We start from the raw sequence: 59702 nt of genomic DNA, 5'->3' as shown, positions 1-59702 counted from the left end.
GAAATGGAAAAACTTCAAATTTGAACTACCCTATTTTAAGGATGAAACAATGATTTTAAGCGGGAAAAAGACTGCTTTTTATTTTATTTATTAATACTTTCTCCAGTTCATCCACCAATTCATCCAAAGTTTTATTTATTTATGTATTAATACTATAAAATACAGAAATACGAAAGAAAATAGTAGGAAATTTAGGAGAGGGGAAAAGGGAAGGAAAAATGTGGGAAAAAGGAGAAAAGGAAAAAAAGGTGTTAACTTCCTACTTCTTTTTGTGCAGTAGAAGAAAATAATATCAAACCTCAACTTTTTATTTTTATATAATAGTATAAACTACCCATTTTTATAATAACAAACCTATCTAATCAGTATAACCCAAAATCAAAGTTTCCTCTTTTTTTCCTACCTCAAGCTACAGATATTTACCACTATCCTGGGTTTTTTTAGCTGTCATAAAAAAAAAAACTAAAATCAATTAGTTGGCAGAATAATCCCCAAACATCTGGAACACTAAATGTCTATGGAGATTCTCAGTCATCCAGGTCATGGTTGTGCCAAAGGTGCGTTTTCAAGAGGCAACTGGAACTTTCTGTTTTTTCTTTGAAGACATTTCACTTCTCATCCAAGAAGCTTCTTCAAATCTGACTGGATGGTGGGCAAGGAATATAAAATCCTTCCATTTCCCACCATCCAGTCAGAACTGAAAAAGCTTCTTAGATGTGAAGCGAAATGTCTTCAAAGAAAAAACAGACCAGTTGCCTCTTGAAAAAGCACCTTTGGGGCATCTAGAGCACTACTTATCAGCATTGACAACATTACACCAGTCAGCTCCAAAAGGAAATAGTTTATATCCTGTGGCAATAACTTTAGCACCATGAAACATATATGCGGTGGTGGGTTTCAAATTTTTTTAGAACCTCTTCTGTAGGTGTGGCCTGCTTTGTGGGAGTGATCAGGTGGGAGTGGCTTTCTATCATGTGACTGAGTGGGAGTGGCTTGGCAGTCATGTGACTGGGTGGGCGTGGTCAACTTGTAAAATGTGGTGAAACCCACTTAACAACCCTCTTGCTTAGCAACCAAAATGTTGGCTCAGAAACTCTGGCATTTGAAGCACGCAAGTCTTAAAGCTGTCAAGTTACAAGACCCTTGCACCCCTAACACTTTAGAGAAAAAAACTCCAAGGGTGTTCAAACTTGACAGTTTTAAGACTTTAAGGTTTAGATAGGACTCTTAGAGGTGGGGCAATTGGTGAGCCAGCCAATCAGTGAGTGATGGGCAGGGAGAGGAGCTGGAACTGGTTCTAAATGGCCCGGTAGATTTGTGGAACCTCTTCTATAGAAGAGGTTAGAACTGGCAGGAACCCATCCCCCGCTGCTCTAGGAAAATCTCGTTAGGTGGATAAAAGTGCCAAATACAGTCTGAACATCTAGCTGATAGTGCAAAGAATCATAATAAGCTTTGTTGTCACTTTCCCTTGGAAATTCTTGAATGCAGTCATAGTCCAATGGAATTCATTCTCACGAACAGTTGCTCCAAAATTAGACCAAACTCATCTTGGCATAGAATCAAAATCAAATGAAGTATTAGTACCACTTTATAAATCCTTAAGCAGACCACAGCTGGAATACTGTATCCAGTTTTGGTCACCACAATACAAAAAAAAAAAAAGTCGAGATTTTGGAAAAAGTGCAAAGAAGAGCAACCAAGATAATTAAAGGCCTGGAGACAAATATGGAGAACAATTGCAGGAATTGGATATTGCCAGTCTAGAGAAAAGAAGGACTAGGAGGGACATGATACAAGTATTCCAGTATTTGAGGGGCTGCAACAAAGAAATCAGGGTCAATTTATGGTAGGGACTCCTGCTTGAGCAGGGGGCTGGATTAGAAGACCCCCAAAGTACCTTTCAGTTCTATTCTGATTGATAATGTCAGCTTGTTCCCTGGCTATATAAAAAGGTTCTCATCGCGCTGTTAGCAAACTGGGAAAACTTGTCCCAGCATATTATTGTTCTTATTTCTCTTGCCTATCTGTTTTATCAGGTCCTACATCCTGTAAAAGTAAGTGTTCTGTTTTGGATTGTCTTTTGCTTCTCATCCCCTTCCGATCTTTACAAGCTCGGCTTTAATTTTTTTAATTTAAAATCGGTAATTCGGATAAACTACCCGTTCCAAATTTTATCTTTATTTTTAAAAAATTTAATCTTCCCCCACCCATCCGTTTTTCGCGGGGTAACTATCGTTTATTCCTTATATTTATTTCTAGCTGTGTACGCTGTTTTCTCTCTTTAATCAGCAAACGTCTCTTTCGCTGACCCGGAAAAACACAGAGCGCTGAGTATCCGCGTATTCCGATAAAAACGAAACTTTAACATTGGCTTTTAAAAAAATATGTCGCTCTCCTTCGCATACTTCGCCTGCCTCTTGCCGTTTCTGCCGTTTACACGTGAGTAACCAGAAAACCGAATCATCAAAGTTCCTACAGGGCTTATGAATGTCCCGGGACTGAAAAGACGCTCGCTGGGAGGGAGCAAAACGAAGCCCGGGATAGGAGGGGGACAATATTGCATCTGGAGGCTGGACTGACGGACTTTTCGCTTTTCAGCTCCCGCTCACCTTCTAGGCAGAAATAATCTCCCCCTCCCCCCCCGGCAGATAATTCTTCAAAGGAAAAGGAGTGGCGGGGTGTCGCGGCAAATTGTCACGAAGTCTTTGGAATCTAAGAGAAGTTGTTTAAAAGGAAGAAAAAGGTCCTGTCTGCAAACCCGCGGTTGCTAATCCGTCGTATAACCGTTTCGAAATCTTGTCTTTTAAAAAACGGTTCATCGCTGCGTTTACAATAGAATAGAAAGCAGAGTTGGAAGGGACCTTGGAGGTCTTCTAGTCCAGCCCCCTGCTTAGGCATGAAATTCTATACTATTTCAGACAACTGGTTATCCAACATTAAAATGTCCAGCGTTGGAACATTCACAATTTCTGGAGGCAATTGTTCCACTGACTAATTGTTTTGTCAGAAAATTTCTCCTCGGTTCTAAGTTGCTTCTCTCTTTGATTAGTTTCCACCCATTGCTTCTTGTTTTTCCCTCAGGTGTTTTGGAGAATAGCTTGCCTCCCTCTTTTTTGTGGCAATCCCTGACATATCTGGGGTTGCTATCATGTCTCCCCTAGTCCTCCTTTTCATAAGACTAGACATATCCAGTTCCTGCAACTGTTCTTTATGTGTTTAGCTTCTAGTCCCCTACTCATCTTTGTTGTTCATTGCAGCACTCTTTCTAGAGTCTCCACATCTTTTCTACATCGTGGCGACCAAAACTGAATGCAGTATTCCAAGTGTGGCTTTACCAAGGCATTATAAAGTGGTATTAACACTTCACGTGATCTTGATTCTATCCCTCTGTTTATGTAGCCTGAAATTGTGTTGGCTGCACACTGCTGGCTCATATTTAAGTGGTTGTCCGTTAAGATTCCAAGATCCCTCTCACAGTTACTACTATTGAGCAAGGTACCACCTATACTGTACCTGTGCATTTAGTTTTTCTTGCCTAAATGTACAAAAGAACCTTACTCTTTTCACCATCAAATTTTGTTTTGTTAGATAGTGCCCAATTTTCAAGTCTGTCAAGATCCTTGTGTATCTTAAGCCTGTCTTCTTGAGCAGTGATGGCTAAGCTTTTTGTCGTCGCATGCCGAACGTGGGCGTGCCCCTGCACCCAAAATGCAATGCGCATGAGACCGTTCCCGTATCCCATTTTGGGCCTAGTATGGCTCCCTGCAGCCTCCTGGGATCAAAAAGGGCCACTGGGGGGCACAACACTCCCCCAGGCTCTCCCTCACACATGCATGTGTGACCCATGCGCCATGTGCCACACACATATGCAGTAGAGACATGAAAATCAGCTGACTGGTGGGAGGTGCACATACATGCATGGTGGACCTAAGCTGGTGTGATGGTTCGCATGCCCACAGAGAGGGCTCTGCGTGCCACCTATGTCATACATCATAGGTTCACCATCACGGTTCTGGAATTTTGGCTACTCTTGCTTGCTTGATATCAGCTGCAAATTTGATGAGTTCCCCCTCTATCCCCTTGTCCAAATCATTGATGAAGATATTGAAGAGTACTGGGCCTAAAACAGAGCCTTGGGGTACTCCACTGCATACTTCCCTCCATGTAGATGCAGTTCCATTGAATTGGGTTGCTTAGCCAGTTACGAATCCATCTGGTGGTGATGCTGTCTAACCCACATTTTTCTATTTTATCAAGTAGTAGGTTATGGTCTACTTTATCAAATGCCTTATTGAAGTAAATTACATTGACAGCATTCCTCTGGTCCACTAATTTTGTCACTTTGTCAAAGAATGCAATAAGATTAGTCTGGCTTGACCTGTTTTTGACAAACCCAAGTTGCCTTTTGGTTATTACTTTGTTTGCTTCTAGGTGTTCATGGATTTGTTGCTTGATTATCTTTTCCGGAATCTTCCCTGGTATTGAGATCAGGTGATGGGTCTGTAATTTCCTGGATCTATTCCCCCCCACTTTTTTTTGAATATGGGAACTACATCAGCTTTTTTCCAGTCCGCTGGCAGTTCTCCAGTATCTTTGAAATATACTAGTTCAATACTGTAGTTCTGCCAGTCCCTTCAGAACTTTGGGGTGTAATCCATCCGGTCCTGGTGATTTGAACTCGTCTCGGGTAGACAGGTGCTCACTTACCATTTACTTCTCTATTTTAACTTGTGTTCCTAATCTGTTTTCTGAGATGCTGTTTTTGATAATGTTTTTTGGATTTTTTTTTTTAACCTTTGTGTAAAGACAGATGCAAAATACGAGTTAAATAGTTCCGCTTTCTCGCTGTTGCTTGTCATCTTCTTGCCACTTTCTCCCAGCAATGGACCAATTGTTTCCTTGACTTTTTTTTCTTGTTTTTTAACTAGTTTTTTTCAAACTTGGCCAATTTAAGATGTGCGAATTTGAACTTCAAATGTTCTGGCAACCTTTGCGGGATTTTTGCTGACATTAGAATTGAAAAGTTGATGTTTATGGGCTTGCTTACAGATAAGGGATGGCATATGGGACGAAGAGATAGCTGTTTGTAACTAAATGTGTCTACATAGTGCTATATAGTATGAAGGTTCGAACTATAGTATGAACTATAATAGTAAATGAAAATTTGAAGTTTCTTTTTCTCACCATTTTCTTTCTTTTCTATTGTTCTATTTTATCTGCTTTTATTTTTTCTTATGATTCTTTTTTCTTTCATTTATATGAGTTTTTACTATTTTTATCAACATCCACAATAAAATTATAGGAAAATGGAAGGTCTCCTTTGTCTTTTTTAAGCACATAAAATTGGCCAGAGTTCTGCCACTTCCCTTTTCAGTCCATATGACAGGAATATATTTTTCCTTTTCTGTCCCCAAGGATGTCAGGGATAAACCCCATGGATAAATCAAAGGAAAACTTGTGTCCCGGGAGGGGGGGGGGCGCTTCAAAGACAGCTCGTTGAGAGAGATGTGGTGGAAAAGCTATGGTTGGTGTCTGGTGTCTTGCCAGTGGCAAATGCAATGGGATGGCAACGGACCCAGCTTGATGGTCATTTTTTTAAAACTGTGGCAATGGGGATTGTTGGATCAAAGCTCTCAGTTCAAGAGGGCTTGAATTCTGTCTATATAGTTGTAATGAAATATAGTTTCATAGTTTGGATAGCCAGAAGGGGAAATTTATGTATGTATGTATGTATGTATGTATGTATGTATGTATGTATGTATGTATGTATGTATGTATTTTGTGGCGAACATATGCAACCCACCTTCTTTCTCCTTTTTTCGATACAACAACAACAGCCCTGTGTAATGGATTGGAGTCAGTGTGACTGGCCCAAAGTCACCCAGGTGATTTTCATAGGCTAAGGCAGGACTTTAACTCCCAGTCTCCTGCTTTCTAGCCTGGTGCCTTAACCACTAGGCCAAATTGGTTTTCCAGTTTGGCATTCCAGAGGGCAATTTTGGCATGGAGAGTTTGGTCAGGGGAAAGAGAGTTAAGGAGGATCCTCCTTAGCATTTCCCAAAGTATATCTATAGTGATGCAAATAGTTGCTTTAGCTTGGCAAGATTTTTGTCTGGAGGTGAGGAACAATAAAGGCAGCTACTCTGAATTACGGTAACTCCACTTGTTTTTCTTGGTTCTTGGGAGCCTGACACTAGTTCATTTTGTTGCATTTCTTGCCCAAGTAAGCAGGACTTGTCACTTGAATCTTTACAGGATTCCATGTTAGGCTAAGTCAGGGATGTCAAACCTACGGTCCGCAGGCCAGATCCACAGTGTCTCTGTCAGCGAAAATGGAGCTTGGGAGGGTCACACCCACTCCCTGTGTTCCGTTTTCACTGGCAGAGGGCTAGCAAAACAAACTAAAAACAAAAAAAGGAGAAAATATTTCTCCTCTTGTATTTGAGCATGAAGGGGCAGGAAAATAGAAAGAGGAAAGACAAAGAAAAAGAAGTAAAGATGGGAAGAGAATCAGAAAGAAAAAAATAAGAAAAGAGGGGAAAGAAGAAAAAAGGGGAAGGAAGAGAGAAGGAAAAAGAAGAATAAGAAGGAAGGAAAGAAGATTATAATGAGAGTGAGAGAGAGTCTAAGGGAAATCCTACCTTAGCACTTGGCCACCACAGTGCCCCCCCCCCCCGCCCCAATACAAATGACATCAAACTGGCCATGTCTACCTGGGCCTTCAAGGTCAAACACAACCCTGATGTGACCCTCAATGAAATCGAGTTTGACACCCCTGAACTAAGTCATTAGTTTTTATACCCCTGAAATGGCAGCTATTGGCACACTGATCAAATGCCAAGAGATGCCTCACTTAGAGGAGATCATTAGAAAGAAAAATTATCCCTGAAATAATATTTTACTGCTGTAGGTTAATGTGGAAATAGATTATGAATTTCAGAAGGAATCTACATTCAAATTTGAGCTAGTTTTATCAAGGAACCCTTATAATTGTAGTATAGTCAAAGAATAAACCTTCCTTTACAAAACTACTCTTCACATGAAGGATATATACATATAGTCCCATCCCAATTGAGTATTCATTTCTCAGACTTGTACGCAAAATAAATTTAGCACAACAAGATCAAAATGAAATGAAACAACAATAAACAACCATACGCTAATTAATGAATTAAGCAATAAAGTTTTGTTTCAGATGGTGCATTGTGTACCATCCAATAAAACTATCTTCACTAATTTCACAAGGCCATCACTGAGGGCCCAGCCTGCCTTTTGAACGGGCACGATGGTGAAAAAAACCCAACATTTTCCGGCTTCAACCCCTTCCCAGTTCACAAAAGCTTGGAAATAAAAAATAGCTTCTCATGAGAAAATATTTCAGATGAGTTGATCTCAACTAAGAAGACCTCTAGATACAACAACCAGACACAAGGACAGTTTTCCCCCCTATATACAACTATTTCCCACAACACTGTCTTATGCCCTGGGATGTCAAACTATCTGGGAAGGCTGTGTTACTATTATCCTTCTCATCTTTTCTATTATCTATTTCCTTAGCTTCTTATGACTATAACCGTGTGATTTGTATCTTATGATTTATATTTATCGTTTTTATTAGTATATTTTTATTCATTAGTATAACTAATATTTATTATTAGGATACTAATATAATTATAATTTATGTTAATTGCTTAATACTATTGAGTGCTGTGTGTTGCAATTTATGATGATAGTGTTTTATGATTATAATCATGTAATCATTATCACTTGTTGCTTATATGAACACAGACAGCTTATGCACCGGTGGCAAATTCCTTGTGTTCCCAAATACTAGTGGCCAATAAAAAATTATCTTCTCTTCTAACTAAAACAGGCAATCTTGAATTTATGTGGATGCCAGGCCGCATACATAGTCCTTGACTTATGGCCATAATTGAGCCCAAAAATTTCTATTGCTAAGTGAAACATTAAGTGAATTTGCTCCATTTTACGACCTTTCTGCTCGCAACTGTTAAGTGAATCACTGCAGTTGTTAATAAAACAGTTGTTAAATAAATCTGGTTTTCCTATTGACTTTCTTATTAAAAAATTGTGATCACATGACCCCAGGACTTCTCAACAGTAATAAATATGTGTCAGTTGCCAAGGGTCTGCAACAGCAATAAGTGTAAAAAATAGTCATTTTCAGTGCCATTGTAATTTTGAACAACCACTAAGTGAACTGTGAGGACCGCCGATGGTACCTTGTTGATTTTTTTAACCGCAATTCTTCCTGTTGCCTTTCTGTTTCAGAGGCAGCTTTGACTGTTACAGTTCCCGAAGGCCCAATTCAAGGCAAACCAGGTTCTGATGTCCTGCTGCCTTGTAATTTTGAAGACTCTTCTGGGCCCATACGTCCACAAAGCCTAACGGTGACATGGCGTGTGGGTTCAAGAGACATTGCTAATTTTGAAGATGAGTTGGAAATCTTTCAGCCAGGGGTAAAGATGTCTCCTACGGAAGTGCTACGGGGCAACGCCAGCATTCTGCTTCCAAATGTGCAGGACGCAGATGGAAAGATTTACACTTGCTCTGTTCTCCACAGCCCTGACAGGGAAGAGAAGACAATAGAGTTGAGAGTGGAAGGTAAAGGAAACCAGGGGAAGCGGAACGAAGGTCATATGATAACCTTCAAAATATTTAAAGCGTGACCACAACACAGGTTAAAAGCCTTAACCTGGGACAGACCTGGGCATTTTATGGCCTGCAGGCCACATCCTGGTGGGAGACGAGGCATTGGCAGCAGGGGCAGGAATGGAGTGGGTTAAAGAGGACAGGCATTGGGTGGCTGGTGGGTAGGGGGTAGTGCTGGGAGCCCTCCACAATAGTCCTTGGCTCCTTGGGAAAAGTGATTGCCTACCCCCGACCAAGGCCACAATTTTAAAAGTGTTTTGGGGGGAATTAGGGGTCACAGACTATTAATGATGCTAAAACATACATGACTTAGAGAGAGAAGGTAGCAGTTATAAAGTAACAAAGTAAGGAAGAGCTTAACTGTTCTAGTCCAACTTTCTTTTTGTAAGGCATACCCTCTGACCTCCATTTCTGCAGGAAGATAGATAGAAAGACAGAAAGACAGACAGACAGACAGACAGACACAGATATAGAGAGATATAGATAGAAATATATAGATATATAGATTAGATAGATAGATAGATAGATAGAGATATAGACATACATACATACATGCATGCATGCATACATACATAGAGAGAATATATATATGTTTGTGTGTATACACACACACACACACACACACACACACACACACACACACACACACACAGAGTACATAATTAGAATTAATATGTAAATAAAACAATTCCCTATCATATTTATCTATGCTATCTGTATCATCTGCCATTAGATTTTGTTGTCTGGGGATTAGCTATTATAATTTTTTAGGAATGTAGTGTGACTGTTATGTTTGATTGATGATTGTACCCACTTTTTTAATTTCATTACTGTTGTATTTTCTGTGTTTTTAACTGACCTATGTGGGGAATGTATGGACGAGTGACTGTGTTTATGTGAGGGGATGACTGATTCGAAGGGCTTGTCGGGGAACGCGGGGGCTTTAGGGGTGGTGGGTGGAACTACGGACACGGGAGTGGGACGGAGCATTACGGTCTTAACAGGGAGGGGCAGATATGGCGGGGACTTTAGGGCAGGCCATTACCGGGGAAGGAGGGTTCGCTACATCACAGAGATCCCTCCTTCCGGCCCTACAAGTTCCACTCCAAGGCCAGGTGGTGTGAGCAATCAGGACCCTGGCCTCAGGCTGCTGGCGCTAAATGCCAGGTCTGTAACTCATAAAGCTCCTCTCGTTCGGGACTTGATATTAGACGAGAGGGCAGACCTGGCATGTATTACTGAGACCTGGCTGGGCCCGGAGGGAGGAGTCCCCCTCGTAGAGATGTGCCCAGAGGGTTTTCAGGTGCACCATCAGCCGAGAGCTCAGGGAAGGGGTGGGGGTGTGGCTATTGTTATCCGAGAGTCTCTAGCACCTCGTAGGATCCCTGCTCCGGAGCTTGTTGGGTGTGAGTCCCTGCTGGTGAAGTTGGACCTCAAGGGTCAAGTGGGTCTGCTGCTAACGTACCTGCCTCCTAACTGCGTTGCAACAGCCCTCCCCTCGCTCCTCGAGTCGATAGCCGAGCTGGCAGTTGAGTTCCACAGACTTATGGTTCTGGGGGATTTCAATCTGCCTTCGCTCGGTGAACACTCTGATGGAGCGCAGGAGTTCATGGCTTCCATGACAACCATGGGCTTGACCCAAGTAATCCGAGGACCAACCCACTCGGCGGGTCACACGCTTGACCTCGTATTCCTCTCGGAGCAGTGGAATTGTGATCTTAGTCTGAGGGGTAGCGAGATCTTGCCCCTGTCATGGTCAGACCACTACCTATTGAGGCTTGACTTTCGGAGACCAAACCCCCACTGTAGGGAGGAGGAACCGACCAGGTGGTTCCGCCCCAGGCGACTTATGGACCCTTTGGGGTTCCAGACGGAGCTTGGGGTTATTCCTGATACTCTCGCCCGCAGTTCGGTGGAGACTCTGGTTGCTGCCTGGGATCTGGCAGCGGCGGAGTCTCTTAACCGGATTGCGCCTCTACGGCCACTCCGAGGCAGTCGATCCCGAAAGGCTCCTTGGTTCACTGAGGAACTCAGGGAGATGAAGCGCCGAAGGAGACGCCTAGAGCACCTTTGGAGGTCCAGCAAATCCGAATCGAGCCGAGCATTTTTGACAACCTGCACCAGAGATTACGTTCGGGCAATTAGGACGGCTAAGAAAACACACATTGCCTCTCTGGTTGCGTCTGCTGAGTCGCGCCTAGCCGCCCTGTTTAGGATAACCCGTTCCCTCCTAAATAGGAGGGATACGGGCGATCCGCTGCAGGGCAGGGCTGAGGACTACGTCCAATTTCTCGCAGACAAGGTTGCTCGGCTCCGGGCGGACCTGGACTCCAATCCCGCAGTTCCAGCCGAGGCACTAAGGGATGATCTGGTAAATCATCGCTGGATTGAGTTTCAGGCGGTTGCCCCTGAGGATGTGGACAAGGCCATGAGAGCTGTAGGTTCCTCCACATGTGTGCTGGACCCGTGCCCTTCCTGGCTGGTTGTAAACAGCAGGGAGGTGACACGAGGCTGGATCCAGGCGGTTGTTACCGCCTCACTTCGGGAGGGGATCTTTCCCCCCGCTTTAAAGACGGCGGTGGTGAGACCCCTCCTGAAGAAACCATCCTTGGATCCAGCTGTTTTAAATAACTACCGACCAGTCTCCAACCTCCCCTTTGTGGGGAAGGTTGTTGAGAAGGTGGTGGCCTTTCAGCTCCAGCGGTCCTTGGAGGAAGCCAACTATCTCGATCCGTTCCAGTCTGGCTTCAGACCTGGCTACAGCACAGAAACCGCTTTGGTCGCGTTGACCGATGATCTCTGGAGAGCCAGGGATGGAGGCCATGCCTCCATCCTAGTGCTCCTTGACCTCTCGGCGGCTTTCGATACCATCGACCATGGTATCCTTCTGCGACGACTGCGGGAGGTGGGGGTGGGAGGCGCTGTCTTACAGTGGTTCTCCTCTTACCTCTCAGACAGGTCGCAGTCGGTGTTAGTTGGGGAGCAGAGATCGACCCCTAGGCCCCTAACATGTGGGGTGCCTCAGGGTTCGGTCCTGTCCCCCCTTCTTTTCAATATCTACATGAAACCGCTGGGTGAGATCATTCGACGGCACGGGATAAAGTACCATCAATATGCGGACGATACTCAATTGTATCTGTCCGCCCCGTGCCAACTCAACGAAGCGATGGATGTGATGAGCCAGGGGCTGGATGCTGTTAAAGACTGGATGGGGGTCAACAAGCTTGTTCTCAATCCAGAAAAGACCGAGTGGCTGTTGTGTTTCCCTCCCAAGAATTGGCCAAGTACTCCATCTCTCAGGCTGGGGGGTCAAATTATACGCCCCTCAGACAGGGTTCGCAACTTGGGAGTCCTCCTGGACCCACAGCTGACCTTCGAACATCATTTGTCAGCTGTGACCAGGGGGGCATTTGCCCAGGTTCGCCTGGTACACCAGTTGCGTCCCTACCTGAACCGGGAGGCCCTCACAACAGTCACTCGTGCCCTTGTGACCTCTAGGCTGGAATATTGCAATGTGCTCTACATGGGGCTGCCCTTGAAGAGCATTCGGCGACTCCAGCTAGTCCAGAATGCGGCCGCGCGAGCGATAGTGGGTGCACCTCGGTTCACCCACGTAACACCTATCCTCCGCGAGCTGCGCTGGCTACCTGTGGATCTCCGGGTGCGCTTCAAGGTGCTACTTATCACCTATAAAGCCCTACATGGTAATGGGCCTGGGTACTTGAGAGACCGCCTACTGCCAATTACCTCCACCAGACTGATTCGATCGCATCGATTAGGCCTCCTCCGAATCTCATCTTCTAGCCAGTGCAAACTGGCAACTACCCGGAGGAGGGCCTTCTCGGTGGCTGCTCCGTCCCTTTGGAACGAACTCCCCGTGGAGATTCGGACCCTCACCACCCTCCAATCCTTCCGCGCTGCTGTAAAGATCTGGCTGTCCCGGCTGGCCTGGGGCTAAGATTATAGCCCCACTCGAATGGTGTGATTGTTGCGTTTTTTCTCTTTTAATATGCTGTATTGTTTATTGTTTGTCATCTCCCCCCTCCCTTTTGAATTGTGAGCCGCCCTGAGTCCCTTCAGGGAAAAGGGCGGCATACAAATAAAGGTTAAAAAAAAAAAAAAATGAGTTCGCCATTGGAGAGATTATTATCAGTAGTGTCTTCTTTTTCTTTGAATTTCTTTGAATTTCCTCCCTAGAAATGTCTGCTACTTTGGTTTGCCCATAGAATTACTTGTCAGACAAAATTCTTCATGTTGTCGGACTGTGTCCTTTGATTTTACTACACTGTTTCTTACATGCTAATGTTGTAATCTCACAACTTTTATGCATAAAGTTTATACATGTATGCATTTTTTTAAAATTTGTTTCTGTGTGTTTCAATAGATTCATAAGGACCAGAAATGGATGCAACCTCTGCCTGGTACTGACTCAAATGCATCTTCCTATAACTTGAATACGTGTTTGTTAGTGTTTATGAGCAGTTGTTTATTGACCCAGAGTAAGAAAGTTGGGAAGGACAGGTGCAGACGTTTCCATCAGTGCCACCTTCTTTGTGACAAAATTATAGCTTTGAAACTTTTCCTGTAGGAAACTAACAATCTTTCTATTCTTGTTCTTGGAGTCTTCCCATTCTCTCTTGTGTCTCATGTGTCTTCCAGATGTTGACTTGCACATTTCCAAACAATACTGAATAGCAGTAGGTGGATGGTGTATCACGGCTGTTGGCCTTCAGTGCTGATTAATGGAATTAATTGGGTCGCTAGATAGTAAGAATGTCTTCTTGTATCCTCTCTGTTCCCAGCTCCCCCACTTGTTAAACTTGGCTCTACAAAAGTGCAGTTGAGCAAGCTAAACACGATTGCATGTACAGCAACAGATTTCTATCCTGGCAATATATCCATGACGTGGTTCCGAAATGATAAGATTGTGCAAGGCCCCGAACGGCCTCCTGTTCAGCCCAGCACTGGCCAATTGTTCAGAGCAGAAAGTCTCCTGAAGCTCGTACCAGAATTTTCGGATGCCAAAGCCAACTTCTCTTGCCATATCAATCACCAAGCATTCAAAGGGCCAGAGGCACCACAATTCCAACTGAGCTTGCAAGGTGAGTATAACCTTTTGCTCAGAAAGCAAGGAACCCAGGTCAGTCTTTCTCCAGTTGTCCAGTCACAATCTCTTTATTTTAAACTGTTTCTTGAAATTTGGGCTGAAAGGCAGAGCTGGGTGCACAAAATGCATCACCTTGTTCATTTAAATCTTTATTTTTTTTAAAAAAAAAAGTCCTAATTGACTCCATTTATGTGACCCAGCCAGTTATAGACTCTTATCTTACAAACCTCATGTGGCTTGGTTATTGTGACATCTTGAAGTCGGAACCAAACAAACTGCACTGTTGTGTAGCATGAACCAGGCACTAGCTTCTTCTCAGAAGGTTCAAAGCTAGCTTTAAGACTCAACTTGGAGACATTTTCTGCCTTATGGGTAATGTCACTCTTTCAGTTAATCTGTAGTTAGTGGAAGAAGAGAAGCTCTTGGGCACTTGTATATTTTCTCATGCTAAGTTGAAAGATACCACACAGTGTTTTTTTATATGGGTGCCCCCAAGCATATGCACAACTTGGATATCTGGTGATAGAAAAAAGAGAAAATCCCTCCCTTCCCCAAGGAAATAGGGAAACATAACATTCCCCTTTATAGTCTTTATTGATTAGCCCTTGGGCCATATCAAAGTGCAAAGTTCCAGAAACAAATTATTACTAAAATTTGATAAAAGCAATTTAAAATGGAACTGGAATAAAATACGATTTAAAATGGAATTAGAATAAAATAAAGTCTAAAATAAAATTGGAATAGAATATAATAATTTAAGATATAGATAAAATATGATAAAATTACATTTCAGTGTCACCCCTGCAATGTACCCCAATCAGTCCCACATATGCAAATCTCAACCAAACCATTTTGTTTAAGTACTGTGCTGTGTTAAATGTTATTTTCCAGTTCTGGCCACACGTAAGGTAAGTCGTTTTGATATGGGGATCCCAATGGGTCATTTGTTTAGTATACAGACCAAGGTACCTGTCTCTCACCACCGTATACAAGCACCAATCAAATAGGATGTGAGCCAGGTCTTCTTATCTTTGCAGTTCTGCAAATGCAGAGGTGCGTAGGGTATAGAATGGAATCTCCCATATCTGACCATTGTGTTAAGCTGTTCGAATCTTGCTTGCGTAAATATCTCCCTAAGATGTTTTGGCAGTTATATCTTCAAACAGCTGTCTAGTTGAAAAATACCTTCGTAATCTGTATTTAGTGGAAGAGGACAAGCTCTTGGGCACATATATATTTTCTCATGCTAACTTGAAAGATACCACATGGTGTTTTTTATATGGGTGCCCAGAAGAATATGCACAACTTGGATATCTGGTGATAGAAAAAAGAGCAAATCACCCCCTTCCCCCAAGCAAATAACAAAACATAACAAAATAATCATCATCCCCGCAGAAGCTGAGCCCCTAACACAAAAGCTTCAGAATCAAAGTCCTTCACAAAGGAAAAACTAAACAAAACAGTCCAGCACTCAGCTAAGCATAATAGTGTCAGGCTAGCTGATAAGAGCCTACAACAGAGCATCTTAAAGTAAACTCTGAAACCACAGAAGATAGTTCTTTTCCTTTCAACTAAAATAATGAGGACTGACAAGATTAAGACAGTAGCGCACAGAAACTCACCAGATTTACATCCCCATCCCTCCCGGTGGCTAGGATTAACCTCTTCCTTCCTGAATGACGAAGCCAGAAAAAATTATCCCATCAAAAGGTACACCAGCAAACCCCATGAAAATATCTGAATCTCAAACACTAAAAAAAAAAAGAACATAAAACCTTCAATATGTGGTTCTCAGGTCAGCTAGCTAGCTCAGAACCCATTGCGGATGTCACTATCCTCTGGCTTCCAAAAGTAAACTTCTTTGTGGAAGTTTGTTTTCTTGTCTATTTGTCCTACAGTGCTAATAGTCTTATCTCTGCTGGAGGGATGAACCAAGGGAATTTTTCTTCCAATACTGCCAAAGTCGGGGTGGGGAAGAGATTAAAGTACTAAGTTGTATCCTCTGTAAAATCAGAGCACAGCACACACCATTTTGATAATATTGCACCTTTCATACACCGCGGCACGACAAAACCGTGCTCGACTAAAGCGCGCCTGATTAAACCGCGTCGCTGACGTCATCAGCAGGGCGACAAGAGCGAGCGTGGAGAAAGAATGGCGCTTTAAATAGCGCTTTGAAAGCAAGCCGATTCAAGTTAAGGTAAGGGTTAGGTTTAGAGTTAAGTGTAGGGTTAGGTTAAGGGTTAGGGTTAGGTTTAGGGTTAGGTTAAGGGTTAGGGTTAGGTTAAGGGTTAGGATTAGGATTAGGTTTAGCGTTAGATTAAGGGTTAGGTTTAGGGTTAGGTTAAGGGTTAGGTTTAGAGTTAGGTTTGGGATTAGGTTTAGGGGGGTTAGGTTTAGGTTTAGGGGTTAATTTTAGGCTTAGCGTTTACAGCGTGCTTTTTTCTCCGTGCTGTTGTCGCGCTGTGATGACGTCAGCTACGCGGTTTCGTCGAGCGCCCTTTAGTCGAACGCGGTTTTGTGGTGGAACCTTCATACACAGTAGTGCACATCTAAGGTCCCAGTGCTCCCTATAGCTCCCCAAAAATTGGATGTAAGCCCCAGAGCTGTTGGAAGAGAGAAATAAAAACACAAGAATATTGCAGCAACTTCATAGATTCAAAATGCACGTGATAAAAGCTACAATAGATTGACTGTCTTGATAGATTGGTTCTTTGGGACTGTAAATACACCTCTCCCTCTGCTAGCACAACTCAAATGTCAGCCTAGGGGTCCGTAGCGCTTAGGGAAGCTGCCTATATTCCCACTGGTGACCATCTGGCCTCTTGGTTCTCTGTAGAATTCAGGAATACCCAAACTGAGCTTTGAGGGAGCCTCATGGCTCGTGACCTGTGTTTGTTTCAGATCAGTGTTTCTCAAACACGGCGATTTTAAGATGCATGGACATCAACTCACAAAATTCCTTGCCTTACAACAGTTCATTCAGTGATGGAAGTTACAACAGCACTAAAAAATGTAACTAATAACCTTTTTTTTTTACACTTACAACCATTGCAGCATCCCCACGGCCACGTGATCAAAATTTAGATGTTAGGCTCGTGATTATGACATTTACTCATATTTATGATATTTATTGCAATGTTCCAGAATCATGTGATCATCTTTTGATCTTGTTCTGACAAGCAATGTCATGTTCTGAACTAGGTTTCCCCAGCAGCATGAAGTTGAGTCCTCGTCCTGATAAACACCTTTTATTTAATTTACAGTGAATTCCTCTCCAGCAAAGTCTTTCCTTTCCCACAGTCTTTCCAGATAGTACACAATTACCAACCTTTATCAGGCTTGGAGAATGGCCAGGCCAGATATCTCTCAGACTCGACAATACTTGGCAAGAATGCAGAAATGAACTAATTGTCTACTGCAAACACCCGTCTCCTTTAGCTCCTCTTTTATTCCCTATGGGAGGAGCCATTCATTGTCCACCTGTGGCCTTACTCCCAAGTCAACCCTTGTTCCTTAGCTGATCCCTTAGTCTGGGAACTCTGCACATGCGCACACTGGGAACAGGCTCCAGCTGTTTGTCTGCCTCACTGATAACTGACTCAGAAGACGGCTGATAACTATCAGACGGCCCTGGCCCCATCTCTGCCTTTGACGTAGAACACTCGTCAGAGCTTTCCCCAGACTCCAGGACTGGCCCATGTTTCTCCCCAACCTCCCCACTGTCCGAATCTGCTGCTAGCTCCACTGGCTGCTGGCAGGCCACAACATGTCAATGGGGAAGCCAGACATCACTTAACAACCATGTTACTAACTTAATCACTGCAGTGATTCACTTAACAATCTTGGCAAGAAAGATCATAAAATGGGGCAAAATTCACTTAATAACTGTTTCACTTAACAACAGATATTTTGGGCTGAATTGCATTCATATGTTGAGATGTACAAGAATCTTAAAGTTGCCAAGTTTAAGAAACACTGTTTTAGATGGAAGAGAGGAACAGTCAGTAGCTGGAAACTGATTTTGGTGCTCCCTGATTGATCAGTTGAAGCAAGCCGATATCAACTGACCCTAGTTCACACAGCAGCTGTGTCAACAATACAGCTAGTATTTTACTTATGACCACAATTGAGCCTAAAATTTCCATTACTATGCAAGATAGTTGTTACGTGAATTTTACCCAATTTTACAATCTTTTTCCTCCACAGTTGAGTACAGTGGCCACCAAACCTTTGGGGACCAGGGACTAGTTCCATGGAGAAAGTTTTTTCTGTGGATCAGAGGGGGCATTGTTTCGCATACTGCCTAAATCCTATGAATGGTGCTATGCTTGTTTCTGTGGCCTGGTTGCTGATATGCCATGGCCTGGTGCTGGTCCACAAACTAGGGGTTGGGGACTCCTGGTTAAGTGAATCACAACTGTTGTTAACCTAGTAATATGGTTGTTAAGTAAATTCGACTTCCCCGTTCACTTTGGTTGTCAGAAAGTGCCAAATGTGATCGTATGACGCTGGGACACTACAACCGTCATAAATACATGCCTTGCTAATCTGAATTTGGATCACATGTCGGTGAGGATGCTGCAATGGTTGTGTGAAAAATGGCCATAATTCACTTTTTTTGCCCTGACACTAACTTCAAACAGTCACTAAATAAATGGTTGTAGTTGAGGACAACCTGTCATCCCAGGTGGCTCCAAGAAGCTAGGAACTGATGATGGGAATTGTCTATTGCAGTGTTTGTCAACCTTGGCAACTGGCTGACTGAGGAATTCTGGGAAATGAAGTCCACCCATCTTCAAATTGCCAAGGGTGAGAAACACTGGCCTATTGGATGCAGGACTTCAAATTTCCTTCCTCTCTTTGCAGCTCAGCCCAACCTTCAGCTGATCACAAGGCCTCAAGGGGAAAAATTTGTTGCGGCCCTGTGCAATGTGAGCGAATTTTATCCCTCTCAAATCAACATTCAGTGGTTGAAAAACGGAGAGCCACAAGAGCAAGTAAAGTCAGAGGTGTACCGCATGCACAATGGGATGTTTTACATCAACAGTGTCTTCTTCCCACAGAAGAGTGATGTTGAAGTCACCTATGCTTGTCGAGTAGAACACGAAGCTTTGGAAACCTCATTGGAAAAGTCTGTCCTTTGGCGACCAGAAGGTGAGGGAGATGTGATTATTCATCCCAGTCTCCCAGTTACCCAAAGTACTAGGAATACATTTTTTCTCTCAACTTCTCGGCCCACAGTTACTCCTACGATTCCAACTGCAGTGCCTCTTTGGCTGGTGTGTTTGGCTGGACTCGGTTCTGGATTGATACTAGGAGCAGGAATAACAATATGTATATATAAAGGTAACCTTTCACATCTAAAGAATGAAGGGTTTAATGGCAGTGATGAACAGCAGGGACAAAGCAAAGCCGGTGAAAAAACTAGCATAGAAGGATCGGGGGGAGGGTGGAAGCACCGTACAGCTAGTCCTTGACTTATGACTATAATTTGAGTCTGGATATGGTTATCGGTTGTTGTGGTCCTATGTTAAAGCAACACATGACCAGGCCCACTTTTTTGGGCAATTTTTGTGGCAGCTGTTAAGCAAACAAAGTGGTCGCTAAGAAAATCCATTTCCCCAATGGCCTTTTTGTGCCAGAAACTGGAAATAAATGCTGGAAACTCTTGACTAAGTTGCAAATTATGGTTATGTGACTGAGATGCTACACACAGCAGTAAAGATGATCCAGTTGCCAAGTACCCAAATTTGACCACATGACCATGTCAAAGATATGGCTGTCCTAAGTGAAAAGAAGTTGTAAATAGCTCTTTGGAAGAGTGTAGTATCTTTTAAAGGTAATTAAGGGACCAATATAGGGGTGAAATCCACTTACCTTTGCTACTGGTTGAGCATGCACGCACAGTTGCACGCACCACCTCCACGCATGCACAGGACCTTCCGTGCATGCACAGAGTGCACCTGCAAAAGTAAGCAAACAGTGAGGGGGGGGGATCTGCTGTGCCACATGATTTAGATTAGCTAGAAAGCTAGAAATTCTGCTTTCTAGCTAATATGAATCATGCATCACAGTTGATCATTGGAAAAACTGATTCGCCCAAACTGGTAGCATTTTTTTTACTACCGGTTCGGATGAACAAGTACCATTTTTACTACCAATTCAGGTGAACCAGTCCGAACTGGTAGCATTTCACCCCTGGGCCAATGGTAAGTAAATTAACATGTACCTTTTAATTACACTTTTTAAAATGTTCTCTCTATTTACAGCCAAGAATAACTCAGTTATGGGTACATCCGATGAGAAAAAGCATCTTCAAAAGAAAGATGAGGAGAAACTACTAGACACATCAAAACCAAGACCAGAAGAGACCAGGAGTGAATTAATACATACAGAAGAGTTGGATAATGTGCAGGAACAACGACTTTGAATGGGTACTATATACATTGCACTGAAAAATGTGGTCTGTGTAAAGCAAGCCTTAAATTTATCTTCGATGATCTGTACAGTTCATTGTTTCCTTCCATGGCTTAAGGAAACCATAAACATGTGAATACGAGGTATTTGTGAAAGACAAGAAGTAGAAATTGCTCTTTGTCATCAGTCACAGATTTCTACTTTTCATTTTTTTAAATCAAGTTGGTGTACAAATTATGCTGTGAAGCCAAACACTAACCCTCTCTTTTAATTAGTTACTAGAAAAGGGGGATGGGGGAAATCTTTCTTTTTTCTTTTAACTTTCTCGCTAGATGTATGCAAAAGATTTATCAAAGGAAAAAGTTCAAATTTGAATTACCTTATTTTTAGGATGAAACAATTATTTCAAGTGGGGAAAAGACTGCTTTGATCAGTTTGGAAGCTTTTCCAACTAAAAATAGTTGTTTGATATTCAAAATGGACATGTTTGAATATCTAACATTTCATTCATTCATTCTTTACCATTCATATTTGATTCTTGGTGGCGACTTTACAGACTATTCTGTGATATCCTGTCAAGCACAGCTTTTTTAAATTATTGGATGTTCATCTTTGTATCAGCTTTGATGCTATTAAGCAGCAAGTTCTTTGCAGCCCTTTTTTCTAACCATTTCTACAATCTTTGACTTGTCCAATGAATTTGCTTGCATGACATGGCCAAAATAAATCAGACATGGTGCTGTTTCTGGTTTAATATGATTGAACACCTTTTGGTTAGTTAGTTAGTTTCTGTTAGTTGTTCTGGCTGACCTTGGCATATGGAATCATTTATGCCAACACTACAGTTCAAAGGCATCTGTTTTATAAAGCCCTGTTTTTCAACCAGAGAAACTATGATTGACATGCACTAGATTAAAGTACAGGTACTTACAACAGTTCACTTCCTCATTGTTCAAAGTTACAATGGCTTATGAAAAGTGAAAACTATGACTTCTGACCTATTTTCACAGTTTTGACCTTTGCAGCATTCCCATGATCATGTGATCAAAATTCAGGTGCTTGGCAGCTGGTTCATATTTATGACCATTGCTGTGACCCAAGATCATGTGATCACCTTTTGTGGCCTTGTGATGAGGAAAGTCAACAGAGAAGCCATTGACTGGGTTAATAACTTATCAACTGCAATGATTCATTTAACAACTGTGACACGAAAGGTTGTAAAATGGGGCAAAACCCTCTTAACAAATGTTTCACTTAGCAATAGGAATTTTGGGCTCAGTTGTGGTTGTAAATCAAGGACTACCTGTACAAACTTACGGAGCTATTTTTCATTTAAAAAAATATTCCCTAATGGTTGCTGCCCATTAAAAAAACAAAGCAAACAGAAATGTAAGATATTTTAGTGTTGCTGTATCTGCCAGTTGAGCCTAGAATGGAAAAGAATTCATATTATTTTAAATTAAAATCACATTTTTAAAAACAAGAATAGTGGGTGTAAAGTAGGAAATCAGCAAGAAAATTGTGTTTGGGCGGAGTTATTGAGATTCTCAAAAAGAAGAAATTGAGAAGTTTAAAGAACAAAAGGTAATGTATGAAATGGATGTGGAAGTAAGTTAGAAAGGTATAAAAAGATATAATAAGTATTGCTGATATAAATTTAGCTACGTTCTTGCTTTTGCATGCTTACTATTTTTTTTTTTTACATTTTTTGTGCTTTGGGTAAAGCTGCCTCACCCAAAATATAATAGGAAGAAAGTATGCTGCACATCTATTACATGGAAAGAAATATTGGAGTTTATATTTTTCAAAATAATTCTACCAATGTATTAAAATCATGTTCATTATTAGAGCTATGTTGCAGAAAATGAGGAACAAAATGTGGGAAATGCCACTGTAAATGACTTTTCTGTACTCCTATCATCATGCCGCTAATACTGGTGAGACAAGCCAAGAGTCATCTCTTGAACGTTTTATAATCTAGTAGGTTTGTATGGTAAAATATGCTATTTTAAAAAACATGATCTTAAATCAGGTAAATCAGAGGCATAAGCATGTATAGATCCCAAGAAATTGAGAAACAAGGGGCAGACATAAATCTTTTTCTCTTTTTAGCTATATTTTTTTAATAAAAAGTTTATTATGAGATAAAATACAAATCTAAACAAAAGTTAGAAAAATTAAAGAGGAAATTATTAGATCACTGCAGAGAAATGGAAGAGAAAAAAATACCGACTTCCCACTTCTGTACAGTAGAATACAAAAAAGTTATAGCCTCAACCCTTTGCTTTACATTTTTAAACATTTCAAGTCACATAGAATAGAATAGAATAACAGAGTTGGAAGGGACCTTGGAGGTTTCTAGTCCAACCCCCTGCCTAGGTTATCTAATATCTTCTTTAAAACTTCCAGTGTTGGGGCATTCACAACTTCTGGAGGCAAGCTGTTCCACTGATTAATTGTTCTGTCAGGAAATTTCTCCTCAGTTCTAAATTGCTTCTCTCCTTGATTTTCCACCCATTGCTTCTTATTCTACCGTTAGGTGCTTTGGAGAATAATTTGACTCCGTCTTCTTTGTGGCAACCCCTGAGATATTGAAATACTGCTATCATGTCTCCCCTAGTCCTTCTTTTTATTAAACTTTTTATTAAACTAGACATACTCAGTCCCTGCAACAGTTCTTCATATGTTTTAACCTCCCGTCCCCTAATCATCTTTGTTGCTCTTTTCTGCACTCTTTCTAGTCTCTCCACATTTTATTTATATATATATATATATATATATATATATATATATACTTAAAGTCACAACCCCTGGTATGCCCAAGTGTGGGAGGAAGGTCACACTTCCACTCTCTGTCATTAGGCTCGTCACAATAGTTGTATTTGTCTAGGCAGAAGAAGTCTAGGCAGAAGTCTAGGCAGACTTCTTAGCCACAGGCTCTTATCCGTTATCAGCAAAGCCAGGGTGAAAGGTATCTATTAGATTTTTTTTTACAACCCCCGGTATGCCCAAATATGGGAGGAAGATCACTACTTCCGGGGGTTGTAAAAAAAAAATCTAATAGATACTTTTCACCCTGGCTTTGCTGATAACGGATAAGAGCCTGTGGCCTAATGGCTAAAAAGTCTGCCTAGTATGTAATATAGCCCAGGTTCAAATCCCAGTAAGGGTATGGCTAGCTGATGAGAGCTAAATAGCTTGAAATAGATCTATACTAGTCTTCCTTTATTTATTTATTTATTTATCAGCACAAATACAACAAAATGTAACAAAAAGGCAACAGTAAAAATATTGGGTTTCTGCCTCTGGATGGTCTCTTGTGACGAGCCGAAGGACAGAGAATGGAAGTAGTGATCTTCCTCCCATATTTGGGAAATACCAGGGGTTGTGACTTTAAATTATATACATACATACATACATACATACATACATACATACATACATACATACATACATACATACATACAGTCTCATTCTAATCATCAAAACCTACAGTCAGTTTCATTATGTTTAGTTTCAAGTACAAAGTCTAGAAGTGGTTTCCAAGTAGAACCAAAACTACATAAAGTTCTTCTTTTTAATCAAAACAGTCAATTTTAGCGTTAGGGTTAAGGATCTCCATCAATTCCATCACCTTTGTCACCCACTCTTCCATTGTAGTCATAAATCTTTCTAAGTATTAATTCAACTTTAGACTTGTTTCTTAGGTTCCCATTTATTAACACACACACCCATAACACCAATTTGAATTCACAGCTTGTTCATTTTAATTACAGTATATGTTAAGCCTTTTTCTGCTCCATTGCATGAAAGTTTTAGAGTTACGAAAAAGTTGCTGTCCCTTAAAGATATTTGCTATATATGTCAAAAAGTACAACAGCAGCAAAGAGAAGAAGGAAATGAAGGAGACAAATATAATATTGCTTTCTTGCAGAATCTCACCTGCTATTGAGCATTTAATGCTTTGTAAAAAATTCTTCTCTTCAGCCAGAAACAGTGCCATGAAATAGATCTTATAGACACAAAGTTTTATTAAGCATAGTTGCCATTCAAAACATATCCTGCATTGTTAATAAAAAGGTGTTGATTTAATATTGTATACATGACCAAAACAGTGTGTCCATGTAGGACTGTTACAACTATTTTTAGCCAGGAAAACCCAATTTTGTTCATATTTCTATCTTGGGGCCTTTCATGTTTGGGCCTCACATCCATGTCCTAAAATTCCTGGAAGGCTATCTGATAGACTTGTCAAAGAATTTGAACCAGGCCAGGAGTTGTTCGGGTCTAATGTCCTTTTCCTTTTGCAGATAAATTAGCTAGACAGTTTTGCATACTTAATTATCAAACTTATCTGTTAGGAGTAGAAGGGGAGGGTTTTAATATTTTAGTAATGCATCCAAGTTCTTAGAGGGACATCTTCTACAGCACTGTGAATACATTTATACTTGTTGCTTGATATTATGTGCCTTTGTTTTCCAAAAATGTATGAAAGCTACACCAATTTGTGTACAGGTAGTCCTTGACTTACAACCATTAGTGATTGTTTAAAGTTACAATGGGATTGAAAAAAGTGACATGAGCATTTTTCATGACCATTATTGCATCCCCATAGTCATCCCCCTGATCAAAATTCAGATGCTTCGCAACTGATTCATATTTATAACAGTTCTAGAGTCCCTGGGTCATTTGAGACCTTCTGACAAGCAAAGTCAATGAGGAAACCAGATTCACTTAACAATCACGTGACTGACTTAACAACTGCAGTGATTCACTTGACAACTGTAGTAGGAAAGGTTGTAAGAAGAGGCAAAATTCACTTAACTGTCTCACTTAGCAATAGAAATTTTGGGCTCAATTGTGGTTGTAAGTCGAGAACTACCTGTATTGGGGTTTCTCTCTTTGTTAGTAGTTCTGAAAGTAAGTCTGTTTTCACTGTAACAGAATAAAGAAGCAGCAGTTTCCCCGTCTTGTGTGATAATTGGCTATGTTGATCAAGAAGAAACAAATCTAGCATTTGATGAGTCCAGTTGACAGTTTAGCCATCATCCTGACATTTTTATATTTCTTAATTGCATTTTATCATTACGATGCTCATTTTGTAAGCCCTGCTTTATGATTTCATTTTAAACTTTGAATATTAAATAAACTTTTGTTTTATAGAACCCAACAGGATGTGTTTAAGACACATATCAGCAAATAAGGTTGTCAACAGGTGATGGATATGTAAAAACTAAGCTCAGACTGGTACATTTCTAAAGGTATTAGCCTCTTTTAATTTGTCATTTTTTATCATTTTCTATAGTTTTTCTTCTTTTTTTTTTAGTTTTATTGTATTGGATGAGATTATTATTTCACCACAGCAAAGAGAAGCTAATAAAGATGGCGCTTGCATGAGTGTTCCTGAAATAAAAAAAATCTGAGCTGGTTATTGAAACAGGTTTTATAACTGTAGCAGGAACTTTATATTACAGGGATAGATACAACCCAAGTCCTAATAGTATGAGAATCAAAGAATGCACATTCACTCTACCAGTGATGGCTAACCTTTTTCGGATCGCATGCCAAAAGTGGGAGGCTAGGGGGGGTCATGCGTGGTGTGCCCACACCCATAATGCTATGTGCGCGACCTCCCGTGCATCAGCATGCAACCCCCCTTGCCCTCTCCCCGCTTTGATCCATGATTGACCCATTTTTCATCCTCCTCAGGCTCCAGAGGCTTTCTAGGAGCTTGGGGAGGGCAAACTCAGCCTCCCTCCCCTCCCTGAAGATTCCGGAAGGCAAAAAATGGCCGTATGGGCAACCCGGACTTCTGGTTTGCCCATAGGGCCGCTTTTCACCCTCCAGAGCCTTCAGGAGGCTCCCCGAACTTCCAGTTTGCACGTTGGGTGGTTTTTCGCCCTTCAGAGGCTTCAGCGAAGCTTCCGAAGGGTGAAAAATGGCCAAAAAGAAGACCAAAGTCACTTCCGGGTTGTCTGTAGGGCCGTTTTTCGCCCTCCTGAAGGCTCCAGAGGGCGAAAAACGGCCCAACGGACAAACCAGATATAACTGTTCCTGAACTTCCCGCTTGCTTGTATGGTCATTTTTCACCCTCTGGAGGGTAAAAAACAGCCCTACGGACAACCTAGAAGTGACTTCCAGTTTGTCCATAGGCCTGTTTTTCGCCCTCTGGAGGCTTCAAGGAGGCTGACAAATGGTCCTATGGGCAAACCAGAAGTCCCTTTTGGGTTGCCCATAGGGCCGTTTTTTTGCCCTCCAAAGCCTTCATGAGACTTCTCTGAAGACTCCGGAGCATGAAAAATGGCCCAACACACAAACTGGAAGTCCGTTCCTAAACTTTGCGCATTGGATGGTTTTTCACCCTCTGGGGCTTCAGGGAAGCCTCTGGAGAGTGAAAAATGGCCGAAAAAGAAGACCAATGTCTGCTGGCATGATGGAGCTGACAGGGAACACCTTGTGTGCCTTAACAAATGGCTCCATATGCACCTGTGGCACGTGTGCCATAGATTTGCCATTAGAGATAGCCCTCAAGTTACAACAGTTCATTTAATGACTGTTCAAAGTTACAATGGCACTTAAAAAGTGACATAACCATTTTTCACAGTTACAACCTTTCTAGCATCCCCATGATCATGTAATCAAAATTCAGCTGCTTGTCAACTGGTTCATACTTATGACCTTTGCTGTGTCCCTGGGTTACATGATTTCCCCCTTTGCAACCTTCTGACAGGCAAAGTCAATGGGGAAACAAGATTCACTTAAGAACCGTGTTACTAACTTATCAACTGCAGTGATTCATTTAACAACTGTGGCAAGAAAGGCTGTATAATGGAGCAAAATTCATTTAACAAATGTTTCACTTACCAGTAGAAATTTGGGGCTCAATTGAGATTGTAGTTTGAGGACTACCTGTATTCACAACAGTTGCAACATCCTGGGGTCATGGGGTCACCGGTTGTGATCTTCCCAGCCAGCTTCCAGTAAGCAAAGTCAATGTGAGAAACTGGATTCATTTAATGATCATATAATTCACTTAACATCTGCAGTGATTTGCTTAATCATGATGGAAAATGTTGTAAAGTTCGCCAAGGCTCACTTAATAACCACCTTGCGTAACAACAGAAGTTCTGGTCTTATTTGTGGCTGCACATCAAAGACTATCTGTTATGATTGTTATGGTTGATCTGAAGCTATATGGAAAAGCACCATTTGAAATAGAATCACTGCTCACCATTGTCTGTTTATACAGCCAAAATACTGCAACAGAGTTTGGACTGGACAAATATGCCACGGTCACCATCAAACAAGGTGGAAAAAAAATATGAAAACTCAAAATTCCCTATGAAAATAATACCAAGAGTCTGGAGGAAGACGATTCCTACAAATATCTGGGCAAACTTCAAAGCAGAATGAACTCAAGAAAAAGAACAGAAATGAAAACATCAAGAGAGTGAAGATTTTAAAGTCCAAACTCAATGGAGGATATACCATCAAGTCCGTTAGAACCTGGGTAATTCCAGTTATTAGATACACAGCTGGGATAGTAGACGCAAGCAAAATTAAAAACCCTGGATAAGAAGACTAGAAAAATATAGAATCACACCCTTCATCTTAGCAGCGATGTTTAACAGATTCTATTTACCAAGGAAAATAGGAGGATGTGGAATGTTGGAACTACATCAGATGATTGACTAAGAAAAAAGGGCATTGGAAAAATATCTGAAGGACAGTGAAGAAGATGCACAAAAACTGATATACCAGGAAGAGTTACTAAGTACTGGAGAGAGCAAGCTGGCCTACAAGAAAGACTAAATAAAGAACAGAAAAGAAGACATGGGAAGATAAAGTATTACAGGACCAGACTTTTTTTTTTAAAAAAAGCAAACAAAGCAGATAAGAACAAGACTTGGCAATAGCTAAGAGCGGGAAAGTAGAAGAAACAAAGAAAGTGAAGCTGGAACTTAGATAAAAGATGAAAGAGCTGAACAAAAAAGTTGAAGAAACAGCGGGGCCCCTGGTTAACTGATGCAAGAAGATTGCCCACACTGGCTACAAGCAACAGCGTGAAAAAGTAGCAATAATGCTGCATTGGAATAGCTGCAAGAAAAAAACATCTGCCTGCTAGCAAGAACTGGTGGGATCATAAAGTAGAGAGAGTAATAGAAAATGAAGAAGTTAATGTACTCTAGGACTTTAGAATTCAAAGAGAAAGGCACTTGCTACATAACAAACCAGACTTAACAATTGTGGATAACATAGGCACAGAAGTCTGGATAGTGGCTGTGGGAGTGTGGGAGTACTGCAGACAGTAGGGTAGAAGAAGAAGAACTGAAAAAGACAACAACACGAAAATGAGGGGTGAAGGTTGAATTCTCCGAGCTTGTGCATTGGTGTCTGAACGTTTCGTTACCAGGCTAGGTAACATCTCCAGCGGAGTTTAGGGGATTGTGAGTGTCAGTGTTCTCCTGTTTATAAGGGCTTCAGGTGCGAGTGTGTTAAATGAGGGTCTTGTGATGGGTCAGGTGTGAGTCATCAGTGAGAGTCTTGTGATGGGGAGGTTGCATCAGGTCATGGTCATTTGGAGGTGAATTGCTGGTGGGGGGCTTGCGGGGTTGGTTCACAGTCAGTGTGTGGTTGATTTGGATTCTGAGGAGTTCATTGGCTGGTTGTACATCCATGTGTGGATGGAAAATGGAATTGCTTGTGGAATGCCAGGTTTTGATAAACTCACACATGATAGGTGATAGCATGGCCAATGATTTTTGTGTTGCTCCACCCACCACCCACCCAAAATTCTGGCCACGCTATGTCGATGACACCTTCGTCATCATCAAATGGTCCCAAATTGAAGAAATACATCACCTACTCCATAACATATTCCTTGGGATCAAATTCACATGCAAAGAGGAAACGGACTACAGACTCCCATTCCTCGACATCGACATAAGGAGACTAAGCAATGGAGAACAGGAAACCTGTGTCTATCACCCACGCACACAAATCCAATTTTCAGCTTCGCAAGCAACCACTGCACACAAAAGAAGCTATGTTCAAACCCTCTTCAGAAGTGTTGTGCAGTATCAAAACACTAAGAAAAGCAGAAGATAAATAGGTTCTTGATGTCTTTCTCCCTAAGTAAGGGTAAAGGTTCCCCTCACACATATGTGCTAATTATTCCTGACTTTAAAGGGTGTGTGTGTGCTCATCTCTGTTTCAAAGCCAAAGAGGCACTGTCCGAAGACCTTTCCATGGTCATGTGGCCAGCATGACTAAATGCCCCGAAGGCACATGGAATGCTGTTACCTTCCCACCAAAGGTTCCTATTTTTCTACTTGCATTTTTATGTGCTTTCGAACGGCTAGGTTGACAGAAGCTGGGACAAGTAATGGGAGCTCACTCCATTAGGTGGCACTAGGGATTTGAACTGCCAAACTGCCGACCTTTCTGATAGACAAGCTTAGTATCTTAGCCACTGAGCCAACACATCCCTCTTGTCTTTCTCCATAATGGGTATCCAAAAAAACTTTATACTCCAACATACAGCACTCCAACCACACCATACTACACAGCCAATCATCACGCAAAAACTAACACTACCATACACAAAAGGGGTGCCAGAAATACAGCCGAATTCTCCAACATCTAGGAATAGCAATACCCCACAAACCCACAGCCACACTTCATCAGGAATTATCCAGAACCAAAAACAAGATACAGAAGGATGAAAAAAACAATGTAATTACAAAATCAGCTTTAACCATCGCAACCAATTCTACGGGGGAAAAACATGTCGATTAAAACACAGGATAAACGAAGACCATCTGGCAATCAAATGTCACAATCCCAAATTCCTAATTTCTACCTACACCGACACCAAACAGCACCATTTGTAGCAACACAAAAATCACCAGCCACACTACCACCCGCCATGCCACACTGATGAATTCATCCAAGCCTGATACTCCATGAACAATTCCATCCACAGATATTTTGAGCTACAACCCAGCCTAGAAACTCCTCAGAATTCAAATCAACCACATAGAAAAGATCAGTCCAACCCATCAAAAACAGTACAGTAAAAAACAGATTAGTTAAATAGGCAAAAAATGATGAGCACCTGTCCATCCTAGATGAATTCAAATCACCAGAACCAGATGGATTACATCAAAGGTTCTGAATTATTTAATAATGGAGATCAGACATATTCTTCCATAACCCTAACTCTTGGTGTGAATTCAGGGGTGTGGTTTGTTTAATGAGCCCTTCCTATGCTGTTTGGGATGCTCCTGCCTTGATTCTGAAGTGCATGAAATCTGGAAAGATTGCCCTCAGGTATGTAGCTCCCTTCCTTCACCTTGTGTTTTCCTTTCCCTGAGGGAATTCCTGTTCTTTGATGTGGGATCCTAATCTTAAATGCTAGGATTGACTGTTGATCCGGCAGATCAGAAGATTGCTAAAAGAAGTGTGGAGCAAATCAGAGTCTTTTAACTTCCAACAGATAATCAGATAAAATATAGCAGGCACCTCTATCATTCTAACACCTCAGCACTGCTTGAGGAAGATAAAGTGCAGGGCTGACCACACACAGGTGTATTAGTTATGTTGGTTTGAGATCCGATCTTGGCAATTTGGTTGCAAATGTTTCATCCCTATTCGAGGAAACATCTTCAGTGCACTTTGGATTGTGCACTGGCCATTAAAAGAGCCAGTTTTTTAAAAGGACAGTGCTCTTCCAGACAAGCATAATCCAAAGTATAGGAAGTTATCACCCAGCCCTCTCCCAGAAAAATGAAATATCCTAGGAAATATTGAAAAGGCAGAATAGTTCTCTGGATGTGAAAAGGAAGAAACATGTTTTAAAAGACAGAATAGCTCCCTGTAGCTTCCTGCCCATCCCCACTTTGTCAATGGGCCATTAAGAAGGCCAAGTTAGCCTACTTCATATAATAAAGGGTTCTCCCCTTCAGCTCCAGGGGGATGGGATTAAGGCATGATAACATTGGCCCTTTACCCAACTCACCACATGGCATCTGAGAACTCAACCAAACCTGGATTCAAAACACAGCTTAGAGCGTTGCCCCTGCATGGCCCCATGGGAGTCTGACAACCAATCAGAATACCAGCTCAAGATCAAAGGCCAGGGACTCAACATCTCAGTCCAGCCTTCTCTTTTTCTCCACCACCATTGAAGCATGTAACCCCCTTTTCTGTTCAGGAGCTCAAGCCAATGTGGTCCTGTCCACCAATAAACCATCTTTCCAAGCAGCCTCCATGTCTCCAGTATCTTTTTCCCCACTTGGAGCCAAACCCAGAAGGACAGTTCTTTCAACAAAGCCCACTGAAAATGTCTCTACGAATGGGGATGAAACATTTGCAACCAAATTGCCAAGCTCGGAGCTCAAACAAACCAACTGGAGCTACCAATATTCAAGGACAGCTCAATCTGTATTATTGTTTATCTGGGGATAAGACCGGTGAAGCATAATGACTTCATTGATCTTATTTATCTACAGGTAGCCAACTGGGGGAGGGAGCTATTTCAGGTAATCAGATTTCTCCTGGGTAAGGCAGATCTTGTCCTTGTGTGAAGAATATTCTCGGCATGTGTCAGATAAAAATAACTAGATTTTGCTGGAAGCTGGACTCTGGCTAGGCAGACTCCTTGGAGGGAGACACACCTGAGCCTTGTTATCTGGGAATTAAACTTGAGGAAATGGATAGGGCCCTTTGCAGCTGTGAGTTCAGCACCTATGCCCATCCTGGCTGGTTAAGGACTCCCTAGAGGTGGCATGTGGCTAAATCCAAGTAGCAATTAAACCTTCAAAATGGACGATCCACTGCAAGGTTTAAGATGGTGCAAAATACGTATTTGCCTATTCTAGAGGTTCACTGCGTCGGGGAAAAAAGAGGCGTCCCCCAAGAGAGCGGGCAATCCCACATTCCTCCCCTCGAGCCGCCCCGGAAAACGGATTATAGGAGTAGTCCTTTAAAGCAAAACAAACCCGCTGCCGTCCCCAGACTGCTCAGCGCTGTGGGCGGGAACGCAGCGCTCCTATCGCTCACGCCAGCTCGCCCAAACTTTCCTGGGAGGAGCCGAAAGTGCTTTTTTTCCAAGAGCTTCTCCAGCTCTGGAGGAGAAGCGAAAGGGAAGGAGGAGGAGAAGAAACGCCTTTGGGGACCAGCCGTAACTTGGACGCCTGAGAAACTCCGTGGATAATTTCTCGGCCGAGTGAAGAAACAAAGAGCTTCGGGTGGAGCCCAATCGGAGCCTAGGAGGAAGAACGACGCGAAGAGCGAAACCAATAGGAACGGGTCTGGTCCAGGCATGGAGGAGCCGGTAAACAGGAGCCGGGCGGGAAGGGACGGAGGGAATGGAGGGAAGCGGGAGGGAACCTCGGCTTGCGGGTGATGGCCCTTCGGCGTTTCTCGCCCCTCCTCCCCAACAGGTGACTCTAAGCAGCGACTCGGAGCCAGAGGGGGCCCCCAAGAAGCCCTTACCAAAGCGGCGCCGCATCCTCACCGAGAGCGTCGCCATCCCGGTCTATTCGACCCAGGTATGTGCTTGGCGGGGTGACTTTTACGGGGTGCGCGACGTGGTCTCTTTCCCCCTTCCCTCCCCCGTTCCCGTTAGTTCGCTCGTTCCGTTAGTTTCTTCTGTCTCACTTGACCTCAACAAATTTCTCACAGAAACGCTGGGCTCAGATGTGGTTGTAAATTGAAGGCTGCCTAAACCTAAATTATCTCCGTCTCAAACCCAGTTTCTCAGGGAGAGATAAAATTGCCAGGTGAAGCCTAAAACATTTAATTGCAAAGCATGTGATTAGGAACGGCTGGGTAACAAGGGCTGCTGGGAGATAATGAAGGTACCAATGTAATTATTATTCAAAGAACAGACTTTCCCTAATTTAGGGATCTCGGGTGGGGTTTTTGTGTGTGTGCCCTCATATCCTCAATAACTTTATTGCAAGTACGTTTCCAGTTAAATTATTGTATGCTGCTGCTGTATCGATTTTTTTTATACTGTATTATATGTATTGTAATTAATATAAATCTGTATAATGTGGCTGAGAGCCAGTTTGGTGCAGTGATTTAAAGCAGCAGTTACCAACTAATGGTGGTTTGGAAGAAAATTTTGATGGTATTTTGATTGTATCTAAAAATGAGATTGTTAGCCTCTGCTGTTGCTTGTTCTGTATGGAAGAAATGTGCCTGATCTCATTAAATAAGTCAATGAAAAGATTTCTTTAGCTTGCAAACATATTGGTGTTGCTTGCAGGGACAAGAGAGAGCTTAATTTAATGACTATTGTACAGCCCCCGTGTATTGGGTGTTTTCCAGTTTTCCTCAGTTTTTATGCTGTCCCTTATACCAGTGTTTCTCAACCTTGGCAACTTGAAGGTGTCTGGACTTCAACTCCCAGAATTTCCCAGCCAGCATTCGCTGGCTGGGGAATTCTGGGAGTTGAAGTCCAGACATCTTCAAGTTGCTAAGGTTGAGAAACACTGCCTTATACCATGGGTCTGCAATCTTGGAAACTTTACAACTTGTGGACTTCATCTCCCAGAATTCCTCAGCCTGCATGTGCTGGCTGAGGAATTCTGGGAGTTGAAGTCCACAAGTCGTAAAGTTGCAGACACCTGCCTTATATTACTGAGGAAAAGAGTGTTGCAATTGTTCTTTGCCAAGTTTTTGTTTACTCTCTGCAAAACTGACAGGAGAATCCAAATTACATGTAACTTGCATCATGTGAGACCAACCTGCTACTTGATGCTCACATCCATGTATGTTCTTGGCAACACTATATAAATTATTTACCACTGCTGCCTTCTGAGGGTTTTTCTCCCTCCTCTGCTGTCTACTCTAGAGCCACGAGATTTCCATCAATATTGATTCCAGGTGGCTGCCTGGATTAGTTCCTGCAGTTGTCTTGGAAACATTTTCAGTAGTTTGGTTACTATAGCTGAGAGGATGTAACTACTAGCCCAAGGTCACCAGTCTAGCCTTGTGTCTGAGTCAGGACAAGAACTCCTGCTTTCCATTACTTTAATTACTGAGTATTCAAGATAAGCTACGTTTTTCTAGCAGCTGCTGCCTTATTAGAGAATTGTCAGAAACACAACATCTGCAGATTAAGAAAGCTGATGAAATTTGACTAATAACCACAGTTGGGACTAGAGTCTTGGTCGTTGAGCAAAGCAGTTAAGTGAGATGCCCCTGTGATCACTCAACAATCCTGTTGCAGTTCTTAAGCATCGACATAGGCTGTTAAGCAGATGGAGTAAAAGAACTACCTGCAAAGGAAATTCTGATGGGGTGGAGGAAGAGTTCGGTTCTTAGTGATCCAAGCTTTTCTGTAATCCAGTGAAAGATTTCCCTTCACCTTGATGCACAGAAGGAAATTTCTGCAGCAGACTGTAGAAATAGCTTCATTTCTACAGCTGGTTGTGGGAGTTTCTCTACCCCTCAGCAGTTAGGTCTTTCACCACAAAAGAATGTTTTTTGAGAGGGGGAAATATCAGGTCTACACAGAGGTGGGATTCCCTCCTGTCTGAGATTCCCTCTTGACAAGTAGATCTGTCATTCTGAATGAACTGCCAGTCCAGAGAGAATCTCAGCTCAGTGGCAGCAGCTTCCAAACTTCCCTGTCATCTTCCCCATTGAGTTTCTGGGAAAGCCAACAGATTATTTCAAATGGCAATCACATATTGTGGGTAACTCAGCAACCAATTTTAAGTGCAAATAAGTTGCCGATTATCCAGATCATATGATTGTGGGGTTTGCATGTGTACAACATTTTACAACAGCTAGAAGTACTTTAGGCCTCTAAAGCATTCTTTTCAAGCCATTGTAACTTTGGTGTTTGATTGTGTCGAGAATTATCTATAGATCTAATTTAATCTGGATATATACTGTATGCAAAAAGAATGTTAGTGAATCATGAGCTGGATATTAGCCAGCAGAGACGTAGTAACTACAGATATTTTCTGTCTTGGGTTCTGTTGGAAACATAATGTCCAGATAACACAAAAAGTGGTTTAGTGTTCATGGGTGCATTCTTTTTTCTTCCTTTTTTTTTAAAAAAAAGTGCTGATTATCCAAACTATTTTTAAAGACTTCTGGATGTTTTGTGAAGAGAAGGACATTGTAATTCTTTATAGTGCACTCTTAATTATTGTTGCCCTCAAACTTACCTTGGTTACCTTCAATTATTGTCACGTTTGCTCCTTATTGTCATTAATACCCTTTGTTGAAGAGAAGCAAAGAAACATAGCATCCCACTTTCATTTATCTAGATATACTAATGTCACTGACTCCTACATATTGAGTGATTAATTCCTAATAAATTCTGTCCCCTTTCTTATCTGCAGGTTGAGAACAGCCTAAAATTGTTACAAAATTCTATGAAGCTTCCTGATGAAATCAAAGAGCGTTGTAAGAATCTTTCCTTTAGCTCAGAAGAAGACGAGGAAGAGGAGAAGCCAGTTCCTTTAAAGCAATTGAGGCCAAGACCAAGGTTTCAGTTCTCTTCTGCCTGACTTTCCAGAAAAGTTTAATTTATACCATTACTTTGTCTGTTTTCTTTTTGGCAGATGTCAAGACCTTTCATGTTCCCCTTCACCTCCACAGCAAAAGAAGGATCATGTCAAAACCCAATAAGAAATTGGTATTTCTGGAAATGAGGTGGAAGTGTAGTGGATTGATAAGAATGGAGGAACAAAATCTTTAGGAAGGATTGGAGGTTCCCGGGCATAATTGATTTAAATTTGTGGTTTCTTTCCCTACCTTGCTCCAGTTACCAGGAACCGTTATATCAGAAACAACATGGCATGTCAGATTAGAGTGCTTCAGATAGCCCAGCAAATATTTAATGTGCATAGGAAGAAAGTTGGCAGATGGTAGTAAGCACATTTTGATTAAGTTTGTTATCTGAATATAATATATCGTCCAGTAAATTTTTTGCTGATCTACTTCTGTTGATACCATAATCTCCTTTGACAGTGATTAAAAGCATGAGCACAGCAATATTGTGCTGAAAGTAATAATTATTAGATAAGGTTGGAGAAATGGTGACATCCTATATTTATAATAAAGCTACATGCAGGATTTCAGTGACTTGGCTGATATAACTGATAAGGCAGGACGATGCCAAGCTGTTCTTTGCGTATTTAGCTTGCTTTTGTGTTCTGTGCCACTTTGGTTTATACTTCAAGCTCTTAGGTTCTCAAGAGCTACGGAGGAAGACTGGTTTCTTGATGGTGAGCTTAGGTGAGGAGTTCCAGAATAATACAGATAGTTCTAGACTCACAACCATTTGATTAGTGACTATTTGAAGTTACAATGGCACTGAAAAAACTGACTTAACAATCTTTGCTCACACAACAGTCACAACATCCCCACAGTCATGTGATCAGAATTTGAGTGCATTTATGATATTTGTGGGTCCCAGATGACTTGATTGCTGTTTGCAACTTTCCCAGCTGACTTCCAACAAGCAGAATCAATGGGGGAAGCTGGATTTGCTTAATGACCACCTGATTCACTTAATAAGTGCAGTGATTTGATTATTTGGATTTGACTCAGCAGCTACCTTAATAATGGAAATCGTGCTTATAAGTAAAGGACTACCTATATACCATTTCCTCGCTACCTTCAGACAGTATTTTTAAGCAGCCTTATAAAAAAGGCTAAACTGGTTCATGTTTAACAAAAGGTATGAAGGAAACAAATTAATTCACTAAGGGCTTCAAGACAAATTCCCATTTCCAATTCTTCTGTGTATGTTGGACTTGGGGTGTAGGGGCAGGTATGCAAATTGTGTTCCAAAAGTTTAGGGAAATATTAAATTGGGAGAGACTGTTGTGGCTCATTGTCTTTAGGAATAGGCACTTTGTATTTTCCATAACAAAATTTTATGAAATTTTGGGAGCTTACACAGTATCTGCAGATAATTCTTAATTTCAGAAGGCCTTATGAAGGTGGCAGCACCTTCCTAACACCTTATGAAGGATGAAATTACTGACTCCATTGCATTCAAGTCGCAACCACAGTTGAGCCCAAAATTTCTGTTGCTAAGTGAAACATTTGTTAAGTGGATTTCAACCTTTCTTGCCACAGTTGTTAAGTGAATCACTGCAGTTAAGTTATTAACACGGTTGTTAAAAGGAAATGGCTTACCCATTGACTTTGCTTATCAGAAGGTCGCAAAAGGGGATCACATGAATATGAGTCAGTTGCAAAGCATCTGAATTTTGATCACATGACCATGGCGATGCTGCAAAAAGTTGTAATTGAAAAAGAGTCACAAGTCACTTTTTTCAGTGCTGTTGTAACTTTAAGCAGTCACTAAATGAACTGTTTGTAAGTCAAGTACAACCTGTATTTTCTTGAATCTGTTATGATCATGTCAACATGAAGTGCTTCTTCCTTAAGGTGCTGTCAGATACAAAAAGGGTTTTCGTGATAGATCCCAAGTATCCTTGCCTGCTTCAAACTGAATGCAACATACCTCTAAATAATGGCATCCCAGGGCAGAACCCAGCATATGGATTTCTCACTTAAGTTTGTCTTTGCTTTCTCAGCAGACCGTTTGATCAGAGTCTCAGAAATTTGAACAACTCTCTCTCAGCTGCTAAGAAGAGCTTGCAGGATCAAAGATTTGATGAGGATGATGTAATTCTGGTTGATGCGTTTGAACCCCAGGAGCTTTTGCTGAAAGTCCGATGCCGAGCTGATCTTCACAAAGTCTGTATTCTAATGGTGAGAGGCTTTGGTATTTGATATCTTATCCCTATTCACTTCCCTTTGCTGTCATAATCTGGGCTTTTCTCTTTTTCTTTTCCTTGTGCTTGTTTAGGACTCAGTCCTAACATTTGCAATAGAGACTGTTTTTTTTAATTAAGTTTCAGTGCAGAAGCAGCCATCTTGGGCTTTGGAAACTTATTTTTAACTATTAGAAATTTCCCAACAAATGGATGGATCTTCATATATAATTCTGCATAAATCCATTATATGTGAATTCCAACCATCACACTATTAATTTACATCCTGTAACAATGTAACAAAAATTATATATTTAAAATGGAATGTAGGCTTAGAGTTCAAAATAGCATTGGTGCAAAACATACCTGCTTTAGAATGCCATTTCAGAATCCACATGGCACATTAAACCAGGAGTGGCAACTTGCAATTCCTGAAATCTTTTTATAGCCCCTTGAAGTTTTTTTTTTGTTTGCCAAAAATTGAGGGCCTAACTTCAGTGGAATAAAATTGACACGTACCTTACCTTAAAAAGTTTCCCAAACTCTGCCACAATTTTCTATTTGCTTTTTATAAATCCATCTACATACTCTAACTTTCTCATACCCGTAAACTTCATCTAGGCAAAACAATGGGCAACAATTTTTGAATTGGGAAGCACTGTCACTGAGGGAGATCTGACATCTTTCTCAGTACCCTATTATATCCTATTCTTACTCTCTTACAGCTACTTTTATTATTGTTTTTAAATCAACAAAAAGGCAAAAGGAACAAAACAAAGATAATGGTGATAGAAATACATTATCAAACAAAAAAGTGCATAACAAGTGCTTTAAAAACAACTGAAAAAAGGAAATAAAGTATAACATTACAATAGTAAACAGTTTCAATTCTATGTATCTAATGCAAATATGCAAGTATGTTTATAAAGGGCTAGTATTATCAGATCTTTGATTCACTGAGTGGTGCCATATATTTATTGTCCCAATGCTGTAATATCAGTCTTAGCCATGGTTTAGGATAGAGAGAATCCATTTACTTTGTCCTCTAACACAGCTACTTAACTTCACCTTCTGTAGACAGAGCCTCTTCGAAGAGTGGTTGACCACATGGCACAGATACTGAAGGTTCATCCAAACAGAATCATCCTTCTGCATCATGATAGTGAACTTTCGGCTGATGCTACACCTGCTAAGTTGGACCTTGGTGTTGCTTCCATCATTGGTAATAGCTTGGGGACTATGGTTTTTTAAAAAAACTTCAGATCATCATTGCTTCCACTTTTATTGACTGTTTTAAATTCCTCAAACCTTTTGCCTCCCAAATGAATTAAACTTCTGTACTGTCCAGTATTTTACACCTATTTTCTTGTGTTCTCCCTACTGTATTGTCTAAAGCTGCTTGCTTGTTTTTTTCAAAATTAGAACTACTGTAAGGTTTGGGAGATACTAAATTCTAATCCTCCTTCAGCCACATACTCCTAATTATTGTGGCCCAGCTCTACCTTTATGGGGCAGTTGATGAGGATAATATTGGGGTAAATCATTATTTTTCTGTTTTGAACTTAGCAGAGAAAAAGTAGGATTAACATTCTCTGTTGGACAACTTCCAGATTGTATAGTGGAGAGCAATAAGCAGGCTAATGAATCTGGAAACCTGTTGCTTCGAGTACAAGGAAAAGACAGAAGTTCTGTGATGGATATTACAGTCCATAAGGTAAAGGAACTAAAGTGTGAATTGTAGGATTTCTTCTGTGAGAAAGCATTACAGTATTGTAATTACGTTCTTCTTTTTGCAGGGGGAGCCCTTGGAAACCCTTATGAACAACTACAAACAAGGTCAAGGTCAAGGCAAAGGCAGACTTGTCTTCTATTTTGATGGGCAACGTTTGACAGAAACTCAGACCCCTGAACAATTGGGGATGGAATCTGGTGATGTTATCGAAGTGTGGAACTAGCATCCTTGCCTTTCCAAAGAATCCATGTCTGGACTTTATTATTATTTTTATTATTATTTTTTATTTACTCACTCTAAGTGACTCACCTGAATTCAGTGTGATATTTACCATTTACCCACAGTATGATATTTTGATATTTACACACACTAAGTGACTCATTGCTTTCTTTGATTTAATTTGTCTGATATCGCAGTGGGAAATGGCAGTTTAATTTGTGGAGAAAATAAAACACAGGACCCCTTTTACTTTATTATTTTATGTCCTGTGCTCAAAATTTGGAATATGTAATAAAATTTAATTTTGTTATTGGTCATGTTGCTTGCAGACAAACTTTGTAGAGGAATAATGAGAGATATTAAGAAAATACTATGTTCTTGATAATTCTATGTCAATAAATATTAATAACACCATAACATCAATAGTTGCCTATCCCAGGTTCTTGGGAGGGATTTGATAGGTGGATAAAAATGCCAAACACAGTCTAAATATCTAGCTGACTTCAACCAACCATAATAATACAAAGACTGCAGAACAGAACTGGAGCATATCCCAAAATATAAATTCCTGTAAGTATAAATAGAATGATATAAGTAAGCAAAGATACGACCAATAGAAATAGCAATAAAACATACCATTTCACAGTGCTTTACAGTCCCCTCTAAGCAGTTTACAGAGTCAGCATATTGCCCCCAACAATCTGGGTCCTCATTTTATTGACCTTGGAAGGATGAGTCAACCTTGAGCCAGTCAGGATTGAACTGCTGGCAGCAGAGTCAGCAGAAGTAGCCTTCAGTACTGTGTCTGTGTACAGCTTGGTTGTAATTCTGGTTCCGAAACCATAAACACTTGAATACTATTGGCATTAACAAAATCAGTCAATTGGAAAAAGCAGCTTTACTTGGAATAGCTTACATCCTGTGACAATATTTTAATATTGCACAACATCTGCCTATCCTTGAGAAGGACTATGTAGGTGGACAAAAATGCCAAATCCAGTCTTGTTTAGCTGTTTGCTGGCTGTTTAACCAATTATAATATGAAAAACAAAGCAATGCAATCCCAATATTACATTTTCTTAACTTTCCATGCTATTAATAACCAGATTTCCTAAATATAATCACATCAATTAGAAAAGATCTTAGCACTGCTGTCTTGGATAAACAGATGTGTATTCCATTTAGGTGCTTTTACTTTGAATTTCTCATAATCCCCAAGCATGGTGATTTGGAGTCCAATACAACTGAAAAATATATCGTCTCATTGTGTACAGCTGAAATCCCAGTAACTTCAAGGGTATATACTTGTGTTTTTCTATTAAAGTGTTACCATTATATTGACTTTTTTCCAGTTTAGTCAGTGAATCCTGATACTTTCTAGTAGATTCCCGTAGAAGTGCTAAACAGCTGACCATCCTTAGCTTGTCAATAGTGCTGATCAGATGCTGACCTCCAATGAGGCATGGGGAGAATATCAACTTGGAAGAAAATCTGCTTATGCTCAAAACTGCACGTTTGCTCTTCAATAAAACAGCTGACATTATAAAAGAAGGGTAAATCATACAATGCTTATAGAAAACATAATGTTTTAATTTATGAACAGCTTCTAATAACACTGATGTTGAAAAATAACATTCCAAAATTGTATGTAATCCAAGCCAAAAAGCCTTTGCTACTTTTTCTTTCTCTCGGATATTCACACCTACAATGTTATTTTATTTACTTAGCATTTTTTTTACTTTTTAATCATAATTTACAGAACTTCTGTAAACCACAGTCAATACACTAAGAACCCAAACACACAAAGGAATTCTGTAGGAATCTCCTTTTATCTTTAATCTGTGCTGGATTCCTTTCTCTTGGGAAATTGAAATTATACAATATCCTGGAAGAAATAATAAGGAGCAGCATAGGTGATGGAGATATATTTTGTCTGCCTTCAAGCAAATTCTAGTTAGATACAACAGTCTCCATACAATAAGTTGAAATGGAAATTTATTTATGCCAGTATTTTTATTGTTGAGCTCACAGGATCTACATTTGGATAAAAACAAGATTACAGATTTACCAGTGAAAATAGACATTGATCCCTAAAGAATCTTCTTTGAATAATTAAGTCGATAAACATATCTACAGATAACATAGGAACAGAATAAATACATTGTATTTCCTAATTAGCACAAACCATGCCCCTCAAGTGAACTGTTGACAGAAGACTTGATCTTTGCGTTTTAGGTTGAGTGGCAGTAAAAGGCTAGAGTGGACTAGAAAATGTGGTTGAAGAGTCATTTCAGAGATATTTCCTTACCTTCAATCCTTCAACAATGGTAGAGTAATATACTTGAAAAGTGCTTAAAAATTCAGTGAGATGTTTAAAGAGGCATTTACCTTGAAAGTAGCCTACATTGAACTGAATAGTACGGCCAAACATTAACACAGGAAATAGTTCATGATATTTTGTAATATCGCAAACTGCTTTGTGATCATTTTTATGATATAAAATGTTTTATAATACAGTGGTACCTTGATACTCAACTGCTTTGTAACTCATCAAATTTGGTATTTAACACATTTTGATGTGAACGTTTGTCCTGGTACTTCTAAGTTGTTTTGGTACTCAATTAGAACTTGGTGGTGATAGTTACCATGTGACTCATTACATTATTTCTTATGGGAAAAATTTAGTACGCATAGTTTTTGGTACTCATCACATCTCCCAGAATCATAATGAAGTACCACTGTAATTGCTAAATTTCAACTCCCTGGAGTTATAGTCCTGGATTTTGGATGCATATTGTAAATTAGCTCATTTGAGGTATCTTGGTTCAAAAATCGTTGCCCTATCGTGCATTGTTTCGCCTATTGAAAGGTTTACAGATTACAGATTAACAGAGTTGGAAGGGATATTGTAGGTCATCTAGTCCAACCTCTTGCCCAAGCAGGAGACCCAACACCATTTCTGTCAAATGACAGTCCAATCTCTTCTTGAAAGCCTCCAGTGATAAAGCTCTCATAACTTCTGAAGGCAAGCAGGTTGATTGTTCTCACTGTCAGAAAATTTATCCTTATTTCTAAGTTGAATCTTTCCTTGATCAGTTTCCATCCATTATTCCTTTTCTGGCCTTCAGGTGCCTTAGAAAATGCCCTGTTCTTGTAACCGTTCTTCATATGTTTTAGTCTCCAGTCCCCTAATCATTCTGGTTGCTCTTCTTTGCATTTTTTCTGGAGTCTCAACATCTTTTTTATAGTGTGGTGACCAAAACTGGATGTAGTATTGTAGATGTGGTCTTGCTAAAGCTTTATAGAGTGGTATTAGTAGCTCACTTGACCTTGATTATAGCCCTCAGTTAATGCAGTTTATGATTATGTTGGCTTTGTTGGCTGCCACTTGACACTGCTGGCTCATATTTAACTGGTTGTCCACTAAAACTCCAAGGTCCCTCTCAAGGTTACTGCTATTAAACCTGGTTTCATCCAGTCTATATGTGTATTTTTGGTTTTTCTTGCCCAAGTGTAAAACTTTATTTTTCTCTACATTGAATTTCATTTTGTTAGATAGGATCCAGTGTTCAAGTCTGTCAAAATCCATCCGGATCTTGAACCTATGTTCTAGGGCAGAGCTTTTCAAATTTGGCAACTTTTAAGACTTGTGGACTTCAATTCCCAGAATTTTCCAGCCAGCTCTGCTGGGAATTGAAGTCTTAAAGTTGCCAAGTTTGGGGACCCCTGTTCTAGAGTGTTAGCTATTTCTGCCAGCTTAGTATCATATGCAAATTTGGTAAGCTCCCCTTCTATTCCCTCATTTATGAAAATATTGAAGAGTACTGGCCCTAAGACGAAGATTACTGGAATGAAGATTTTAATGGATGGATGGATAGATGATAAATAGAGGCACAATTCTATGGAACACATAGTTTTATCTTGCCTATTTCCACTTTTTAACAATTGAAAGTTTTTTTTAAATGTAACTTGTACATCTAACAGCATTATGTAAAATACATTAGAGAACTTCCCAATGCATATGGGCTTTTAAATAGTTCTGTGACTCCAGCAGTTTAATTGGTAGGTTAATTATGTCATAGGGTGTGTGTGGGAGTAGAGTTGGCACACTTTATATTGGCAGAAAGTGATTTATGGCCCTAAAACTATCTGTTCTGATGCAGTCATTGAATCAGCAATTGTTAAATCAAAGACTACCCATACCCATTTTGCAGATTTTCAATTTGAGCAATACAACTCTTAAGAAGCTGCCTTTCAAAAAGGAAGAAATAAAATTGCTTTGCTGGAAGAGACAGCAGGTATCTGCAATACAGACAATTCACAATAAATCTGTAATAACACTGCAGGAATGGGGTTTTGGGCAATGTGTGGCCATCATCTCCAACCTAGCTAATACCGTGATGATAGCTGCATTATGCTTGAGATGTGTTCACAAAACCAGCCAAACTATAAGGCATAAGCCATGATTAAAAATCATTGTGGCCATGCCAAAGCCAAGCCTGTCAATGACTACTTCAGCTTCAACCTCAATAATAGAAGGGCAAACAAAATAGATACAAACTCAAAGTAAACCGCTCCAAAGTTGATTGTAGAAAATACAGGTTCAGCAACAGAATGGTTAATGCCTGGAATGCATTACTCAACACTGTTGTTACATCCTCAAACCCCCCCAAACTTTAACCTTAAACTGCCTACCGAGGACCTCAACCATTCCTAAGAGGTCTGTAAGGGGGCGTGCATAAGCCCACCAGTGTGCCTACAGTCCCTATCATACTGTTTCCATTTATTTGTACTCATTTCTTATGTATATTCTTATATCAGCTTATACTTATGTTTATTTGTTATATTGATACTTATACTTGTTTTCTCATACATGCTTAACAAACCAAATAAAATAAAAAAATAAATCATATTATTTACCATGTTTAATATTTTCTGCAAATGTAGGTTGGCTAATTTATACTTGGGTCATGCAAAGTTGCAGGAACTGGGTATGTCTAGTACAATGGTAGTCAACCTGGTCCCTACCGCCCAATAGTGGGCGTTCCAGCTTTCACGGTGGGCGGTAGAAGTTTGCTGTAACTCTGCTTTATAAATTTTATAAAGTAAAGTTACCTCCCTACTTTATAAATGACCATTACTGTGGAACCGGTGGGCGGTTAGAAAATTTTACTACTAACAGAGATACAAAAGTGGGCGGTAGGTATAAAAAGGTTGACTACCCCTGGTCTAGTTTAATGAAAAGAAGCACTAGGGGAGACATGATAGCAGTGTTGCAATATCTCAAGGGTTGCCACAAAGAAGTGGGAGTCAAACTATTCTCCAAGGCACCTGAGGGTAGAATAAGAAGCAATGGGTGGAAACTAATCAAGGAGAGAAGCAACTTAGAACTGAGGAGAAACTTCTTGACAGTTAGAACAATTAACCAGTGGAACAGCTTGCCTCCAGAAGCTGTGAATGCCCCAACACTGGAAGTCTTTAAGAAGATGTTGGATAGCCATTTGTCTGAAACAGTATAGGGTTTCCTGCCTAGGTAGGGGGTTGGACTAGAAGACCTCCAAGGTCACTTCCAATTCTGCTATTGTATTATAAATGCAGACAAAATTGCTTGAGTAGAAACATCATAATTAAGCATGAGTAACTGAATTGTATGAGCCCTACCATTATTTTATAGTATTATATATGAACATGTTTTAAACCACAACGTAATGTTTGGGTTTGCTTTTGTTATTAAGCAATTGTCCAGTACAGCAAAGTACTGTATATAATTTAGCATGTGTCTAATGAAGATTGTGAGTCATGGTTGTCCCAAAGGTGCTTTTTCAAGAGGCAACTGGACTTTCTGATTTTTCTCTGAAAACATTTAGCTTCCTAGAGCTGAAGAAGCTTCTTGGATGTGAAGTAAAACATCTTCAAAGAAAAACCAGAAAGTCTAGTTGCCTCTTGAAAAAGCATGTTTGGGACTATTTAGAATGTGTTTTTAGGCTGCAAGTATGAAATAAGTAAAATTGGTTTTGAAGGGGAATATTCACAAAAATAATTATGAAAACTTATTAATAATTATCTATGAAAGCAAGCTTAATTCTGTGCTCATAACTTGAGTAAATCTGCATAGGGCTATAAACTTATATCACATAACCTACGAACATGTTTTTGTATGAATTAATATTACTAGTAACACAATTGTTTAATTTTATTTAACCAACAGCTGGAAATGGTTAACTGGATGCTTTAGGGCACTACATAGGGCATGCTCCTATTGCCAAATTAACTAAAATTGATGCTCTAAGATTGTATCTTTATTAGTCCAACAGAAGGTTTACAATAATTGTAAATTGTAAGCCTCAAGTTATACTAAACAATTTGTTCTCTCACTCCCACCTGCATCAATATCACCATCATCATCATCATCCACCTTTTTTTTAAAAATGGGACTTGCCAAACATTTAAGATGATTTAACATCATTTAAGATGATTGAGATGGCTCTGTAACTTAAGAGAGGTGCGATAACGAAGAAAGCCAGGGCAAAACTGGTAGTAATAAAGTAAAATGTGATATTTTGTAAATTAGGACACACTGAATGTCATAGAGACAGTGCGATGCAAGGAAACAGAGCTGGGCAAAAAGCAATACTCCGTAACCATAACAACCAACAAAGACACGAGCCCCGTTGCTCGAGGGGAGAAGTAGGAGGAGCCTGTGCCAGGACTGGTAACGAGAGCAACAGAAACTGACACTTTCCTCTGCTTCTGCCAATGAAAGGGCCCATTCCATTGGTTGTCGCCGAGGCAAATCGCCCCCGCCCTCGGCCGCCGAGGGCTCCGCCTCTCAGAAGAGCTCCGAGTCGCAGCGCGCGAGGCGGGGGCGGAAAAGGCGGGGGAAAAAAAGTCATATGATAAGGAAGGTCGTGGTCCCTTTTTTTTCCTCTCAAAGAACTGCCTTTCTTTAAAAAAAAACAAAAAAACCACTCACGTGATCTGATCCGGCAGTTCAAACCGAGGGGAGAAAGGCCGGGTAAGTTTGTGGAAAGGGGAATATTACATTGAATTTGGAGATGGAGGGAAGCTTAGCACGCGCTCTTTAAAGAGTTCCTCCCCCAGTTCATTTTGATGGATCATTCTAGGCGAGGATTCACTGATCCTGGGGGGGCCTCTGGCTGAATTATACCTGCAGGATGAAACCAGCATTTAGGGTTTAGTCGGAGGCAGTTAAGCCTCCCACAATGATGATTGGATATAGTTCGTATTTTGAAAGAATCAGCCTGCCCATCACTGTCTCTTTCCACCCGTGTTTGCCTCCGTTCTTTCGGAAGAGGCCCGAGAGTCTGTTTTTTTTCTAAGGAGAGGTGGGGAATGTAGTTGTGTGGGTCATTTCTAACAACAACCCTGTGGATCAGGCTCTCCTATTGAGAACTTTTCTCCCCTCCCCCTCCCCCGCTTTCTTAGAAGCAGACGTGGGTAGAAAAAAATCGGCTGGGAGATACCAGGAATTTGAGGTAGAGTTGGCAAAGATTCCTGGCTCGGTTGCGAAATGAAGGCATCTGCCAAAGGAATTTGCCACTTTCCCCTTTGTTGAATAGAATTCTTGATTGGCCAAGTGTGATTGGACACACACAAAGAATTTGCTTTTGGCTCATAAGTTCTCAGTGTATGTACAAGCAACAAGTCATAATCATACAATACAAATCATCATTAATTAAAGGTACAGCCCAGTGATAATCATGCAAATCTAAGGCAATCAACAAAAATCATAATAGGACACCAAATGAAGGACGTTTAGAATAACTGAGTTAAACTACCTTCCTCATTTGGGTTCTAAATTGATCTGCCTTTAAATAGTAACATTTGTTTTTCCACCATGCTTCAGTTAATTGACTGATAAAAATTTGTAGATACAATCCTCATAAATCATGGGATACAACTCAATGATAATCATAGGATAGTGCTCACACATGTCTGCCTGACATGTGATGGAAGATTTCATGCCCATGTAGGCCTTACCAGCCATCTGCAGGAACATCGTGGACAGCCTGATAGATGTCAAGGTCCTCTTCAAACACGATGGACGAACATCATCAGTCATAGGATACTAAAACAAATCATAATAGGACACCAAATGAAGGAAGTTTAGGATAACTCTTGAGTTGAAGTAGTTTCCTTGTCTGGGTTCAGTGCTTTTGATAGAATTTGTTTTTCCACCATGCTTGATGGATTGATTGATTGAAGAAAATTTGTAGGGCATCCCACTCACATTTAATGATTCTAGGTGGCTTACAAAAATTGATAGGCCTTGTGGGTTCCCCATTCTAATCTTGTTCTCCTGTAATTCTACAGTTTTGGTAGACCATCTGTTTTTTAAAGTAGATCCTGCATTTCTAAAGTCCATTTCTTCTGTAATTATACATTTTTTTCTTACAGTGGATCTTTCTTATTCCTAGCCATGGGATCGCAGCAGCAATCTTATGCTGATACAGCTCCAATTTTGACCCAGGCAGATGATACTGAAGGTGAAGGAAAAGATGAACCTCAGCCGGAACATATAGGGGAAGAAGAAGTACGGGCCCTGACAGGGATATCCTCTCAACATGCTGGCCTTATTGTGGGTGTACTCTTTTTTATTAATCTACTGAATTACATGGATCGCTTCACTGTGGCTGGTAAGCATAATAGAATGGTAGCTGAAATTTTTCCAGTTTCTTTTTTGAACTGATGAAATAGGTGAAGGTGTGTAACTTTTAAAGCAAAGGTAAATAGATTCTCCCCATTTGTTCCTGGCTTTGGTCCACGGTCCAGATGCGTCATGCACTGGCTATGCCTAGTTTAGTGAAAGGGAAAAAAATTGTGATAGCTCATGTGTTGTCACCATGACAATGTGACTTTGACACAACTGTGTTAGATCATTATGGATGAAATTAATGAAAAGTACTATATTTGTCTCCTCATCTGAAGTTCTGTAATTTTTTTGCCTTGTTTCAGGTGTTCTTCCTGACATTGAGAAGTTTTTTGATATTGATGACAGCAAATCAGGACTGCTACAGACAGGTGAGGGCTGATGCAATAGGCCTTGCTTGTCTTTTCTGTCCCCTCTGTAGCCATTTACACAGTTCATATGGAACAGAGGTGGAACATAAAACTCTTTTTCCCTTTCCTAACAGTTTTTATTAGCAGCTACATGGTACTGGCACCTATTTTTGGTTACCTGGGTGATCGTTACAATCGCAAATACCTGATGTGTATAGGAATCTTCTTCTGGTCTATTGTGACTCTAGGGAGCAGTTTCATCCCCAAGCAGGTATTTATCAGGTGTGGAAGAGGGGACTTGTGGTAAATTAAAATTATGGGGATGGGAAAATTGAATATATATATAGCATTCTCCAAAAATTCTTGAAATTCTGCATTTTCAAGTTATGAAATCTTTCTAATAGGCTTAGTGATGAGGAATTTCATACCTTCAATTGCACAAAGTTTTATAGCAGGCAATGAAGGGGGGAATTAACCCTCTGGCTAGTGCTGTTTTCAAGTAGTTACATTTTTGCTCTCTTTTAATCAAACCTCAAATAAACTATCCAAAATTAGAAATAAATCTTTCTAAGGTTTCCTGTTTTATTGCTGAAAGCACCTTTGTTTTAAGTAAGCAATAAATAAATAAGTAAATAAAATCTGAACTGAGTTAAAATATTTAACTCATAGCTCACAGCCAGAAGTTTCAAGGTTCCTATTGAGGGTATTCTAGATTTAAAGCTTATGTCTGCTTCTATATTTTTCATACACTGTTTTTTATCTCCTCTTCAGTTCTTCTGGATGTTGCTACTTACACGAGGCCTAGTGGGTGTGGGAGAGGCTAGCTATTCAACTATTGCCCCCACCATTATTGCTGACCTGTATTTGGGTGACCGGAGATCCCGCATGCTTAGCATCTTCTACTTTGCTATACCTGTAGGCAGGTGGGAACATCCTGTGCTCTATATTTGGAGGGAGAATAAAAAGATGGATTTTTAACCAGAGATCTTTGTTGAAAATCAAGAACTAACATTACATTATACAACTTGCATATCCATATCCTAAAAGACTTAAGCTGATAAAAGTGTTAACTGGCTTTGGTGAAAGAGTATAGAATCTATACTGTCAGAGTATAGATTTGAATGCTTTCCTGATTTTCTTTTACAGTGGACTGGGTTATATTGTGGGGTCGAAGGTGAAAGATGTGGCTGATGATTGGCATTGGGCTTTGCGGGTAAGTATAATTTATAACTACTTTAGTTAATGTTTATTGTTTTGTTAAAAATCTTTTTAAATCTAATTCTGAAACTTCTTTTTACCCAAAGTTAGACAGCAGCCTGTTCTCCAGTCATTCACATATATTTTTCTGTTTTCAGAGTGTTTCACATTTGATTTTTTTTCTTATGTCCCCCTCAGGTGACTCCAGGTTTGGGAGCATTAGCTTTGCTATTATTGATAACTGTGGTGCGTGAACCACCCCGAGGAGCTGTAGAGACGCGCACTGATGCCCCTCTTCATTACACTTCATGGACAGCTGATTTGAGAGCCCTGAGTCACAAGTGAGTTATGTGACAGAAAGAGATCTTGCTTCTCTGTTTTTCCCCCTGAATTACCTTCTAGCCTTTGTTTTAATGGTTCAAGCGAAAATACTCATAAATGAGAGTTAAACAAAGCTTTTCATAACTTGTAGGATAAGCAGAAGTGACATGAAATTTTGTCCCTCCACGTAAAAGGGCTAGTGTCGAGGGCTGGATCACTGACATTTCTCTCAGAAACCACTTGGTTTGTATTATTTTAAAGAAAAGAAGCTCAGTATGAAATTTACAGGCTGACAGAGAACAACAGATTATTATGGTAGTAATCTGGTAGTCTTGGTAGGAGATTTCTAGAAAATATCTGGCCAAGGAACTAGACGTTTGTGTGTAGATTGCAGAGTATTAGATATTTTTTTATAATTACTAGGGAAGTGCTAACTACTTTGGTGTAGTGGTTAAGGTACTGGCTTAGAAACTGGGATACTACTAGTTTAAGGTCTCCCTTATCCATGAAAGCCTGCTAGGTGAATTTGGCCCAGTCACTCAGATCAGCTCATCTTACAGGGTTGTTTTGGAGTAAATGGGAAGGAGTAAAGTTATGTTCATCAACGTGAGTTATACATTAAAAATGTATGTATATGAGATAGAATAATAGCAGAGAAGTGATGATTACTATAGGAGACTAGTGTGTGGATACTATTTTTGATGTTTTATTAGTATGAAGGTAAAGAGCTTTTTAGCAGATTTGTGATTTTGTTAACACCAATCTTGACAGACACGGTTGGCAAATAAGTTGTAAGAGATGTTGGGTGTGACATCGACTGAGTTTCCTTTGCAATGAAACTAGGACAGCAAGTCAATATGGAAACTGGTCTTGCCTTAGCTCTTGATTTATAATTTAAAACCTTGGGTTAAATATCATCAGCAGGGTGGTTTTCTAAAAAAATGAGCTGTGTTAATACTTCTGCTAAACTCTTTTTGTTTAACTATGATAGGTGAATAAACCACAATAGACAGGTCCCTAAAACAAGCCATATTTTGGCTTAGCCTGTTATATACATTTAATTCATGGAGTTTGCACATTATATTAAGCCACAATGTAGGATTTGCTTAATAAATACTTGAATTCAACGAGATTTATTCAATAAACGATGACTAAAAAATTCTGGTAGAATAGGAAGCATTACGGGGGTTCCTAGTGTTCTTTTAAATAATCTAATTCAACACTTTGATGGGGTTAGGATTTGTTTGTCTCTAATCTAATGAATTTGTATAGGTAACACTGCAAGAGAGAGGGAGACAGGGATGCCAGGGTCAGAAATGTTAGCTTACAATATATCTGCAGTTAGATAATGCTTATCAGCCTTGTGCTATTCACGTAGCAAGTTGATTACTCATGGCCTAAGATAGTGCTTCCCAAATCTTACCCAAAATTGAGTAAAAGCAATTTTTATTTAGGTAAGGATAAATGAACCAATTACCCATCACAACAGGGATATTTAAATTCACTTAAAATTGCAATTTTTATTAAAATATATTTGAAAATCTCCCAAAGTATTCTTATTGAGATGAAAATTGATTGAATTACCAGTGATACTTTGTTGAAGTGACATAAAGATTATTCAATGATACTGTTTGCCTGGAGTCCTGGTTAACTGATGATGTTACTTAATTGGGTAATGAAATGTCTGCAAGCAAACAACCAAGCGCTACACAATCCAATCCCGAGCTACATATGTTCTCTTCTATTGATTTTACAATAGATAATTCTCAACTATTCATTCAGCAACCATTTCAAATTTCAGTGGTGCTGAAGGAACTTAAAACTGGTCCTTGAAGTTCAATAAGGCTTTCTAAGTGGTATCGGGTAATGAAGGGACAAGTTTGGGAAACACTGACCTAAGATATATACCATCAGAAAGCTGCCATATATGACTTCTAACAAGGCTGTGTCATCTATAGTCATTTCTTGGACAATTTGTGACTCAGTTGTAAATCATTACTTATAAACACATAGAAATATTCTGTTGAGATGACGGATCTGACAGTTCAGATCTGTTATCATTTGGTTCTGGGAATCCAGAAGGCTATAGTACATGCTGACATTATTTCTTTCTTTCTTTCTGTCCCCTGATTGACCAGCCGTAGCTTCGTGTTATCATCATTAGGATTCACAGCCGTGGCATTTGTAACAGGATCCCTAGCATTGTGGGCACCTGCATTTCTGTACCGCTCACGGTTGGCCACCGGAAATCTCCCACCTTGCCCTAGTGGTAAGGTTTGTCATGAAGACTCTGACAGGTGAGTTAACAATGAGAACTGTCTTGTGTCTTGATTTCTAGTTTAGTTAATTTTCTTGGTCTCTTTTGAAGAATATCTTGACAACTAATTTCTGAGTTCTTTAAATCCTTTATATGGCTTTTGAAAAGATTCCAACATGCTGGTTAATTAACCATTTTGAACCATTTCTGAAGAGCCTCACCAGTCCATATGTAATTATCTCTGCAGCCTCATCTTTGGCATTATCACTTGTGTGACTGGTGTCCTGGGCGTTACTGCTGGAGTGGAGATTTCAAGACGCTGGCATCGCATCAATCCCCGTGCTGATCCCCTGGTGTGCGCTATTGGACTGCTTGGCTCTGCCCCCTTCCTTTTCCTGGCTGTCGTCTTTGCTCAACAGAGCATTGTTGCCACTTACGTGAGTTTCTTAAGTTTCTCCTTGACCTTAATATAACAGTTGGGGGCACAAGAAAGGGCATTTCTGTGTATGGCACTTCATGAAAAATATCTTTTAAAAATACAACAAAATGATTCTTCTTCATTCTTCCTTGTAGGTATTTATTTTTATTGGTGAAATCCTCCTTTCCCTCAACTGGGCCATAGTGGCAGACATGCTTCTGGTAAGATAATGGGGAAAGGAAAACACATACATTTGCTCAACAAACAGGGTCTGAGAGTTGGAAATTAATAGCACAAGTGCAGGCCTTTTAAGTAGAAATAGAGAAACAATCAGCAGTAGAATTATATCACTAGTAACTGTGTTATCCTACAGGACTTCTGATAGTTCATGTGACCAATCTCTGATATTTTGTTCCCTTCTCCCTAGATAATGTTGCAGAAAGGTTCATCATTGAATCTGTGTTTGTTTAATTGCCTCATACCTTAATGGCAGCAACACCAATCCTATCCACCTTTCTTGGCTTTCCCTCCTTCTGACAAGAAGTCGAGTAGCTAGTGGCCCTAAGCCTGTAGAATCAAACTCCCTGCCCCTCCTTTATTTATTTGTTTGTTTATTAAATTTATTTGCTACCCATCTCAGTATGGGGTTATTTAGGTAGCTTAAAACAATAAAAAGGAAAAAAAAAGATGAACAATTATAGCTTTATTCTGCAGTCACTTGATATTTCTTGACAAAGCGTATCAAATAAAATATCCCCTTTTCTCTTTGCAGTATGTTGTCATCCCAACTCGGCGTTCTACAGCTGAAGCTTTTCAGATTCTGTTGTCCCATCTTCTGGGGGATGCAGGGAGCCCTTATCTTATTGGTTTGGTAAGCATTTGGATATAAGGCTTAGGCTGGAGATGTAGAACTGATATTCCTGTCTGTTCCACCTCCTAAGCAGCTTCTCCCCCCCCCCCATTCTTTCTCCCAATTAGTGCAGTCCTTACCAAATCAAAACAGTTCACAAAACCTCTTGCAGCTACCTGAATTCCAGGTTCTCCTTGTAATTCCTTTTCAAATTAAAAGTAAGCATTCCAGCATAGCTTTGCATTATAACGTCCCTAGGACTGTAAGGCCACTGCAGATGCTAGGTTTGAGGATTGTAATTAATACATAAGATTAAAGAACGTCACATTCATATGTGTCTTTAAACCAATGGTTTTGTTCTTGAGACAGTGTAGATTCCATACCCATTTTTGTATAGAGATATCTAACAATGTTTCTTTTCTTCAAAATGTGAGATTTAATTGAAAACTTGTGTGGAACTGCTGTTCTAAAACCATGTTTACTTCTTTTGCATTTTGTGTCAGTAGGCTGCTATTGTTCAGACTTCAGATATGGAGTAGCTGAATTTCATGAAATGAAATTCTTATTTTCATATTTTCCATGCAAAGGAAAAATAAACTATGATGTGGGCCTGTTTTGCTATTTATTTCAAGTGGGATGAAATAGCAAGAGAAGAAATAAATAACAATATTTATCTCCTGAAGACTTTCCTTAGGGAAATTACCTAATCAATTGCATTATTACTATTAATATTTTTTCATAGATTAGTGACCGAATCCAGAGTGATCGCCCAGTTTCATTGCTATCACAGTTTCGAAGCCTGGAATATGCACTTATGGTCTGCAGCTTTGTAGGTGTTATCGGTGGTGGTTTCTTCCTAGCTACTGCTTGTTTCATTCAGGCAGATCGTAAACGGACAGAGCTGTATGCACAAGGTAAAACATTTTTCGTCTACCATCTCCAGAGTTGGAATTAATGCCTCAAGAATTCAGGCTGTGTCTAAATTCAGTGCTGTGTTACAAAAGCACGTGCTTTTGTGACACAGGTGAATACCCTTCGGTTTTATTGTATATCACACATAAAGGAGGCAGTGCTAGAAGTGCAAAAATGAATCAACTATCCTGAAATGTTGTATGTTTGAGAACATTTTCAATGTGGGTTCCTCAGGAGAGAGTCGCTGGTATTGAATACTATGCCCTGGAAGCATTCTTAACCTTGGACATTTCACAGATGCTCCAGACCAAGCTTTCCTCAAAATCTATAATCACATGAATATATTTTCTCTTCTTTTTTGCACTGTCTTCATGCCTAGTTCCCTATTTTATCTACTTTGTCCTTTTTACTTTTTTCCCTTCTTTCTCTTTTTTGTGTATTTCTTTGTTTCCATTCTTTTTCTTTTTCTTAAAAATTCTGAAAGAGGGAAGAAAACAACTTAGCTCAAATGCTTCCACTTGCAACTATTGAAGCAGTAACCCCAGAACAAGAGTAATGCCAGGGCGCTCAGAATTGCTGTACAGATAGTTTTTGACTTGTGACCAGAACTGGAACTAGAATTTTCTTCACTAAGCAAGGTGGTTAAGTGAATCACACCCAATTTTCATCACTTTTTTGTGATGGTTAAGTTGATCGTTTCAGTTGTTAATTGAATCATACAGTCATTAAGTGAATCTGACTCCCAACCCCTTTTTTTAATCAGAAGTTGGTGGTAAGGTAACAAATACTGATCACATGATCCTGGGATCCTTATTTATTTTATTTAGTGTATGGCACCCTGGGACTCTACAACGGTTGTAAATGCCACTGCCCAGATTTTGATCATGTCACAAGGGATGCTCAGACAGTTTGTGAGGACCAGTCATAAGTGGCTTTTTTCAATGCCTTTGTAAGGTTTGAACAGTTGACCAAATTGTTGTAAATCAAGGACTACCTGTATACGGCAACATGTAACTATGTGAAGGAAATAAGGGAAGACAATAGCACTGAAAAATAGGAAAGAGAGCACTGACATATGACATTCTCCTTTCAGAATCTTGTCCTCTTTAGACAAGACCCTCCCCTGTGAAGGTGGACCTTAATATGCTCCTTTCCTCACTCCAGGTCAATTGCAGGAGTCTTTGGAAGGAGAGGACCGTATCGTTGTTCCTCAGCGTGGGCGATCAACAAAAGTTCCTGTCTCCAGTGTCCTTATCTGAAGTCTCATCTTCATCCTGCTTCAGTTTTGGAAACTTGAACAGATTTGTATATTTGGCAGTTAAGGAAACAGAGAGAGAGAAAGAAAGAGAGAGAGAGAGAGAGAGACTCTTAAAGGCACCAAGGCAGGGATTATGGACAACAGGAAATGAAATCACAATTTTTTGCTATGTATACAGGACATTTTTTATAAATCACAAACACTATTTAGAATTATGTGGCATTTCTCAGATGAATGAGGATGAAATAGCAAAAACATATCCCCTACTTAACTTTTATTTGAATGATTTTATTTTTATTTCATTTAATTTTTTTCCTACATTGTAAAATTCAAAGCAACTTGTAAAAGGTTTATAAAGAAAAAAACTGAAAAGATCAATCTTCAATAGCCTTGGGTTTTAAGAAAAACAGAATCTTCCAGATCACATCTATGCGAAAGTACAAAGGCTTTTATTTGTAGTCTCTCTGCCTTCATATGTTTTTTCAAGAATGTTTGGATGTTGTCTCTCTTTTTACAATCCTCTAAATATACTGATAGGAACTGACCATCTAGATGCCCCCTGCTTTCTTTTCTTTTCAGGAGAAAACCAATATTCATGACAAAGTCAGTGTTAGGAGGGACTCTTTAAAAAAAATCACACTAATGTGTTAGTTATACTTTACTTGGGAAGCTAAAAAGATTTGCATTTCATCATTGTCAACTTCTGAAGTATGAAAACTTGCATGAAAAAATGTTACATAAATGGTTGTAGCCTCAGACTTCTATTTAATATTTTTGTTCCTAACATCGTTGCTGTGGAACATTGGAATGAAGATGGGGAAGGCTTGGATTATTGATACTTTGTTTGTACAACCAAATCTTGTTTTTTTCCCTACCACCCATCGAGGAACTTATCTGTGATGACTACTTTCAGCTCCCTTTCCTATTTTTCAATGCTTACTGCTTTTTATTATTTGTGGTTCTGCTGGCATCTGGCTTCTACTCCTGGCGTTGGGCAGAGGTTTGTTTGTCACTTTGAAGTGCTTATAACGTAGTTGCTAGCTGCATTTTACATAAATTTACCTTGAGGAGAAGAAGCTTAAATAAAAAGGCTTCCTGCAAAGACATCTGTGAAAGAAAGTGGTTGCACTTTAAGTATAAGTGGGTTTTTATTATTTCATTTCATTCATTTCATTTTACTTTATTTGTATGCCGCCCTTTTCCCTGAAAAGGACTCAGGGCGGCTCACAACTCAAGGGAGGGGAAAAACAGACAAAGTTACAAAACATAAAGACCATACACAGTTAAAAAAAGCACAACAATCATACCATTTGAGGTGGGGCTGCAAGTCTTTACCCCAGGCCTGTCGGAACAGCCAGGTTTTAAGGGCTATGCGGAAGGCCTAGAGGGTGGTTAATTATTAATTAATTTGTAATGTAAATGGATTATAACCATTTCGGTTCATTTCAGTTTGCTTCAATGTAAAATCAGATTGTAAAACGAGTTGTAATTGAAATTATTTTTCCTGATCTGATAGCTTACAAATATTTTGAATTAAGCTCAACCCCTAGCCGTACTGACTGATTATTATGGTAGAGCAATAACATTAAGGCCACTAGTGTGGCAAGTCTCTCTTAGACTGATGTTACAGTCTGCAGCTTTTGCCTACAGATTTCATTCCTTTTTTGTTCTGTCGCCTGTGTTGAATACAATTATTTCTTCATTCATCTGAAAAAAGTGGGCTTTGGCTTGTGCCACAATAAATTAATTCATTTTTGAATTTTTTTGAGGAGCCGTTATTAATTTACATTCGTGGTTTCTTTTTCTCAGATACTAGAGGTGGGAATAATTTGTAATCAGATTAGATGAGATAACTTTTTTAACAGCATGAATTTGCAAATTCTTCAAGGCAAAACCATATGGAATTTCGTCTGATAGCAAATGTAAAAATTGTATGATTATGTGCTTTGACTGCTTTTGTATATAAAACAGATCTTTGGAGTAGTAAAAGCATGATTGGAATACAGTATGTGGAGGCAATATCTACTGAGATCATAGCAGGATGTTGTCTCTCCCTTGGGCAACCCAGATAGAAAACCAAGACAGATTAGCAACATAATTTAAGCATTCAATAGCAATAGCACTTAGACTTAGGTATTGCTTCATGGTGCTTTAAAGCCCTCTCTGAGTGGTTTACAGAATCAGCATATTGCCCCCCAATAATCTGGATCTTTATTTTACCAACCTCGGAAGAATGGAAGGCTGAGTCAACCTTGAGCCCGTCAGTTTTGAACTGCATTCCAACCAATGTGCTACCAGGCCTCAGGTCCAAAATAATATTTTCCTTAATGCAGATTTTAGTATAATGTTTGACTTGTTAACCATTTATCACTTTTGAAATTTTTTTCAGTTTGAATGCTGTCTTGACCTTCCTTTGGTAGCTTGAACTTGAAAGTCAACGTTAATTTTACAGTTGCTTGGTGAATCTTTTACATGAACCATGATCATTGTGGCTTGCTGTTTTGAATTTCAGGTGGGGTGGGAGAGAAGGGAAAAGCACAGAATGACACGTGTAAATAGCTACTACAAGATTGGTGCAGAAATAGGAGGATACGATTAGTAAGAATGTTTCTGGATTTGCAGTTTGGTGTTGTATGGTGCAAGTAAGAAGCAGCATAGCGTTTCAATCCTGGTAAGTACAACTTTTTTACTGAGCTCACTGATACATAAAGTCTTATGAAGCAGTCTGCTGTTTGCAGACTTTATATGCAGTAATCAGAAATTTATAAAACTTTTCCTGGACTGAACCAATTGTGGATATTAGAGGGAGGTGCATGCTAAAAAGTCATTATTCATGTAGCATAATATCAAATTAAAAGAAGACAAAGACAGCTCTTCAAAGAATTTAAAAAGTTACTATAGACAGCTCTTGTGTCTATCCCATTCTCATAAGTAAATGACACTCTTTAAAAAAAGTTGGATAGTGTGGAGAAAGCCTTTTATATTTAAAAAATAAGCAATGATAGGAGAGGATATAATTTTCTTCCTCTGCGTTGGGATTTTTTTATGCAAAGAACAGACTTACTATGATCACTTTGTATACATGAGTAGAATATATGTATTAATAAAACATAAAGCTGCTTTATCATGTTTACTTTGTTGTTTCTTGTCTTGATTTCACTGTGTACCAGAAGACTTTTTTCTGAAATCTGTAATCGTTTCTCTTCCATTGCTCAAAATGTAGAGTCCAGGATTTAATGCCAATGATCATATAAACTTGGCCTTTGTTCTTACAGCCATACCTTGATAAAATGATTCTTGTATTCATATATAATCTGTCTCTTAAACATTTTGCCTCAGAATTCTTTATGGGTTAGATTCCTATCTGAATATTTCTCAAATAACTTTGTGTCTACCGCTGCTATCATTGCTATCCTATACAAGGAGGTCCCGAACTTTATTTGAAAACCTGTTTATTTTATCCATCCAATATAACATCTGATTGAAGCAGGAAGAAAAGGGTTCAAAGAATGCATTTCAGGTTTCTGTTGAAAATCTTCTTTTATTTTCACCACT

General features: G+C 40.0%; 3 protein-coding genes across 7 annotated transcripts; all 3 read left to right on the top strand.

Annotated features, from left to right (window-relative positions):
• Positions 1–2302: 2302 nt before the first annotated feature.
• LOC106546594 (Ig gamma-1 chain C region secreted form) lies at positions 2303–20945 on the top strand. Of its 3 annotated transcripts, XM_087713798.1 has the most exons (6): positions 2303–2442; positions 8296–8628; positions 13479–13778; positions 18653–18940; positions 19028–19132; positions 20056–20945. In XM_087713798.1, exons 1-6 carry the CDS (start codon positions 2388–2390, stop codon positions 20214–20216), a joined length of 1242 nt encoding a protein of 413 aa, XP_087569924.1. In that variant the 5' UTR covers positions 2303–2387; the 3' UTR covers positions 20217–20945. The 3 variants fall into 3 exon arrangements, with proteins under 3 accessions (XP_087569924.1, XP_087569923.1, XP_087569925.1); XM_087713797.1 differs by having other exon boundaries at positions 18653–19132; XM_087713799.1 differs by lacking the exon at positions 8296–8628 and having other exon boundaries at positions 2310–2442; positions 18653–19132.
• An 11307-nt stretch (positions 20946–32252) lies between these two features.
• Positions 32253–40336, top strand: NFATC2IP (nuclear factor of activated T cells 2 interacting protein). Of its 2 annotated transcripts, none has more exons than XM_087713796.1 (7): positions 32253–32540; positions 32650–32757; positions 35572–35717; positions 37786–37960; positions 39040–39184; positions 39573–39676; positions 39759–40336. In XM_087713796.1, the coding sequence occupies exons 1-7, from the start codon at positions 32529–32531 to the stop codon at positions 39915–39917; spliced, it is 849 nt and encodes a 282-aa protein (XP_087569922.1). In that variant the 5' UTR covers positions 32253–32528; the 3' UTR covers positions 39918–40336. The 2 variants fall into 2 exon arrangements, with proteins under 2 accessions (XP_087569922.1, XP_013918967.1); XM_014063492.2 differs by having other exon boundaries at positions 32256–32540; positions 37783–37960.
• Positions 40337–46793: 6457 nt separating this feature from the next.
• SPNS1 (SPNS lysolipid transporter 1, lysophospholipid) lies at positions 46794–59280 on the top strand. 2 transcript variants are annotated; one of them, XM_014063494.2, is made up of 13 exons: positions 46794–46928; positions 48332–48570; positions 48890–48955; positions 49069–49205; positions 49706–49857; positions 50081–50147; positions 50330–50472; positions 52591–52749; positions 52957–53146; positions 53283–53348; positions 53900–53998; positions 54720–54891; positions 56054–59280. In XM_014063494.2, exons 2-13 carry the CDS (start codon positions 48354–48356, stop codon positions 56146–56148), a joined length of 1563 nt encoding a protein of 520 aa, XP_013918969.2. In that variant the 5' UTR covers positions 46794–46928; positions 48332–48353; the 3' UTR covers positions 56149–59280. The 2 variants fall into 2 exon arrangements, with proteins under 2 accessions (XP_013918969.2, XP_013918970.2); XM_014063495.2 differs by having other exon boundaries at positions 46800–46928; positions 48352–48570.
• The last annotated feature ends 422 nt before the right edge of the window (positions 59281–59702 follow it).

The sequence above is a fragment of the Thamnophis sirtalis genome, unplaced genomic scaffold, assembly GCF_051295495.1.
Source record: "Thamnophis sirtalis isolate CommonGarterSnake01/CBP01778 unplaced genomic scaffold, rThaSir2_p1.2 scaffold_4, whole genome shotgun sequence".
In the NCBI taxonomy this organism is placed as follows: Eukaryota; Metazoa; Chordata; class Lepidosauria; order Squamata; family Natricidae; genus Thamnophis; species Thamnophis sirtalis.
Note: the sequence above shows the minus strand (reverse complement) of the source record. Positions and strands in the feature narration are given on the sequence as shown.

Excerpts from the sequence above, each read along its gene's own strand:
- SPNS1 (XM_014063494.2), top strand. The coding sequence starts at position 48,354 with ATGGGATCGCAGCAGCAATCTTATGCTGATACAGCTCCAATTTTGACC. Across the intron at positions 52,750-52,956 it reads TGTCATGAAGACTCTGACAG|CCTCATCTTTGGCATTATCA; the intron begins GTGAGTTAACAA and ends TTATCTCTGCAG. Across the intron at positions 53,999-54,719 it reads GCCCTTATCTTATTGGTTTG|ATTAGTGACCGAATCCAGAG; the intron begins GTAAGCATTTGG and ends ATTTTTTCATAG.
- NFATC2IP (XM_014063492.2), top strand. Across the intron at positions 32,758-35,571 it reads TCCCGGTCTATTCGACCCAG|GTTGAGAACAGCCTAAAATT; the intron begins GTATGTGCTTGG and ends TCTTATCTGCAG. Across the intron at positions 39,677-39,758 it reads TGGATATTACAGTCCATAAG|GGGGAGCCCTTGGAAACCCT; the intron begins GTAAAGGAACTA and ends TTCTTTTTGCAG.
- LOC106546594 (XM_087713797.1), top strand. The coding sequence starts at position 2,388 with ATGTCGCTCTCCTTCGCATACTTCGCCTGCCTCTTGCCGTTTCTGCCG. Across the intron at positions 13,779-18,652 it reads ATTCCAACTGAGCTTGCAAG|CTCAGCCCAACCTTCAGCTG; the intron begins GTGAGTATAACC and ends CTCTCTTTGCAG. Across the intron at positions 19,133-20,055 it reads AACAATATGTATATATAAAG|CCAAGAATAACTCAGTTATG; the intron begins GTAACCTTTCAC and ends CTCTATTTACAG.